The sequence below is a fragment of the Vicia villosa genome, unplaced genomic scaffold (genome assembly GCF_029867415.1).
Source record: "Vicia villosa cultivar HV-30 ecotype Madison, WI unplaced genomic scaffold, Vvil1.0 ctg.001306F_1_1, whole genome shotgun sequence".
Classification (NCBI taxonomy): domain Eukaryota; kingdom Viridiplantae; phylum Streptophyta; class Magnoliopsida; order Fabales; family Fabaceae; genus Vicia; species Vicia villosa.
The window spans coordinates 348,501-415,140 of NW_026705568.1; the positions used below are offsets into that span (position 1 = coordinate 348,501).

The following is a 66,640-nucleotide window of genomic DNA, read 5'->3' on the forward strand; positions in this document are numbered from 1 at the left end:
CTAATCTCCAACCCTCGTGTTGTGATAGGTGTATTGTCCGACCCACGTGTCGTGAGTTTCCAACCCTCGTGTTGTGAAAGGTGTATTTTCTTCGACCCTCGAGTCGTGAGTCTCCAAACAGGTGAATCTCTTTCATGCAGGTATGTTTGCTAGAACTATAGCAAACGATTACTTTTATGCAGGTACGCTTGTCAGAACCATGGCAGGTAATTCCTTTGGTGCAGGTAAAATTTGTCCGAACCAGGGCAAATAACCCTGTTGGTGCAGGTAAATTTTGCGATAACCCTCGCAAATAACCCTATTGGTACAGGTAAATTTTGCGATGACCCTCGCAAATAACCCTGTTGGTACAGGTAAATTTTGCGATAACCCTCGCAAATAACCCTGTTGGTGCAGGTAAATTTTGCGATAACCCTCGCAAATAACTCTATTGGTGCAGGTAAATTTTGCGATAACCCTCGCAAATAACCCTATTGGTGCAGGTAAATTTTGCGATAACCCTCGCAAATAACCCTGTTGGCACAGGTAAATTTTGCGATAACCCTCGCAAATAACCCTGTTGGTGCAGGTAAATTTTGCGATAACCCTCGCAAATAACCCTGTTGGCGCAGTCCTTTTCAGGAGCCTTTTCAGGCAGTCTTCTTTAAAGCGTATTCCATCCTTTCTAGGAGCTTTTTCAGGCACACAAGATTTTTAAACCGTTCTTCAATTGGGTTTATCACGTTAGTCCCTCGGCAGTGATATTTTCCAAAACTTCAACAAACAAACAAGGTTCTATCTTTTCAGATTACTTACTTTAACTAACATAACTAATAATCATGCATCATTCAATTAACATACTCCATTCATACATTATGCATATACATACATGGCTCTCATTTATTTTGAGAAGCTAACTGCATCGTGCATCGCATGCATCATACCATTGCATAAAACTCAGGTTGCCTCTTTAGGCTATGCTACAAAAAAAATCAATCATTTGGTTCCTTCCATAAGGCGTGTGCTTCACACTTAGAAGAATGGTATTCACCTTGGGTGGCATCTGTAAGCCCATCTCCTGCGGAAGTTCTTCTTGATAAATGCAAATTTTAGGGCATTTCAGTGTCCAATCATCTTCTACCTTCAGATCACGATAGGCAGACGTGCCTATCTGATTCTTCAGGTTCAAGAAGATTGAACAGGGGCAGCTGTCATACCCCAAAATTTGCCCGACCAGATCTACGCCTCTTAATCCACCAAGAGTCAAAATTAAGAGCCATAGGGTTCGACATTGCTATTGTCAAACTCGCTCTCTTATAAATCAGGTTGATTTAAAATAAGGGCGTAATTGACAGATGTTTTAGACCCAAACGTTGGGGCCACATTATTACAAGAGTTTTATTATTTTTGGGGGCATTTTTGGGGTTTTACTAACATGTGTTTCGATTATTATTTGCATTTAACATTATTAATTTTTATTATTGTTAATATTAATAGAATTAGTACTAGGATTAGTATTATGTTTAGTTTATTAATTATTATTAGGTTTATTACTTTATTATTAGTATTAACTTAAATATTATTATTAGGATTTTTTTTAGCTTTTTATTATTAAGTTAATTGGGCAATAGGCCCATTAGGTATAGAAAACCCTAGTTTTAACTACTATAAATAAAATATTTTTAAGACATTAGAGGGGGGAGGCTAATCGGTGTACATATTCTCTGCCTCCCTTTCACGTATCAACGACTGGTTATCACAAAACAGGCCACTTTTTGATTGACATAATTTCTTTTGTCGAATTCTAACTAGCATTTTTTTCTTACACATACAATTCATACTAACAATGATTTTACCACATTTGCTTCACAGCAAAAGCTAACAGTTTTATATATTTTAACATAGAAAAAAACCTGAATCACCTAGACCACATCTTCAACAACAACATCCAACGCAAAACCAGCGCATCATGACCAAGTTTCATCATCATCCCTTTCAATACAAATCTGGTTCATCCTGCATATTATAACCATTTTCACATAACAACACACTCCTCAATATACTTGCAGCAAGACCATAACGCAGCAAGGCGTCCAACACCGTCATCAGAGCATTCACGTTTTGCTCAATAATTTTTATGTTCGGTTACGTCGATTCACGTATCATGGACGAATTTCAATTGCAGGTTTGAGTTTGGATGGGGGTTTTAAAGGTTTGTGGACAGTTAATTGAGTTTTGGCTGTTGTTTGGAGAATCTACCATTGTTAGGTTCTCGGAGCTCTGTTTTGGGATTTAGAGTTACAGATAAAATTAGAGGAAACCGATAGTACCAATGGATTCGGAAGGAAATTTCCAATCGATTTGCATCCTTGTAACTCATTTATTTGTTGTGCTCGTTCGAATTTGAGTTTTGCAGGGAAGGCCACGTACGGTTCGCGAACAGCTGCGGCGAAGAAGAAGATGCAGCAGCGTATCTGTTTTGTTGTTTGAATTCTGGTTCGTTTTTTTATATATTATGGTTTAGTGTCTTAGTTTTAACAACATATGCATGCAGCGCGATTGGTACACATGAGGGTCTGAGCATAAGAGGTGCTGAGTTCGATTCTCAGCAACACCTCTATTTTTCATTAATTTTCTGGCAATAGCATGATATGGACCCCGCGCGTCTCAAGTATAAGTGCTCGCCGTACACCCTCACATCACAACCATAAGATCATACTAGATCCAAATCTAACACTCCAGGAGGAAGGCATATGCCATGAACCTTCAACAGCACCCATACAGGATTGCAGCCAGGTTCTATTATATAATTTTCTATTTCGTTTGTTTATTTATTCAAATCAATTATTAATTAATTATTTTTGATTTAATTTATTCATTTAATTAAGGATTAGAATAATAAATTTAGGATTAGGATTATAATTAATTAGGATTATCTCGATTTCTCCCACGATTATTCGACTTAATTATTTAATTAATTTTAATCATAAAAACCACAATAAACCCTAGAAATGTTTATACTATTAGGGTTTGTCCCGTCCCATTGGCCACGTGGCCAAAGATATTAGGATTTAATTTATTATTCGTTTCGACTAAATTTATTGGTCGCGATGGTTAATAACCGATTAATTTAATTAATCAAATCCTATAAATTAAAACAGTTATATTTTGCTAAATGGTTGTAACCAAATCCATTGGTTATGATGATTAGCATATTTCCTCCTTATCAATTCGTTATTATTTGTAATCGAATCTATCGGTTATGAGGGGTAACGAGAAATTAACAAATTAACAATTAAAACACATTAATTCATTATTAGTGATAATCGAATCAATCGATTTGAATTGGTAATGGTGCAAACCTTCTAATCTTTTAACTATGGTGATCAAACCTATTGATCATTGCGGTTAATGGTAACAAATTAAAATTAGGGTTGTACGCCCAAATTATCTAAAACATACTAAAACCACGTTACTACAGCAATTTCATCTCTTCAATTCTGCGATGTTCACAACTGCGATAAGGTAATTCGAAATACCTTCGAACATTCGCATTTCAAAACAATTTCAAATACACTTCATATTCAATTCTAAGGCGTACAATCCTGTGCCCGAACTACGTAGACTCTGATCCTCCATAAGGAGGTACGTAGGCACTTGGCAACAAGGCGAGTCCCCCTCTTCCAAACTCTAATCATGTTCAAATAATTAGCCTTTAACTCTATTTACTGTCTGTCATCTTTCTTTATGTTTTGCCATAACCTTTATCTTTGCAATGTTAACCTTTAGGAAAGGGTTGAGGGTTCCTAACACCTTCCCTCGACCTGAATATAGTATCTTACCCTGATCTCTTAACTGCGTAGGGTTTCCTATTCGCCCTTCAGAATAGGTGGCGACTCTAAATCTATATTTTTTAGGGCAGGTTGCTACACATGTTACGAATTGCAAATTATTTATATTCTTCAATTTTTAATCTTCCTTCATATGATGGGCGGTTACACTTTTCAATCTTCCTACCTATTGACGGGCGGTTACGCTTACGAATTCATGAGCTGTTACGAATTGCAAATCATTGTTGCCCAAAGTTATTATTCTCTTATTCATGGGCTGTTACGAATTGCAAATCATTGTTGCCCAAAGTATGATTTGTTATTTTGTTGGCCTGCATTTAACTTTTCTCTGAGTATGTGCATTGCAGTGTGATGATATACATGTTGTTGTCCCAACAGCACAAATGTCTCCAATTGATGAAAAATTAGCATTGGACCATACTTACATGGTATCCAACTTTAAGGTTCAACCTAATGCATTGGCTTTCAAACCTACGTCGCACAAATTTATGATTAAATTTACGGGAGGAACGTCTGTTGTTGATGACAATAGCCATAAAATACCATCGAAACCATTGGTGTTTACAAGTTTTGAAGAGATAATTATTGGGAAGTTTAAGAAACATGTGCTAATAGGTGAAAACATTTTGTGTTGCCGCATTTATAAAATATATGACTTTTTTTATGTTAATTGTGTTTGTCAATAATTTTATATTGTCTTATCCGGAAAAGAAGAGGTAGAAGAAACCAAAGCACAAGTCCATTAGGATGCATAGGCATAATAGTGCTTTGAATAACTTTATTTCATTGATATAAATATGAGAGAGTTGAATCAAATGAGTCATATTATTTAAGAATTTTGAGAAAGTACTTATAGTTGGCATTGTGGTATCTTATTTGAATTCACTTTTATTGTATAAAGGCGTGGATTACTCACTAAGTATATATATTCCACTCAGTCTCCGTGCCTTTTTGTGTTTTTTTGCATTATATGAAAATTGGAATTTAATGGCAATATAATTCTTAACATGAGACTTTATTTCATTTTCCATGTCCCTTTCATATATGAAACCTAATTCAACTATTCATACATTCATCCTTGTTGGATTCCAAAACCATGCCACCTGTATTTCAATTTCTATCATTTATTCCAATTTCTTATTTGGACCCCACCTTCCTATTTCTCATCACTATTTTCCATCATCCATAAAAAACTCATTTAATTAAATGGAACGTTTCATAATATATTAACTTTGGTTTATAAGAATTTAAATGGATTCAATATACTTAGCCAACATTTTAGAATACTATACAACAATGTTTCGTTGAATTAAATTAATATTAAGAGCAAATCAACTCATTCACCACTCTTGATTGTCATTAAAATTTTCAATAAAATTATTTCAAAGTATTTAAGTTTATTCATTACTTTTATGAAACCACACGATTTAAATTTGAAAATATTATGGCCTTTTATTTGTCATTATCATCAATTTAAAATATTAATCACATGGAAAAAAATAATAATCAATTATGACTTTTAAAAATATGGATCAAAATATTTTAATCAATATTTGTAAATGAAGGTTAAATTTAAATAATTTCTAATTGATTTTAATAATTAATGTTTTAAAATTTAGTTGCTTCTTTTATTTTTATTATTATTGTTATTTAAATAATTAAAACAATCCCCCAGATATTAACAAAATTAAATAAAAAATATTATAAATTATTTATTTACACTTGGGTTAACAACATAATAGATGGAAGATTGTTACTCTTCCCACATTCATGTTACGAATTGCAAATTATTCATACTCCTCACTTTTCAATCTTCCTCCAGATGATGGACGGTTACAGTTTCGAATTTTCCTACCTATTGACGGGCGGTTACGCTTATGAATTCACGAGCTGTTACGAATTGCAAATCAATGTTGCCCAAAGTTATTATTCTCTTATCCATGGGCTATGGGCTGTTACGAATGGCAAATCATTGTTGCCCAAATTTATAAGAAAACTGACTCTACTATTCATACATTCATCCACGTTGGATTCCAAAACCATGCCACCTGTATTTCAATTTCTATCATTCATTCCATTTTCTTATTTGGACCCCACCTTCCTATTTTCCATCACTATTTCCCATCATCCATAAAAAACTCATTTAATTAAATGGAACGTTTCATAATATATAAACTTTGGTTTATAAGAATTTAAATGGATTCAATATACTTATCTAACATTTTAGAATACTGTACAACAATGTTTCGTTGAATTAAATTAATATTAAAAGCAAATCAACCCATTCACCACTCTTGATTGTCATTAAAATTTTCAATAAAAACATTCGAAAATATTTTAATTTATTCATTACATTTATGAAACCACACGATTTAAGTTTGAAAATATTATGGCCTTTTATTTATCATTATCATCAACTTAAAATATTAATCACATGGAAACAAATAATAATCAATTATGACATTTAAAAATATGGATTAAAATATTTTAATTATTATTTGTAAATGAGGTTAAATTAAAATAATTTCTAATTGATTTTAATAAAATATGTTTTAAAAATTAGTTGCTTCTTTAATTTTTATTATTATTATTTTTTAAATAATTACAACAATTCCCCAAATATTAAAAAAATTAAATAAAAAATATTATAAATTGTTTATTTATACTTGGGTTAACAACATGATGTGAGGGCAATGTGTATTTTCATGATTTCAAAACATTGTGAGTTTGACTAAATCAATGTGAGAACAAAGGAAACAAGTGGATGCATTAAGGAAAGGTATTTTTGGCAAAAATCAGTCAACAGGTCGACTCATTGATGCTACAGGTCGACCTATTGGTAGACTTAAGCTGAATTCTATGTTGGGGCAGAATGCGTCGATGCATAGCCCTGTTTAGGTCGAGGCATAGACAATTGAGGAAATCTTGGAAATACGCACGCCGACCCTACAAGTTGACGCATAGACAATTGAGTAAATATAGGGAATGCCCACGCCGAGCTCATAGGTCGACGCATGTATCACATTTGCTTCCAAAACAAGTGCAGAATTGCAATAGGTCGACCTTCACAGATGGACAGGTCGACCTATCGCTAAAATTACTGGTTTTTTGCTGATTCTAAGTGGCTAATGAAAATGGTGTGGTATATATTGTCTTTGATCATTTTCAAGCAAAAGAACAAGAAACGTGAAAGATATACTCAAGATTCTCCGCATCTTCAACCTTTCTCTTATTGATCGAAAATGACACATTGATCGCGACTTTACGTGTCTATAAATCTGATAACTGCAAGTGCACAGTCGTGTCGTGTAGTTTTAAAAGATATCGAATCCACAGGGACTATGAATCGATCTACCGTTATCTAAGGTTACTATGTAAAGCTAGGAGTACTAAAATTTCGATTGTTCCTAAGGGAAAGTGATTGAGAGAAAATAAAGAATAATAATAAAAGACAGGTATCAGTATGTATTTCGTTTAACTAAAGGTAATCCGAAGGTCCATTGGCTGTTGCATAATTAAATTAAAAATCTTTACTAATTCCAATTGATTAAAAATCCTCGTCTCAAACTTTCGCTCTGTTGATTCAGACTACTATCCTAATCCTAATGTACGCTTTCGCCATCCCATTAGATTTTAGAAGAGCTTTTTGGAAACAATGTAATTAATAAAATGCCTATTTTACGAGGTTGTTATCTATTTAAATCTCCTAATCTCAAACTTTCGCTCTGTTGACTCGGAGCAAGCTAATAACCCTAACGTATGCTTTCGCCATCCCGCTCGAGTGTAAAAACAATTTTTGAAAATAAATAAGTTCCAATTAGTTTTAATACGCTTTCGCCATCCTTAAAACTAATGTCCTATGTCTACTATCCAGTTAAACACCTCAAACTTTCGCTCTATTGGTTTTAACCTTTGACCGTCTTAAGCCCTCAAACTTTCGCTCTATTGGTTTTAAGACTTACTAATTAAACTAGACATATAAACCAAAAATAAGTGATAATTAATAAAACATAATTTAAGCCAATTTATTTCGGATCCCTACGGTTAACTTACTTTACATACCGACACCTTTAGTAATTTAGCCAGACATATTAATATGATTAAACATGCATAAATCGGTTCGGTTCATAATATTAAACATATTAAATGGCATATAATATATCATGCAATAATAATATAAATAAAGGCGGTAAATAAAAAAAACCTGAATTAAAATAAATCTGAATTGAATTGAATCTTGAAGTACTCGAACTTCCACCACAGGTTGGCTGGATCGTTCTTCGGAATTTAAATGGCAGAAATTAAAAACAAGGAAATAAAACAATAAATCTAACGTAAGGCTAGATCTACGAAAAGTTCACAACAATTTCCAGTGTAGAAATCGTTGTGAGAAAATAAACGGTTAAATGAAAGCAGAATAAGGAAAAAAAACAGTTCGCGGTACAATTTCGGCAGCACTTCGTTGGCAGGAAATCGGACCGATTGAAGTGAAGTGACTGGTCCTATTTATAGGAGGGGCTTTGCAGTTGCTTTGCGTGAAAAGAGGAACTTCTGCATACTGGGACGTGGAGACGTGCGTCTCCTATTCTTCAGGGAGACTTGAGACGTGCGTCTCAAGTGGAGAGAATTTAGGGAGGTGGAGACGTGCGTCTCCCTTTTTGCTGAGGTGGCAGAGACGTGCGTCTCTGCTTACTTGTGTGGCTTGGGCTGCTTTCCTTCGTGGGCTGGATTGCTTCATTGAGTCTTTGGGCCTCTTTTAGCACACTTGGCCTTTAATTGCACTCCCTTTTTACTTCAGCACCCAATTTACGTCTTTTAGGCATAGAAAAGGGTCGTTTTGGCTCCATTTCTTCTCTTTTCACAATTCGGCATAGTAAGAGTGTAAAACCTGAAACAAAGCAAAAACACGCGTAATATCATAATAAATTAACATAATAAACGGAAAATGCTATAAATATCTATGGATTTCAAGCTAAATATACGATATAAAATCATGTTATCAAATTCCCCCAGACTTGAACCTTTGCTTGTCCTCAAGCAAAATAAGATAAAGATAAATGAAACACACTTCCACCACGTCGTTCAGTCATACTCAGCTACATAGTGTTCTTATTCGGAAATAATGATAATGAATCTAGCAATAAACTTATAGTAACAACACTAAACAACTCCCAGTATGCATACCAATCCGAATCATGCCATTATAGCTCGACCTTTTTGACTTGTCATCATGTTTCACCCTTTTCATTCGCGCGCAATCACATTAAGCCCATTATCTTGACACGCACATAGCAGAGTAGTCGGTTAGTGACTATGATCCTTCTCATGGAGTTCTGGCACAATATGTGGTATACTCCTTAGCATTCACTTGTAGATTGTGGGGAATCGGACAATAGTCCTTCCTACCAAGCTCAGTACCAGATGACTTCTGAACCAATCGACAGTGAGTTTTTAAATTCTTTGTATTTGAGATTTGCGACCGTTAGGTTAAATGATCTTGTGAGGATCACCTTACTTAGTAGGCACATTTCTTCTTATGGTTGAGCACATAATTATTATTATGAGGATCATACACTTATATTCATCGACTCTCTGCGTAGTTTGTATCTAAGACGGTGCCGACTGCTAGAATAAACTACTAAGGGTTATTTCAAAACTTAAAGTCGGTGGTTTTGGTATAACGGGTACTCAAATCGGTTACGCATACTCGGGGTTTTAGAGTGTTGGGACAATAAGGATATTGACTATATTCAGTTTTAGTGCGTTGAGTGTTTGAGTAGCTTTGTATTTCTCGAACGTGTGGGGTTTGTGTTTATCGTTTAGGAGCAAAATTTTTGTTATGGCTCAAGAAAATGGAAGAAATTGAAATAACTACGGAATTATACATATAAGACTTAAATTCCATAAATATTCTTTATTGAATTTGAAAAACATTACAAGGAAGGGAAATAACTGAAGGGAAAAATAAAACTAAAGGAAATAGAAATAATATGACTCCCCCAGACTTAAATGATGCAATGTCCTCAGTGCATAAGAACTACTCCTCATTGTTGCGGTTGCGAGAACTGCTCGCGCCTCTTGTACGAACACGGCGACGTCTATCAGGAGAGTCATTCACACGAATGTCAAGATCATGCAAATATGTAGCAATTTCAGCGTATTGACTTTCGTTCCTAATAGCATAGTCACGGTGCTCCTGTTGCATCTCTCGGATGAGCCTAATTGTTTCAGTTTGGTTTGTCTGCATAGCTTGGACGAGTTGATCTTGGCGTTGAATAGCAGCATACATGGCTTCAAGAGTGATAGGCGGAGGGTTGTTCGGAGGAGGTTGGTTGACATCAGCTTGCCCTTGGTTGAGTTCTTCTTCATTTGCATCCATAGGTTCATTAGGATGTTCTTGTTGGTCATCTTGAGGGTTGTCTTCAATAAGCCTCCAACGTTGAACATAACGGATGTTGATTCTTTCAGGACATGGAAGGATGACATAAGGAATAGGAACTTTGTTGACGACCAAAGTGTATCGGCCATCATGGCGGGGTGAAACCAAGTGGGAGTCACGGCAGTAGGTGAGATCGAGTGACTGAGCGGGCTTCATGAGATATGAGAGTGAGAGGAGCTCGTCACCAAGACCTAAAGCACAGGCCAAGGTAGTAATAATGCCTCCAAGCAAGAATGGATTTGTAGCGGGGGCGTTGACTAAGCCTTGGATGTGTTGGAACATAAATGGTGCGGCGTTGAAACGGATATTATTAAGCGCACAATAAAGGAAAAATAATTCATTTTGGTTTACCTTGTGGTTGTTAGATCTCGCAAAAATAGTATGCCCCAAGACACGTTGAAAATAACGTATAGCGGGGTTTTGAATGTGAGAAGCATGGAGAGCTCTCCAACCGGTAGGATTTTCTCCAGTGAGATGGAACCAAAATTCGAAAGCGAGATCCTCCCAGGATCGACCATTGAGTTCTTGAAAGATTGAGCGGAGAGCAATTGGTGCATGATTAAAGTGCAAATATGAAGCTACGACATCTTGATCTAGAGCATATTCACGGTTGAACATCCGAAATTGGATGCTACCGGTTGAGAGTGGTTGATTAGAGGGAGTGTCGTAGTTGAAAGAACTCAAAAATTCTAAGACGAGCGGCTCATAAGTAGGTACGGGTTCGGTACAAAGATGGTGGAGGCTAGATTTAGTGAGCAAACGGGTGACACCATCAATGAGACCCAAAGTTTCTAGACACTCGGTGTTCACAAATTTTGTGGGAACAACCGAACGTTCGTAGAAGGCGACATATTTAGTTCGTTGAGCATCATTGTCATCATCTCGGAAAATAATGTTTGAAAGGTCGGGAGGTGGTCTCTCGGGACGCTCACTACGGATTAATGAACGTGGAGGCATGGTGAGTGTGGAAATGAAAAATAGAGATGAAGTGTAGGAGAAATAGAGAATGGTATGAAAGTTGTGAAGAAGAAGAGTGGTGGTGGTGTGGTTTTATAGTGAGGTTTGAAAATGGGGTGTTTAATGGAGAATTAAAATGGATTAATGGTGGTGTTTGAAGTTTGAATAGAATAGAAAAGTGGGAAATGAATGGAGTTTAAGAGGTGAATGATGGAGGATGAATGAGGTTAATGGAGTTTAAATGGAATAAATAGGGGAAGAATGAAGAAGATTGAAAGATGAATTTTGAAATTCAAATTCAAAATTCAAGAGGGAAAGAGAGTGGTCTGCGTGGTCAAACAGGCTGCTGGCCTTGGGAGACGTGCGTCTCAGGCAGCCAGTCTGCTGGGGCAGAGCATGGAGACGTGCGTCTCCTGTTCCTTTGGTTCGTGTCAGCTGGCCCCACACAGATGGAGACGTGCGTCTCCTGTTGTAGGCAGGTGGGTCACGCATGCAAGTGACCAGACAGTGCTGACAGATACCATTAATATTGTCCATCAGTTCATAACAGTGTCGGATTTTAATACTATTAACAGCAAAAAATTATAGGGAAGTATATATATAGTAGTCAATAGCAGTGTAACATAACACAGTAGCAGTAATCAAAAGAATTTTGCATTTAATATTAAACCAGTACTGAGTGTTAACAGAAGCAGAAAGCAAAAGTGCAGAAAAATGTAAATCTAAACTAGGAATAGAAATTACTAAAACTAGAAATAAAATCTAATAGTCTAATACGGTAACATCTAGCCACGTCTATTGTTGTTCTGATTAGACTGAATGTGTTTGAAAACTTCGTCGAACTGAGCATTTACGGTGTCGATAAAATCGAAGAAATGCATTTGCAAAGTGTGTAGCTCGTTGCGCACATGTTGTACATCTTGTTGTAGCGCAGTGATGGCTTGTTCGTGCGTATTCATATTAGGCATTCTTTGATTCACCGATGCAGTAGATGTAGCGGGTTGTTGTTGCTCGACCTCGACATCAGTCATATCAACAGTGTAGTCATCAACAGAATTTTCAGAACGAGTTTCAGGCTCATACTCAGATATAGGTTCATCAATAGGAAGAGGTTCGTAATCAGGAATGGGTTCATCAACAGGAAGAGGTTCATAGTAACCAGGAGGTGTTTCAGGTTCAGATTCAGATGCAGGCATTTCCTCATCAAAATGTTCATAAGCTTGAGGAGTTTCAGGTGATGGCTCTCTCTCAGGAATCTGACCATAGTAAAGCCAGTTGGCAGGGTTGTGCACACTCGTCCTAGGATTCGGTAAGGTGAACTGATACCAAACTTTGTTATCAATGAGCAATTCAAAACGATCAGGTCCAAGATTACCGATGATACCTCGATTAAAGCAGAAATTGATGTCCATAGAGGTATGGGTACCAAAAGGTGTCAATCTAAGCAAAGGCACTCTCATTCCTATGGCATTAGCAATCATAGTGACGAATCCGCCGATCCTAATGGGTGAAACTTCGTCTTGCGTGATGCGCTCGAAGTTTGTTAGCATGAATGTGATGGCATTGACCGGGCGATTCTGAGATGTACAAAACATGATGAACAACTCTTCTCTAGTAACTTCAGTGACATTATCGGGCTTTCCAAAAATATAGTGAGCAAGGATCTTGTGAAAGTAGCGGAAAGCAGGATTGTGGATGTTCTCAGATTGAAATTCATTCTCTTCAGGGTTGTCGTTTCCAGTGATCTTGCCCCAGTATTTTTCCAACTCCCAGTATGGAAGATTTTCTTCAGCTACTTGGGCGTATGCATCAGGTCCATGAGGTAGTTCTAACATTTCAGCAAAGTCTCGGATGCAGAAATTAAACTCCATACCAAAGAGTCTAAAGAGAATAACTCCTTTTTTCAGCCCTTGTCCACAGTTTGGAAGATAGGTCAGGGAGCTCAAGAATTCCAGGGTGAGCTTCCGATAAGTGCTAAACTTGCGGAACAAGTGAGAACCAGTCCAACCGATTTGGTTAAGCAGGTGTAGGATGCTTTCTTCGATACCAAGCTTCACCATAGTTGGTTGGTGAGGATAGCAAGTCAACTCCATGTGTCTTTCAGCCAGCTTGTTAAATCATGCTTCTTGTCCTCTACCACGGAACACAACTTCCATATTGTCAACTTCTTGCATCGTAGTTAGTAGTTAAATGAAAAACCTAGAAGTTGAAAATATTGAGAGTAAGTTAGAACTAGGCTAGTGTTAATTTTAAAAATAAAATTAAATAAAACAAGTTATAATAATAATTATAATTATAAAAAGGAAGTATTTTCTCGAATGAAGAAAGCGGCTATAATTATAATAGTTATTATAAGATGTATGAAAAATAATAAGAAAATTAAAATCTAGAATAATTAAAAATAGAATAGTTTGAGGGCGATTAAAAATTAAAATTTTAAAAATAAAATAAAATAAAAATAAAAAGAATAAATAAATGTGGGTTGTCTCCCACCAAGCGCTTTGTTTAATGTCGTAAGCTCGACGATTTTAAAATAGAAAACTATTTTTTCGAAAGAGCGGGCAGTTCGTCAAGTTTAAAAACTTCGATGTTTTCATCGTATTCGAGATGATGGTAATACTTAAGACGTTGCCCATTTACGACAAAAGGTTTGACGGTTTCTCCTTTGATTTCTATCGCTCCACTCGGAAATATGTTAGTTATTTCGAAACGGCCAGACCATCTACATCGTAACTTACCAGGAAATAATTTTGTCTAGAATTAAATAAAAGCACTTTATCGCCTATGCTAAAATTTTTCCTAGATATACGCTTGTCGTGCCATTTTTTCGTTCGCTCTTTATAGATTTTGGCGTTTTCGTAAGCGTCTTGTCTAAGTTCTTCTAATTCGTTTATGTCTAGAAGTCGTTTCTCACCAGCGGCAGTGTAGTTTAGGTTTAAGTTCTTAATAGCCCAGTAGGCTTTATGTTCTAACTCTACCGGTAGGTGGCATGATTTTCCATAAACGAGTTTGAATGGGGTAGTTCCTATTGGAGTTTTGAAAGCTGTCCTATAAGCCCATAAAGCTTCATTTAGCTTGGTTGACCAATCTTTCCTAGATATAGCAACAGTTTTCTCCAATATTTGTTTTATTTCGCGGTTAGATACTTCTACTTGACCGCTTGTTTGTGGATGGTATGGTGTGGCTATTCGATGATTTACTCCATATTTTCGAAGGAGTTTCTCAAGTATTCTTGAAATGAAATGAGAACCACCATCGCTAATCACCAATCTTGGCACACCGAACCTAGGAAAGATGATGTTTTTGAAAAGTTTGATAACTACTCGTGTATCGTTTGTAGGAGAAGCAATAGCTTCTATCCATTTTGAAACGTAATCGACAGCTACGAGTATATATTGATTTCCAAACGACGATGGAAACGGTCCCATAAAGTCTATTCCCCAGACGTCAAATATTTCTACTTCCAGAATGCCTTTTTGAGGCATTTCATCGCGTCTTGAAATGTTTCCAGTTCGTTGGCATCTATCACAGCTTAGTACAGCAAAATAGACGTCTTTCCACAGGTTGGGCCAGAATAGTCCAGATTGAAGGATTTTGGCGCAGGTTCTAGATGTGCTATGGTGTCCTCCACACGGTGCAGAATGGCAATGTGTTATTATGCTTCTTATTTCTTCTTCGGGTACACAACGTCTAAAGATTCCATCGGGACCTCTTTTGAACAAGAGTGGGTCGTCCCAATAGTAATGTTTTAGGTCATGGAAGAATTTCTTCTTCTGTTGGTAACTTAGATCAGGAGGAAGCACACCAGCAGCTAGGTAGTTTACGAAATCTGCATACCAAGGTGCGTCAGATCGGGCTAAAGCTATTTCAGCTAATTTCTCGGTTTCAGAGTTTGGACGGTACGGTTCGAATTCATTTGCTTCTAATTGGGCGATGAGTCTTTCATAAGGGAAATCATCGTCAATTGGTACTTGTTCGGGTTTCAGATTTTCCAATCGAGAGAGGTGATCTGCTACGACATTTTCAGTGCCTTTCTTATCTTTAATTTCTAGGTCGAATTCTTGCAGTAACAAGATCCATCTCAAAAGTCTTGGTTTGGCGTCCTTTTTGGTTAGGAGGTACCTAATGGCAGCGTGGTCGGTGTATATGATTATTTTGGCTCCTACCAGGTAAGAACGGAATTTGTCTAATGCGAATACGACAGCTAATAATTCTTTTTCTGTCGTGGCATAATTCATCTGAGCTTCGTCTAGGGTTCTACTTGCATAATATATGACATGTAGTTTCTTATCCTTTCTTTGTCCTAGAACAGCTCCTACAGCATAATCACTTGCGTCACACATTATTTCAAAAGGCTCATTCCAGTCAGGAGGTTGCATAATTGGCGCAGAGATTAATGCTCGTTTAAGTGTTTGAAATGCTTCAGTGCATTTATCGGTGAAAATAAATTCGGCGTCTTTCATGAGTAATTCAGTTAAGGGTTTGGTTATTTTAGAGAAATCCTTAATGAAGCGTCGGTAAAAACCAGCGTGTCCCAGAAAACTTCTTATTTCTCTAACAGTTTTGGGAGGTTGAAGGTTTTCGATAATTTCGATTTTTGCTTTATCAACTTCGATTCCTCTATCGGATACGATGTGTCCAAGTACAATTCCTTGTCGAACCATGAAATGGCATTTTTCCCAATTAAGGACTAGGTTTACGCTTACGCATCGTTTAAGCACCATTTCAAGGTTTTCTAAACATGTTTCAAAACTTCCTCCACAGACAGAGAAGTCGTCCATAAAGACCTCCATTATTCCATCTAGGAAGTCGGCAAATATTGCCATCATGCATCTTTGGAAGGTCGCGGGTGCATTGCAGAGTCCAAAAGGCATTCGTCTATAAGCGAATGTACCATAAGGGCAGGTGAATGTGGTCTTCTCTTGGTCGTCAGGGTGGATAGGAATTTGGAAAAATCCGGAGTATCCATCCAGATAACAAAAATGTGAGTGTTTAGCTAGGCGTTCAAGCATTTGATCTATGAAAGGTAAAGGGAAATGGTCTTTTCGGGTAGCTTTGTTTAACTTCCTATAGTCAATGCACATTCTCCATCCAGTTTGGGTACGTTGTGCTACAGATTCTCCTTTTGCATTAGTGATTACAGTGACTCCTCCTTTCTTTGGTACGACGTGAACAGGACTAACCCATTTACTATCGGATATAGGATATATTATTCCGGCTTCTAGCAGTTTTTGGATTTCCTTTTTAACCACATCGCTCATAATAGGATTTATTCGCCTTTGATGTTCCCTAGAGGTTTTACTATCGTCTTCGAGCATAATGCGGTGCATACACAGAGAAGGGCTTATACCTTTCAGATCTGATATGTTGTATCCTAAAGCGGTAGGGTATTTTCTTAGGACATTAAGTAATTTTTCAGTCTCGCTTCGTCCTAAGTTGGCGTTCACTATAACTGGTCGGTTTAGTTCTTCGTCTAGAAACTCATATCTAAGATCGGTAGGAAGTGTCTTCAGCTCTATAGCAGGTTTCTTAGGTCCAGGTATAGGATCAGGAGTTAAAGCTAAGCATTCACTCAGGTGGTTATCTTGATATTCCTCACGCCAGTTGTCATCTTCAAAAATTGGCGGCATAGGAATTCTTAGGATGTCGGTTTCCTTATTTGGTTCGGATTTTATTTCCTTGACACACTCGTCGATTATGTCAGCAGAACAGCATGTGTCAATTATAGAAGGTGCTTTTAGGAATTGGGAAAGTATAAATTCTATTTTCTCTTCTCCTACTTCGAAAGTAAGCTTTCCTCGCTTTACATCTATAATTGCACCAGCGGTTGCTAAAAATGGTCTTCCTAATATGATCGGGATGTTAGAATCTTCTTGGATATCCATAATGATGAAGTCAGTTGGGATGTAGAATTGACCTACACGGACAGGGATATTCTCTAACATTCCTACAGGGTACTTAACTGAATGGTCTGCTAGTTGAAGAGACATTCTTGTTGCTTTAAGCTCACCTAGGTTGAGTTTCTTACAGGTCGAAAGAGGCATCAAACTAACACTAGCTCCTAAATCGCACAAGGCTTTCTCTATGATGGTTTTTCCAATTACGCAGGGTATAGAGAAACTACCAGGGTCTTTCAGTTTTGGAGGCATGTTGTTTTGGATGATAGCGCTACATTCAGCGGTAAGCGTTATAGTTTCGTTATCCTCGAGTTTCTTTTTGTTTGATAAGATTTATTTTAAGAACTTAGCGTATGAAGGCATCTCAGTTATGGCTTCTGTGAACGGTATGGTTATGTTTAATTGCTTCAGAAGTTCTACAAATCTTTTAAATTGCGCTTCGGTTTTTGATTTAGCTAATCTCTGAGGGTAAGGAATTGGTGGCTTATAAGGTGGTGGTGGAACATAAGGTTTCTCTTTTTCGGGTTCCACTTCGTTATTGTTCTCATCAGTCTTAGCAGTTTGTTCGTCAGTTGTTTTCTTTTGGGTTTCCTTTGGCTCTTGTTGTGACATGGGTACGTTTTGGGTTCTAGGATCTATGGGTCCATCGTAATTCGTTCCATTTTGTAGTGTTATCGCGTTCGCATGTCCTTTAGGATTTGGTTGAGGTTGAGCAGGAAACGTGCCAGCAGGGGCAGCAGTAGGTGCTTGTTGTTGAGCCACTTGTGAGATTTGAGTTTCTAACATTTTGTTATGCGTAGCTAAAGCATCTACTTTGTTCGATAGTTGTTTTAGTTGCTCGCTATTGTGGATGTTTTGATTCAGGAAGTCTTTATTGGTTTGTTGTTGGGAAGCTATGAAGTTCTCCATCATGATTTCTAGGTTCGACTTCCTAGGGGTGTTTTGAGCAGCTACAGGCGCTTTTTGGTAGCCAGGTGGTACAGCAGGTGCTTGTCCAGGCGCGTACAACGCATTGTTGTTCTTATAAGAAAAGTTCGGGTGGTTTTTCCATCCAGGGTTGTACGTGTTAGAATAAGGGTTTCCTTGAGCGTAATTTACTTGATCAGATGGGACTCCAGTCAAGAGTTGGCATTCAGCAACTACATGCCCAGTCAATCCACAAATCTCGCAGTTAGGTGCTACAGCGGCAGCGGTGGCTGAAGGAGTTATGGTTAAATTCTCGATCTTTTGAGTTAAAGCGTCTACTTTAGCGTTAACGCGGTCTATACCACTTATTTCGTACATTCCTCCTTTGGTTTGGGCTTTCTCTAGAGCGGCTCGTTCTCCACCCCATTGGTAATGGTTTTGTGCCATGTTCTCTATGAGTTTGTATGCTTCATCATGGGGTTTGTCCATTAATGCTCCGCCAGCAGCGGCATCTATAGTCATTTTAGTGTTATATAAGAGACCACCATAGAAAGTATGGATGATCAGCCATGGTTCGAGTCCATGATGAGGGCATATTCTAAGCATGTCCTTGTAACGTTCCCAAGCTTCGAAGAGTGATTCGTTATCTTTCTGGGTAAATCCGTTGATTTGACCTCTAAGCATAGCAGTTTTGCTAGGCGGAAAATATCTCGCTAAGAATACTCTCTTCAATTCGTCCCACGTAGTTATGGAATTGGAAGGCAGGGATTGAAGCCACGCTCTCGCTCTATCTCTCAAGGAGAAAGGGAAAAGGCGTAATCGAATAGCTTCGGAACTAACGTTGTTGGCTTTGATAGTGTCGGCGTATTGCACGAACACGGATAAATGGAGATTGGGGTCGTCTACAGGGCTTCCAGAGAATTGATTCTGTTGAACAGCTTGGACCAGTGAAGGTTTTAGTTCGAAATTGTTTGCTTCAATCGCAGGTGGTGCGATACTTGAATGCGGTTCAGCGCGCGAAGGAGCGGCATAGTCTCTAAGAGGACGAATAGCAGCCATCTCTAACTTCGGGGTAATTTGATTGATTTGATCAGTAAAAATCAATTCCTGATTAATCGGAATTTCTGCTACTTCGGGAAGATTGCGAGCTCGACGTTTGACGTTAATGAAACGTTCGATCTCGTTAATTCGTTGTATTAAGTCTCCTCCTTCTGAACGAGTATTTGGCATACAATCGTTCAAAAAGAAAGGGAAGAATTGTCCTAGTCTCTACGGTGTAACAGTGAGTTACGATATCGACTTAAATAGTCCCCGGCAACGGCGCCAAAAACTTGATCGCGACTTTACGTGTCTATAAATCTGATAACTGCAAGTGCACAGTCGTGTCGTGTAGTTTTAAAAGATATCGAATCCACAGGGACTATGAATCGATCTACCGTTATCTAAGGTTACTATGTAAAGCTAGGAGTACTAAAATTTCGATTGTTCCTAAGGGAAAGTGGTTGTGAGAAAATAAAGAATAATAATAAAAGACAGGTATCAGTATGTATTTCGTTTAACTAAAGGTAATCCGAAGGTCCATTGGCTTTTGCATAATTAAATTAAAAATCTTTACTAATTCCAATTGATTAAAAATCCTCGTCTCAAACTTTCGCTCTGTTGATTCAGACTACTATCCTAATCCTAATGTACGCTTTCGCCATCCCATTAGATTTTAGAAGAGCTTTTTGGAAACAATGTAATTAATAAAATGCCTATTTTACGAGGTTGTTATCTATTTAAATCTCCTAATCTCAAACTTTCGCTCTGTTGACTCGGAGCAAGCTAATAACCCTAACGTATGCTTTCGCCATCCCGCTCGAGTGTAAAAACAATTTTTGAAAATAAATAAGTTCCAATTAGTTTTAATACGCTTTCGCCATCCTTAAAACTAATGTCCTATGTCTACTATCCAGTTAAACACCTCAAACTTTCGCTCTATTGGTTTTAACCTTTGACCGTCTTAAGCCCTCAAACTTTCGCTCTATTGGTTTTAAGACTTACTAATTAAACTAGACATATAAACCAAAAATAAGTGATAATTAATAAAACATAATTTAAGCCAATCTATTTCGGATCCCTACGGTTAACTTACTTTACATACCGACACCTTTAGTAATTTAGCCAGACATATTAATATGGTTAAACATGCATAAATAAATTTGGTTCATATTAATAGGCATATTAATTGGCATATATTATATCATGCAATAATAATATAAATAAAGGAGGTAAATAATAAACCTGAATTAAAATAAATCTGAATTGAATTGAATCTTGAAGTACTCGAACTTCCACCACAGGTTGGCTGGATCGTTCTTCGGAATTTAAATGGCAGAAAATAAAAACAAGGAAATAAAACGATAAATCTAACGTAAGGCTAGATCTACGAAAAGTTCACAACAATTTCCAGTGTAGAAATCGTTGTGAGAAAATAAACGGTTAAATGAAAGCAGAATAAGGAAAAAGCAGTTCGCGGTACAATTTCGGCAGCACTTCGTTGGCAGGAAATCGGACAGATTGAAGTGAAGTGACTGGTCCTATTTATAGGAGGGGCTTTGCAGTTGCTTTGCGTGAAAAGAGGAACTTCTGCAGACTGGGACGTGGAGACGTGCGTCTCCTATTCTTCAGGGAGACTTGAGACGTGCGTCTCAAGTGGAGAGAATTTAGGGAGGTGGAGACGTGCGTCTCCCTTTTTGCTAAGGTGGCAGAGACGTGCGTCTCTGCTTACTTGTGTGGCTTGGGCTGCTTTCCTTCGTGGGCTGGATTGCTTCATTGAGTCTTTGGGCCTCTTTTAGCACACTTGGCCTTTAATTGCACTCCCTTTTTACTTCAGCACCCAATTTACGTCTTTTAGGCATAGAAAAGGGTCGTTTTGGCTCCATTTCTTCTCTTTTTCTTAATTCGGCATAGTAAGAGTGTAAAACCTGAAACAAAGCAAAAACACGCGTAATATCATAATAAATTAACATAATAAACGGAAAATGCTATAAATATCTATGGATTTCAAGCTAAATATACGATATAAAATCATGTTTTCAACTGGTATACCATGTGAACATTCTATTGTCTGCATTTGGCATAATGGTTTGCAAGTTGAAACTTTTGTGTCAACCTACTATAGGTACATTCATTTGTCTGCATTCTATTATCCATAACTGTTGTAAAATCTGTCTGTATCCATAATGTGTGTATCTTGTGTTTGCAGGAAGACACAATGTCTGGCCACATACTCCCACATTGTGCTACCCTCAAATGGACCAAGACTATGGCCAGTGACAAATACTGAGTACATCAATCCGCCCCTAATGAGAAGGGCACCAGGAAGGCCAAAAAAGTTAAGGAACAAATCCAATGATGAGCAAAGGAAACCTGGTGTGCTGCCAAGAAAATTGAAGACAGTCAAATGCAAAAAATGTCACAAGTATGGACATAACACAAGGACATGTAAGGGAAAAAGTGCTGCTGACAGGCAGATTCCTAAGGGAGGAAACAAGCAGAAGACAACATGCAAGGCTAGCTCTAGTGGACAGCAGAAAAACAAGAAACAGAAAACAAGTGCTACTGAAGTTGAGGTGGTTGTTTCTCAGGGATCACAGGCTCCACAACCATCTCAAAATTAGATGAAACTAAGACCTTTTATTTTGGTGTTTTGACTGGCCATATTTTGGTGTTTTGACTGGCCATATTTTGGTGTAGTATTGACAAGTAGATCTCAGTCAAGTTATGTTTTGATGTAATGACAATTCAGCATATATTGCTGTCATGACAATTCTATTTTGCTATATAATGGATGTTTATGTAATGACAATTATCCTTCTTTATCTGTTATGGATGTTTATGTTTGGCTATATTGAAAATTAACACTATTCTTTTGCTGTCATGACAATTATGTTTGTGTAATCAACAACTAATTCATTGGAACAACTTAATTCAACAACTTACATTTCAGAAAAGTACAACATACATCACTTAATTCAGCTTCTAAACATCTAATTTAGTTGCTACAACACTTAACAACTAACTAAAACAACTTAATTCAGATTCTTGACAACTAATTCAACATTTCTTCAACATGACATTACATATCAATCATACAATGAGCACTACAACTAATATAACTAATCCTTGACAGAATCTTAGCTTCTTTTTCAAATTGTCATCTTGTTTCATCTTCAAACTGTCCTTCTTCTTGTCTTCATCAATTCTCTTCATCAGTGACAAAATCACCTCCTTAGCACGACCCGACATTTCTTCATCGTACCAGTTGAAGAAATTACACCCCTTTCGTCCCTGCAACTGGAATTCATACGAAGCAGCCATTAAACGAGTATACATAATCAGCTCAGCTTCTCAAATTCGTACAAGAATAAAATTCAACCATTTAGATACGAACTGGTGTTTACCTTGTATAAACCACAACCATTAAACCCCAGCCCAGGATTCTCCTTCGTCCACGAGGTAGTGAGTGGCGAATCAAGGTCACAGAAGCAGCGAACCTGTCTTCTTCGTGACACGCAACTGTTGCTGGATACAGCATAAGAATTAGCTGACATGGTAGAACTGAGATGAAGAGATGAAGAGACACGATATGTGTGAAGAGGCACGAAGAGATGAAGAGAAATTTGAAGCTGACGAGAGAGATGAACATAAATTTGGGATTTAGGGTTACTGAAATTAAAAGGATTTTTTTTAATTTGATTTCTTTATTTTCTGAAATGTTAAATCTAATATTACTAATGACGTGTAAAAGCAATATAATACAATTAATGACGTGTAAGTACCTAGTCAACCACTTAATCTGGCCACATCAGCTTTTTTGGAGAGAAAATGGGGGTTAGGATCAATTTTACATACTTTAAGAAAGTATAGGGACGACTTTGTTCTGTTTTAAAAATGCAGGACCAGTTTCGTGAGTTGATCAAAATACGAGGACTAAAAGTGTTATTAAGCCTTTTCTTTAACTAAAGTTGTTTTTATATATATATATATATATATATATATATATATATATATATATATATATATATATATATATATATATATATATATATATATATATATATATATATATAAACTATAAAAGTTTTGTTTTTTTATATAAATTATTAATACTTATTATTTATTTTGCATAATATTTAATATATGTATTATTTATAAATAGTGATTAAAATTGATTTAATTATTAAAAACCTTTAAAAATTCGTATTTATTTTATTCTAGCTCCAAAAAATTCATGAAAATTATTTTACCCTCGATTTTATTTTCTTATCTCGATTTAATTAATTAGGTCGAGAGACCAATAATTAATTAAATCGATTGTGTTATGTTAATTCAATTTTCGCCTTAATCAGGGTTTACGACGAACATTCCAATACATTGAATATTTTCTTTTCGTGCCTTGCCTTTTCAGGGTTACCTTTCAACGCTCTCCGACTGCGCGCCACGTCAAATACGAAGCTAAGTATTTAATTTATCTTAAAGTCTATTTTATTTCCTTTTGATTTTAGGGTTTGCCCTTAACCTTTCATGAACTGTGCATACATTCACCTCTCTTTCTGCCTTTGCCATTTTTCAGGGTTAACCCCGAGGTTTCCCCCGACCGCCAACCATATCAGATCAAATGCAAAGCAAAGTGTTTTTTTTATTATTTTATTTATTTACTTTTAATTTCTTCCTTCTTTTATTTTTAGGGTTAACAAAGTTCGCCTTCGAACCGATAATGCACTCACCCATTTTTCTGTTTATTCTTTCTTTTCCAATCCTCAGGGTTTGTCAATTGCTAAAGCTACGCGTATCGGTAACCCTAAACCCTAACTCTAATATTTTCTATTTTTTTAATTTTTGCTTATTATCCCGCTGGTTTCAATTCCCCTCTCCTCCGCTGGTTACAATTTCCCTTCCCCGTATTTATTATGTTACTGCTGTGGTTAGTAATTCTAGGGAGTGCAAGTCTTGTTAACTGAGTTAGAATGACTTAATTACAAGATAAAATTTAATTAACCACGTGATTGTTGCACCCACGCACACTTTTGGGGTAACCTCTTTGTTGCCTGTTGCCTGTTGCCTTGTTGCCTGTTGCCTTGAGTATTTTTTGCAGAATAGCCATGTCCCTCGAATACGAGGATACCTCAGCCATGCTGCCTCGATAAAAAGGTCATGCGACCCTAATGATGCTGCCTTCGATACACTAACATGACCTCGACCCTCGGAATTTGCCTACGAAAAAGGCTGAGGTATCTTCTGGCTGCCTACGAAAAGGCTATTCTGGTCCTTCCCTTAGACTACCTGCCTCTCTATGGCATGGGTTAGTCTTGTGGTGAACGACATTGCGATGACCCTTTAACCTCCAAATGAAAGGCTTCCTGCCCTCTTATGGCAAGGATAGACCCTTTCACCCTGAAAGGCTAAAAGAACAGATTCTCAAAACTATAAGGTAAATTGCCCTTAATTGCTTTGCCTTGCTCTAAAAATCTTTTTCTACTCTTTTCTCAAAAATACATTCAAAAAGCTACGCTTATTTACAAGCTAAAGTCTTATTTCGTTTCTACCCTTTTTCTTTTCAAAAGAGCAAAGCAATTAAGAGCCCATGGAAAACCATGGATGCAAAGGGTGCCTTACACCTTCCCTTTGCATAATTACCCCCCGAACTCAAAATCTTTTCAAAGGTATTTTCCTGTTCTTTTAGCCTTTCCGATATTTGGATAAAATAAAAGTCGGTGGCGACTCATGCTTGACCGTACATTTTTCGATTATAAAAGTCAGTTCACCGTATTACAGAACTGGCGACTCTGCTGGGGAGAATTTTCTTATAAAAGAGGGGTTACCTTAAAAGTTTAGGAACAATTTAAATGTTTTATATTGTTTGCTTTGTTTGTTTTATTTTTCAGGGGCGTTTTGGGAATTAACTGAAGGACGAATCCTATACCCGGATTCAAGAACATCTAAGATAGGAAGTGGCATAGTCATGGCGACCTCCTTCATGTATGTGGAGGATTGGTCAATATGAGAGTTCACGCTTAAGTTAGGCCTCTATGGGTGTTTGCATGCTTCTCTTGTATGAGGGAGGTTCGTGCGGATGTCCGTGGGTGAGTCGGAGCTTAAGGACCTTTAGTTACCTTTAACCCATCCTGGCTTTTAGGAACGTAGTGGGGGGACTACTCTTGATGTATGTTGAGAGCATAGTCGCTACCCGATACTACAACTCAGATAGGTTCTTTCTCAAAGTATCATTGCATGGTATGTATGTATCATGTTCGAGGGTGCTTTAGGAGGGCTGACAATTCTGGGTAACTCGGTAGAACCCGTTGCTGAAATCTCCTTATCCATAGAAATACCCTTGGGAAGGACACCTGATCAGACTCCATGCAAGCCTTAAGCCAAAAATTGTGTGACTTGTGTGACTTGCGTGACTTGTTTGTGTTTGCTACTAACCTTTGTTTCCTTGCAGGTTTTGTTGAAAGGACTTGTTTGTCCTTACTATCTCACACTACACCTAATGAACTGCATTCGCATGACATCATGACATCATAAGCATAACATGATTTAACTAACCCTTTCAAGGATCTTAGGGATTTAGGGGGCACAATTTCAGGGACTCCTATCAAGGACTGATTTCCTAATCAAGGGGCAAGAAGATTTATTTTCCTCTGGTCACACACCTTCCAATTCAAAGACTCAGTACCTAGCAAAGGGCAAGAGGATTTACTTTCCTCTGGCCATGTATCTTCAAATTCAGAAGTATCCCAAATCAGAGGCGATGACCCACTCGATATGGTAAGCTTGATTCTCAAAGAAGGATGTTCAAAGACAAGAGTCAGAATTCTTCAGACAAAGACGCGACCAAATCATTTTCTAATGTTGCTAACTAAATACTTAAAGATCCTTGAAAACATTTCATTCACATTGCATATTTCTAACTTTGTTTTCAGGTTCCGCCTCAACAATCATTCCTCTTCAGATATGGTCTAATGTATGGCTCATTCTGATATTCCTCAATCAGATATGGTCTAAAGTATGACCCGTTCCAGTATTCTCTATCAGATATGGTCCAATGTATGACCCGTTCTGGTATTCTCCTTCAGATATGGTCCAATGTATGACTCGTTCTGGTATTCTCCTTCAGATATGGTTTAATGAATAACTCGTTCTGATATCCTTCCTCAGATATGGTCCAATGTATGACTCGTTCTAACATTCCAACAGATATGGTCTAATGTACGACTCGTTCTGCTATTCCTCAACAGATATGGTCTAATGTACGACTCGTTCTGCTATTCCTCTTCAGATATGGTCTAATGTATGGCTCGTCCTGATATTCCTCCTCAGATATGGTCCAATGTATGACTCGTTCTGACATTCCTCTGCAGATATGGTCTAATGAATAACTCGTTCTGACATCCTTCAACAGACAAGGTCTAAATGTACGACTAGTTCTGATATCCCTCAATATATATGGTCTATTTGCTCTGAAGTCCTCTATCACATATGGTCTAAATGTATGACCCGTTTCTCTCATCACGAACAATGTTGTGCACAATCTGAAAGGTCGCAATGGACACAGCCAATTTGTGGGGACAATTCTGATCTCTACACTAGTTCCACAACAAAGACGCAAGTCAGATGCACCTAAGCATCAATTCACCGAGATCAATATGTCATTGGCTCATGCATTACGACACTTGTTGAAGTCAGAATTGATTACTTTGAAAGACCCTCCGAGGAATCCTAGTACTTCCTCTTCTCATTATAATTCCAATGCAAGGTGTGCATATCACTCTCTTAGTCCTGGATATGACACTAATAACTGTTGGACACTGAAGAATAAGATCCAAGACGTGATCGATGCTGGTGAAGTTGAGTTCAATCTTCCTAAGACTCCTGTGGTGGTTACCGCTTCCATGCCTAGTCATGACAAGACTGATTAACGTCTAGAAGGATGCACCTTTGGATCATTAGTTCTACTTCCATTTGCAATTTCTTTCCTGTTTGTTTAAACATTCGACTCATGATAGACATTATTTGTTTTAATAATCATCATCAGTGCATTGCATATGTTTGTCTTGAATAAATTATTTCGCTATCACTTATTTAAGCTGCATCTTTACTTTGCATATGTTTTATGATACTCAACTCCTGCTAAAGTTGTAAGCCTTTTAAGGGAGGATGACGAAAACGATACCACAACCTCATACAGTATGCTTTTGAGCGGACTATGCTGACGATGTACAGGCATTGTTTCAATTCCTAAATAGTGGAGATATAAGGATGTTAATCCCTCGTCAACCCCTTTGAGCCCAAGAAGTAGAAGTTTCTTTCTTGTACTAATTAAAACTCTTGATCATAACCTGGGGCAGGGTAATTCTCAGTTAAGTAGGCTGTGCATTCTATTTTAAGAGAATCATTCAGTACACCTTTCAACAAAGGTTTCAATCACAAGCGTTCATCCGCACACATCAAAGAAGTGTTGGAGATGTCAATCAAAAGCCAATGATGGTTCATAAATCATTAAGCAAGGCAGTCAATATCTTTAAAAAAAATGAAAAAACATATATACAAAGAAAAGCCTGATAAGTCAAAAATCAAAAAGAAGACTTAGGCAAAAATCAAGGCATCCCGCTGACTGTAAGCTCAAAATAGACAGTTCAGGCAAAAGTTAGGGATATCAAAAGGATGAAAACAGAGAAGTCAATAAACTCCTGAATAACACAATGTTGTGACTACCAAAAGGAAGAAGTGACTGCCATCTCAAAGGTTCTCTTTGCTTGTGAACCATCATCATGATCAAAGGTGCAAATCCGAAAGTCTCTTGGAACCTGAATGCATAAGTTGAATTAACTGAGCTTAGGACTGAAGAACATCACGAAGAGGGGTGGGTACAATTAAACTTTGAGCCTTTATCCTTTGTTTCTTAAACCGTGAACCGAGCCACGTTACAACCCTTGAAAGTCCTAATTGAAGCATGGTTAGTTCGAAAGCATACTGGCACCAAAAGGGTATCCCGACTCCTTAAGGTTTACTACAAATGTTAAGTTGATATCCTGTTTTTACAAACATCACATTGTTACAAATAGCATGTTTTACAAATATCACGCTTTTACATCTCTTGTTTTAATGTTTTTCAAAAACTCAAGACAAACGTATGCATTGCATCTCATGGATTCATTATTAAACATATTCTGCTACATAATTTCAAATGTCAGCGCCAGAAAGAATTTGCACAGGGTATGACTAATGACCAAAAGCTATCCCGACAGACAAAACCACTTCAGAAGCAATGTCCCCTACGTATACAAGGGGCATGACACGTTTTTCCCAATCAATCCGGGACAATCAAGTCAATACTCCGAGAATCTCTCAAGGGGGTCAAAAACAATCAGGGGTATGATTACTAGGGGCATGTCGCTCATAATACGCATCACATGAAGTCCTCGCGAGGCGAATCTTTCCAAAGTTCCTACTAACAGGGGCAAGTCCAGTTTGACATCTAGATCACTACTTAGTGGTGTGTCCTAATCAAATCCAGGAATGGTAGCTACTATAATACTGGGAGCAACTTTCACCCATGTCTCCCCATAGAGCCGGGTTCACAAGATCATATCCCCACAGAGTAATCATTAAGAAGATATCTTCAAACCCTCTCGACAAAGACATGGCTCCCCAACAAAGTTTACATCTTCAACACTGCTGGTTCTCCAACACTTTGCTCTCTTCCAAATACTTTTATCCCCAATCAGGGTCCATCAAGTTACTAATCATCCCCAAGCAAGAATCATAAATTCCCAGCTGAGCATCTTCAAAACAAGATCAGACATCAAAGTCACAAAGACATGGAGATTTATTTTCTCAATCAAAATAACATAAATCATATTCACATATCATGTGTCATAAACATATTCACACATCGCATATATACTGAACTCACGCATAACATACAAAATTTCTCATTTATTTTGAGGGACTCTTTACATAATACATGCATCATGACATTGCATAAAGACTAACTATACCTATTGCAGGATACAGGTACCGACAAATTAACGAAATCTCCAACTTTCCAAGATCTAATTCAGCTACTACGAATGGTACTGACACGGTCAACGCTCGAAGATCTAATTCATTTACCACGAACGGTAATGACACGATCATTTTCAAAGATCTAATTCAGTTACTACGAACGGTACTGACACGGTCAACGCTCAGAGATCTAATTCTATCATCACGAACGGTGTAGACACGATCAATGACCAACTAAGTCTAATTCAGCTACTACGAACGGTACTGACACGACAAAAGATCTAATTCGGTTACTACGAACGGTACTGACACGGTCAACTCTCAGAGATCTAATTCTATCGTCACGAACAGTGTAGACACGATCACTGACATTCCCAGTCTAATTCAGTTACTACGAACGGTGCTGACACGACAAGAGATCTAATTCCATCATCACGAACGATGTGGACACAATCAACTATTTCCTAAGTCTAATTCAGTTATTACGAATGGTACTGACACGACAAAAAGATCTAATTCTATCATCACGAACGGTGTAGACACGATCATCTTCCAAAGTCTAATTCAGTTACTACGAACGGTGCTGACACGACCAATTCTCCAAAAATCTAATTCATATACTATACGATCAACATTCAAACAACTACTTCTCAAACACTTTAGTCTCGACATCTGGATGGCATCTTTAAGCCCATCTCCAACAAATATTACTCAATACAAAAAATTTCAGCCTAATGCACGGCATTCCAGACATCTACGGATGCAATTTGGATTAGTCTAACGCACGACTCATCCATCAACCTGACGCACGGTTTTCCAGACATCTGAGGATGCAATTTGGATTAGTCTAACGCACGACTTATCCATCAACCTAACGCGCGGTTTTCCAGACATCTGAGGATGCAATTGAGAATAGTCTAACGCACGATTTATTCTTCGACCTAACGCACGGTTTTCCAGACATCTGAGGATGCAATTGAGAATAGTCTAACGCACGATTTATTCTTCGACCTAACGCACGGTTTTCCAGACATCTGAGGATGCAATTGAGAATAGTCTAACGCACGATTTATTCTTCGACCTAACGCACGGTTTTCCAGACATCTGAGGGTGCAATTAAGAATAGTCTAACGCACGATTTATTCTTCGACCTAACGCACGGTTTTCTAGACATCTGAGGATGCAATTGAGAATAGTCTAACGTACGACACATTCTGACTCTCAAGTATATCAAGTCGGATGGCATCTTTAAGCCCATCTCCATCATACATCTTCTTCGAACACCTGGATGGCATCTTCAAGCCCATCTCCGACAAAATTCCCTACTTCAGCTAGGGCAAATTTCTTGGTATTCTAGTGTTCAATCATCTTCCACCTTCATATACCGACTGGCATACAAACCACTCTACATCTTCAGGTTTAAGATAATTGAACAGGGGCAGCTGTCATACCCCAAAATTTGCCCATACAATTTTTCTTACACAAATTCAAATCAATACACAAAGCTCCAGAACACACTCTCCTATACGAGGCTCGGAAACTAGGGTTTGGCTTATTCAAAGGAAAAATAGTGAATCAATGGCTCCAAGGCATCTCATATGATTCAATACATCTTACATCATCTCCATGACAAGTATCAAGTCTCATCTCAAAGGATTGGTCACTCAATTGTTCAGAAAGTCAACAGTCGACTAGTTGACCTAAAAAGTCAACTGTGGTCAAAATAAAGTCAAAACTTCTGATTTTTTGTCAAGATCCTCATATTGACGTATCATTCACCATTTGATCAAGAATTGATCATGGTTCATCAAGGAAAGATCAAAAATCAGCAAATCAAGAAGTTTCTAAATTAGGGTTTTGTATAGGAAAAGTCAACTGAACTTTGACCAGCCACAACTCTCACATGGATCATCAGAAATTTTCCATCCAAAGCTCAATTTGAAGGAAATTTGATTCTCTACAACTTTGTCTCTCATATGCCAAGTCTAAAAATGCTTCATTTGAGAGATATGGACCAAAACATTATAGGTCCTTTTCAAAAGTCAACAAAAAGACACTTTTTTCAAAGGTCATTAAATTAGCATGGAAAATCATTTTTATATGAGACCAAAGACACTGGTTAGAGGACTCTCTAAGGTTTCTAAAAAGTCCTAGAACACTTCAATACCTCAAAAATTGAGAGAGATAGACCTTCTCAAAGTTGGATTATTTTGGAGGGAACAATGTGAAAGAACTTGACTTTTTTTGCAAATGGGCCCAAGTTGTTTTGACTCAATCTTGATCCCTAAGTACCCAAGAGCCCAAGATCTTATTGCCAGGAAAATAAATGGTTTATTTGATTTATTGTGATTTTTTATTTTAATTAAAAAGACTTAAAATGACATAAATCAAAAGAAAAACAAATCTTTGGCAAGAGATGTGATTTGAATCTATTTTCATCATCAAATATATCACATAATCACTGCAAATTCGTGGAAAGCAAGATTGGTATGATTAAATCAAATATAGGCCTAAATTAGAAACATATTTTCCAAAAGATTTTCCAAAATTTTCAAAATCACAAATATTGGATTCAATGGGATTCTCTTTTATTTGATTGATCTAATTCATACTACTATAAGTAGTAAACAATTGCAGATCCCTAGGGTTACAAGTTTGCAGCCACAAAACTCCTAACCCGAGTTCAAAAGGTCACAAAATTTTCAAACTCTAATTCTGAGTTACAAGGCAATTCAAGAAGAATCAAAGGCTCAAACACATTCCTTGGTGATCAGTGAACCTGTGTGGATCATCAACAAGTCATCTCACGCTCAGAATCATCATCTCTCGACCACGGTTTGCTCTCTAAAAAACTTGCTTCGAATTCTATGTTTTAAGCATATTGCATACAAATTGATTGCATACAAATTGATTGCATATTTATGATCTCTATGAAATTGTGATGGTTTCTGGGCTGTTTAATTCGCGTTTAACCGGTAGAATCAAGATTAGCCATTGTTAGGGTTTTGTGGTTTCGTTTAGGGTTTTTCTATACAGGTACTGTTAAGACAAATTGAGGCCATAGTTGAATTCACGAGACTTGGACGAGTTCAATGGTGGCCTCGCGACAAAATTCCATGCTTGTTTGCTCGTATTCGTAAAACTGCAGGTATAATAGAGAAAGACTTTTTATAGCGCATCTGCCATAAACGCTATAAAAGGGCGTGTTTCAGAATTGTGTTGGAGAAGACAAAGACGTGGCGGTCTCCAATTGGATCAGACGCATGCGCTTTGGGTGTTTGAATAAAAAGATTCGCTGCTTCGTGGCCTACGCATGTATGATGCACCTCCTCGTCTCAGCCGTATGATCATCTCCCAGTTTAATCCAAATGCCAAGCAAGCTGCAGGCGTACCATACACCACGCGCGTGAGCCACACTGGATTATAAGTTAAGATTTTTAGAATTTTTTTTATTTTTAATTATACAGTCCCTTTTTATTTGTTTTAATATATACATTTTTCTTTAACTAAAGTTGTTATATATATATATATATATATATATATATATATATATATATATATATATATATATATATATATATATATATATATATATATATATATATATATAAAAACTATAAAAGTTTTGTTTTTTTATATAAATTATTAATACTTATTATTTATTTTGCATAATATTTAATATATGTATTATTTATAAATAGTGATTTAAATTGATTTAATTATTAAAAACCTTTAGAAATTCGTATTTATTTTATTCTAGCTCCAAAAAATTCATGAAAATTATTTTACCCTCAATTTTATTTTCTTATCCCGATTTAATTAATTAGGTCGAGAGACCAATAATTAATTAAATCGATTGTGTTACGTTATTTCAATTTTCGCCCTAATCAGGGTTTACGACGAACATTCCAATACACTGAATATTTTCTTTTCGTGCCTTGCCTTTTCAGGGTTACCTTTCAACGCTCTCCGACTGCGCGCCACGTCAAATACGAAGCTAAGTATTTAATTTATCTTAAAGTCTATTTTATTTCCTTTTGATTTTAGGGTTTGCCCTTAACCTTTCATGAACTGTGCATACACATTCACCTCTCTTTCTGCCTTTGCCATTTTTCAGGGTTAACCCCGAGGTTTCCCCCGACCGCCAACCATATCAGATCAAATGCAAAGCTAAGTGTTTTCTTTTATTATTTTATTTATTTACTTTTAATTTCTTCCTTCTTTTATTTTTAGGGTTAACAAAGTTCGCCTTCGAACCGATAATGCACTCACCCATTTTTCTGTTTATTCTTTCTTTTCCAATCCTTAGGGTTTGTCAATTGCTAAAGCTACGCGTATCGGTAACCCTAAACCCTAACTCTAATATTTTCTGTTTTATTAATTTTTGCTTATTATCCCGCTGGTTTCAATTCCCCTCTCCTCCGCTGGTTACAATTTCCATTCCCCGTATTTATTATGTTACTGTTGTGGTTAGTAATTCTAGGGAGTTCAAGTCTTGTTAACTGAGTTAGAATGACTTAATTACAAGATAAAATTTAATTAACCACGTGATTGTTGCACCCACGCACACTTTTGGGGTAACCTCTTTGTTGCCTGTTGCCTTGTTGCCTGTTGCCTTGAGTATTTTTTGCAGAATAGCCATGTCCCTCGAATACGAGGATACCTCAGCCATGCTGCCTCGATAAAAAGGTCATGCGACCCTAATGATGCTGCCTTCGATACACTAACATGACCTCGACCCTCGGAATTTGCCTACGAAAAAGGCTGAGGTATCTTCTGGCTGCCTACGAAAAGGCTATTCTGGTCCTTCCCTTAGACTACCTGCCTCTCTATGGCATGGGTTAGTCTTGTGGCGAACGACATTGCGACGACCCTTTAACCTCCAAATGAAAGGCTTCCTGCCCTCTTATGGCAAGGATAGACCCTTTCACCCTGAAAGGCTAAAAGAACAGATTCTCAAAACTATAAGGTAAATTGCCATTAATTGCTTTGCCTTGCTCTAAAAATCTTTTTCTACTCTTTTCTCAAAAATACTTTCAAAAAGCTACGCTTATTTACAAGCTAAAGTCTTATTTCGTTTCTACCCTTTTTCTTTTCAAAAGAGAAAAGCAATTAAGAGCCCATGGAAAACCATGGATGCAAAGGGTGCCTTACACCTTCCCTTTGCATAATTACCCCCCGAACTCAAAATCTTTTCAAAGATATTTTCCTGTTCTTTTAGCCTTTCCGATATTTGGATAAAATAAAAGTCGGTGGCGACTCATGCTTGACCGTACATTTTTCGATTATAAAAGTCGGTTCACCGTATTACATTTATGTATCCGCTATTTTTCTTTGTTAATTTGGACATATTATTTATGTTTCCGCTATTTTCTCTTTGTCCATTTGGACATATTATTTATGCTTCCGCTATTTTTTCTTTGTCCATTTGGATGCATTGTTTATGTTTCCGTCATCTTCCTTTTGTCCACTTGGACCATATTTTTACCTTTGAGCTAAAACATTAATTATCAAGATAAAACTTAAAAAAAAAAAAGCACTTTGCACACTTGCACCTCTATGGTTTTCCCTCTTATTTTTTAATCATACCATCATTTAAGAAAATTATTAAATGCATAGGAAAGATCTTATAAATTGAGAGTAGGTAACTCCTAATTGCTTGCTCAAACACCTTCATTTTCAAACAACGTATTTTCAAAACTTCTCATCTATTTTCAAAACTTTCATCTGATATTTGAAGGGCATTATTCCCGGTGAAACTCTTCAAAGACCTATGTGACCTATTGTCCACATTCACTTCTTCTATATTCGAATCAATTTCAAAACGGTTTTCAACCAAACTTTCAATCATTGTTTTTCAAATCAAAAGTTCAAATACTTTTCCTACCTCGTTGTCAAAACAACCATTCAAAAAATGATATTTGTATACATCCGCCAAGGATTATTACAAAGTCAAAACCATTTTTCAACACACACCCACTTTTCAAGCAAACAAAAATCAAACAAGGCAAAAAGTGATCTAAGCAAAATTAAGAGCCCATGCATAACCATGGATACAAAGGGTGCTTAAAACCTTCCCTTTGTATAACCAACCCCCCGAACCCAAAATCTGTCAAAAGGTCTTTTTTCTGTTCTTTTATGCCTTTCCTAAATATTGGACAAAATAAAAGTCGGTGGCGACTCTTGCAAAAATAAATAAAAAAAGAGCAAGGAGTCAGTTCGCAAAAAGTCGAGTTTACAGAACTGGCGACTCTGTTGGGGACTTAAGAAAATCTTTTTAAAAGAGGGGTTACCTTAGAGTTTTTGATCACTTTAATATTTGCTTATACTTGTTTATTTTGTTATTTTTTGCTATTCTGGATATATGTGTGGTTCCGTCACTTGAGATACATTATGGACAAATCCTAACCCGGATTAAGTACACATAAGAATTAGGTGGAGGGTATAGTCATGTATGGCATACAAGGAGTTCAATCCTTAACAAGCTGTCATGAGAATCCTTCTTCTTAGTGGAGGTTCCTTGCTGGTAGTATATGTTTAGCAAGTTCAGTTGCGAAAACATTATTGCTTTCATTGAACTATAGAAGCTGAGTTGACCGTAGAACCCATTATCCCATCTTGGCCTTCTTAGGTTGTGATGCAGAAACTATTCAGGTGTAGACTTGGATTAGTTGTCATGCGGAGAATCACACGCAGACGAGTTTTTCTTGAGAATATTAAGGGCTCACAAGTTCAGTTGTGCAAGCCGGTAATATCCGAAAGAAGAATGTGTACTCTGACGTATCACTAGAACATGTTGTGCAGGTGATTAACCCCTAGTACTATCCCATGTTTGGTTCTTTGACCTCATGCTCGTGACGTTGAACTTTGGAACCTACCTTATATGCACCATGGTTGTGTTACCATTTCTGTATATGTGGCATTCATGCATTCATACATTCATAAAAATCTTTTCCTTTGATTTCCAATGAACTCAGAGGTCTTTTTTTGTAAACATCGTAAGTTTCATCAAACTCAATGGATCTTGGGTGTTGATGGGGTGAAAACTCTAATCCACCAAAATGGATGATTGATTTTAATGATAACTTGATCTATGCTTTAATCCAATGCTTGAATGTTTGCAAATTAATATCTTAAGTTCTTTGAAACTCAAATAATATAAACAACAATTGCATCATTTGCATACATACATCCAGGTTACCCAAGAAACTTATCCTTGTCTGTCTCCATCTTCAGAGTTGTCTGTCTACCGTCAAGCTGATTCCTTCATACAATAAGGAACTAGAGCCAATGTCAGATTAAGAATGGAGTATCAAGAGCAACATAACGTAGAGGTCAGAATGGAAATAGAGGATTTGAAGTCAAGTATGACCAAGATCACTGAAATGCTGCAAGTTTTGATCGCTAGAGGGGAACCGCCTCAGAAGACTGTCATTGTTGAAGTCCCAAGTGTTGATGTTGACCCTCAACCCACTCAACAACCACCTTCAACGTGGCCTGAGTTTGGTTTGCCACCTGATTTTACTCCTCCCTATGAGAAGACTCCTGGTATTGGTCAATCATCACGACCTGTGATGGGTCAAACTTCAAACCCAGTTATTCGTGCTCCTATCATGACTGAATCTCAGCCCATTGTGCATACTGTTGCTCAAAATGCTTATGAGAATCCTTTATTTGAATACCAAGCTTCCAATTCCCATAATGGAAGCCAAGGGGATGCTGGAGATATTCAAGATGTCAAAGAACAGTATCAGACTTTGGAAAAGCGATTAAGAGCCATGGAAGGCAATAATTACTTTGGGGTTGCTGCTAAGAATATGTGTTTGGTTTTTGATGTCGTCATGCCTGCAAAATTCAAGACTCCTGAATTTGAGAAATACAAATGAAACACCTGTCCAAAAAGCCATTTGATCATGTACTATCGCAAAATGGTTGCTTATACTCAAAATGACAAACTACTCATCCATTGTTTTCAAGATAGTTTGAGCGGAGTTTCGCTAAAATGGTATATGAGACTCGAGAGGAGTCGTATTCATTGTTTTCAAGACCTAATTGATGCTTTCATGAAGCAATATAAGTATAATTTGGACATGGCACCTGATCGCCGACAACTACAAAGCATGTCCCAGAAAGAGAAAGAGTCTTTCAAGGAATACGCTCAACGCTGGAGAGAGCTTGCTTCTCAAGTAGAGCCACCGTTAGTTGAAAAGGAACTAACATGCATGTTTATGGATACTCTCTCACCTTTTTTCTGGGAGAAGATGATCGGTAGTGTATCTTCCAACTTCACAGAATTGGTAACCATTGGTCAGAGACTTGAACAAGGAATCAAGAATGGGAAAGTTACTCATGTTGTTGAATCCTCTACTGGGGCGAGGAAGCCTTATGGAAACTTCCAGAAGAAAAATGAGACGAATGCTGTGTCGGAAGACAAAAGATCTCGTCATAGACCTCATAATGGTGATCAACCTTATGTGGCTGTTGTTGCTCCTGTGCGAGTTCAAGCTCCTCGACCTGAGGTTGCTAACCAAAATCAGATTCGTAATATGGTTGACTTTGACCCCATCCCTATGACTTATACAGAATTGTATCATGCATTGGTTCATAAAGGGTTGATCACAACAAGATCTATACCTCCTCCTCGGAATCCTCTGCCAGAAGGTTTTAGGTCTGATCTTCATTGTCCTTTCCATCAAGGGGCAGCTGTCGCACGCTCGCGAAAAATGAACAGAGTCGCCACCAATATATTTATCCCATAAGGGAAAGGAATATCAGAAAACCTAACAAAGGAAGGAACAGGGTCTTGCGACCAGAGAATCTAGGTGCGGGAGTCGGTTACGCGAGGGGAAGGTGCTAGCACCCCTCGCGCCCATCGTACTCGATGGTATCCACCTATGTTTGTTTCTATCTAAAGGGTGTATAACTATGTCTATGTCTAAATGCGAAATGAATGCAAAATGTAGGGAAAAGAAAGAATTGTACTCGCACGGGCCCTACCCCGCTGCCTACGTATCCTTTTCAGGAATCAGAGTTACCGTAGCTCGGCTCACGATTTTCTGTTTGTTTTTGTGTTTTTTAATTGGGCGGAGTCAACGTTCGCACTCTTGCATAAGGGATCGACCTACGATGCGTAAGAGTGGAAATGACATTGCCCTTAGGTGCCAACGAGGCAAAAGAAAAAGAAATGATTGGTTTGTGTCTTTTAGGATAGATGAGTGGTGAACAGTTCCCAATACCGGGCCACTCACCACTTTCTCTACTTTGTTTTAGTCTGAACCATTGTTAGGTGTTTTAAAGTGTTTTTGGTTGTGTATTTTTTAAGGGGAATTTAATTTGCGATTCGAATCACATAAAAATGTATAATGATCGAGAAGCAGATTAGGGAATGAATCCCACTCACTTCCATCCCATTATGTAATGTTTGAGAAACAGATTAGAGAATGAATCTCACTCGTTTCTCTCCCATTAATTAATGTTCGAGAAACAGATTAGGGAATGAATCCCACTCGTTTCTCTCCCATTAAGTAGCGACCGAGAAACAGATTAGGGAATGAATCCCACTCGTTTCTATGCCACTAAGCGATTGAGAAATAGATTAGGGAATGAATCCCACTCATTTCTCAATCACTTGTTTAATGTGATTCGCATCTTCCGTTTATTAATGTTTTAAAGAGTTGAAAAGAAAAAAGAATGCAATAGGGAACTAATCCTAAATTCTAATCTAAGTTATTCTAATCTATAAATGGCCCTAAGGTCAAGGATAACTATCCTATCTCCATCCCTCTTAACAAAGAAGGAAGAGTCTAAGGGAACATGGCAAGCAATAGTAAGGAATAAGCAACATCAAAACAAGGAATGAGAGGCTAATCATGGAAACAAGAGAGAGAAGCCCCAATTCAGTAGCAAAACAAGGGATTGAGTGTCCCAAATCAAATACGAAAGCATCACGGTATCATACAAAAATATCCACAAGAAGTTACCAAAGTATCGCATACGTCATTACTTACCAATTAGCGGACAAACATCGATTAATCAAAGCAAAAGCAAGTGAACACATGGTTTAAGCTTGAAGTCAGTAGAAAACTCATTCATTTAGTTCCAATATCCTATGTTAATCCATATTAACCAATTAGCATGAAACAATACAAAACTCTAACCAAAACTAGACAACACTAGGTTAATACTAGCTAAACGGTTTCAAGTTGCGAATGAAGTTAGAAATATGCAATCAAATGGTACAAGTCAGTAGCAAATAGCCTATACTAGATGCCTAAACAACCACAAAGTCACGCCAAGAAGTTCCACACAAAATTACGGGTCATTTGTACAAGTTACGGTGCAATCGTCGACCAAAAACAAGTTATTTACATGTGAGAAAGAAAAATCGAGTAAAATGGGAAAACATGATTTAAAATTTTCAATTCCAGGTCTTAGGATCTCTAAACATCCCTAATTATATGTACAAAAAGGAACCAACATTATTGCATGAATGCATTTCAATTTGAGAGCACAAACGTCACAAGTATCTATTAGAAACGCATATTAACCGAGCTAAACAACACTAACCAAATACCAATCAAAACAAAGAATTAGGAGTTCATCTTTTATACACAACATCATGGGTTAGTCTACAGCAATCATACAAAAATTGGCAATTAGATTCTGATCCTAAAGTATTAAACGAAATCACTTTGCGGAATCTATCAAAACCGAAAGAAACACGAGCATACCAAAGTAAATGATTTATTTAAAATAGCAAACTAGTTTCTAAAAATCTACAAAAAATATCACAATTATGTACACACACAGAAGTATCTAAAACATATTTTTATTGGTTTTTTATTTCAATTAAAACTAGTTTATGAATTAAAAGTTAGTAGTGAAACAAAATTGAAATAAAAGAAAATTAGAGCAAGCAGGGGTGTATTAGCAAAAGGATTGAACTGAATTTTGGTTATCAGCGCATAGGCCCAAATTCAGGGGGTGCAGATCCTAAAAGAGGCGCCTAAGGCCCAGCAGGGTCATTTTTGTTCAAGCTAGTGTCACATTATTTCATTTTGTTATGATGCAGCATGTTATTTATTAATGTGACATAGCAACTTGATATCAATTGGTGCAAGGGAACTTAAGTGACTAAAGACAAAATCCACACATCAACCAATCAGGACTTCACACGTCACTAACTAATCAATCAGTAAAATGCAAAAGGGCAAAAAACTTGGAATAAGGACCAAAGCATGGCTGCCACGTGGGCGCCTGAGTCAAAATAAAAGGAAAAAGATGCGGCGGCCGGAGATGACTTCCGATCATCTTCTCCGACGGGACCCTTGGCCGTCTCACACGAGATTTTCCAGAAACGCGCGAGACCGGTACCGATCGACTCGGATTTTCTCATAGATTCCAGATCTAGCCTTGTTTTCCTCTAAAACTAACCCTATCATACGAACCGAAGCGAAATACCATAACCTCACATGCGCACTCTTCATTAAAGCTAAACTTAAGCATGTCAAAACATTCACAGGGACACACAGCTCTCGATTTGGTCATCCAAATCACAAGCATTCAGCAAGAGAAAATGAATTAAGATGAACACTCACTACGAGTCTCATACAAATGCATACAAGCTGTTAACAACTAGAGCTACATGTGATAATAGTAACGGCTTACTTGGAGCGTTCCTGAGTCAAGGCAATAGAAAGATCCACGAAGCTAGCATCCACTCTTGATTCTTGGACGATGATGATGACGATTATGCTTGCAGTGAAGGATCTTGATGAGGACGAAAGCTGAGAAGTGATGATGACGTTGACGGCGAGGATGATGACGTGAGGAACGAGAGTGAAGGGAATTAGTGATGACTGCAGTCGATGAGGTTGTGAATCGGCGGAGAAGATGAAGGTTAATGTTGCAGTGGTGGTTGCTACGGTTGTTGAAGGTGGGAGAGTTTGTTACGATTTGTAACAAACTCTTGAAGAGTGTATGAAGAGTGAGAAGGAACCGAGAGAGAGAGGAAAAGATTCAGAGGAGAGAGCTTTTGAGAAAGTGAGGAAAATGAGAGAGTAGTGGAGAATGAATGCGTGTTGGTGAAATTGTGAAGGTTTTGCTTATATAGTATGAGTGCATGGGAAGTTATGGTGGTGTGCAAGCGTAGTGAATAATTCCCTTCAAGACTTAGTGAGCAAGGGTGGTTATTTGAGGTAGTTGTATGTGTACCTTTCGAGTGCTCAGCTATGTGCATGGATATTTGAAGATGTTACCTTGCATGGGAATCTTCTGTACTGAGAACAAAATAATCTATGACCATGACTTTGTATACACATAACTTCCTCTTTAGACCTTCATTTACTTCAAACTCGGGCCCTTTGTGATGAGGTGATGGAAATGAAGGACTATGATATTGATGAACCTTTGGTATCGAGCTTGTCTCTCCACCTAAACTGTATTAAAATGTGACAATGCATAACCACATTAAGGTTGCGCACACTTAGCTTGATCTGGCCTCTTATTCTTGGCAAAATGTAATTTGGTCAGGGTACAACTTTGAAGCTTGCTAATTCGCTCGATACGTGTTCAATCATCACACTCCCTGGCTTAATGGAAAGAGGACATAGCAATGAGTATTTTGACACAAAGCTTGACCTCAATGGGAACTTATAGAGGGAGAAAATTGGGCTTGAATTCAGACCACCATGTGTTTGTAGAAATGCCTTGCGAATGACCTGGATCTTGGCCTGCCTGATGCTGCATTATGGCCAGTGTGAGGGCATGACTTTGGAAGCTTGCATTTGGTTCAATATCCACTCAATTGACTCAATTCTTGTTTCATAGCATAGAGGGCATGGAGGAGAAGAGACGCATACCAATTTTGCATTCATAGCATACTTGTATATCTCTAAAATCAACTTGAGATTTGGCATGCCACGTGTTTGACGAAATGTCTGGTCATGACTTGGCCCATGACTTGGAATGTGACTTGGTTCAAATGACTTTCCAGCAACTTCAAACCATTTTATCTCTTCATACACGCTTCAAATGCAAAAAACTTCCAACTACAAACTTATAGAGGGCCATGATTTGAACAGCTTTGATGTTGAGATATTTCTGGAATAAAGCCTTTTGACACGTGTAAACCAGGGCTGAAGTGGACTGTTCATCAAGATTTAAAGAGCCAAAAAAAATTTCTAAGTGTCAAAACTTTCTCTTTTTGTCATTTTTCTATTTTTGGCAACTTTTTGTCAAACTCCTGATTTTATCCATTCTTTGACTTTTCTTGACTGATTTTCCACCAAAAGTCAATATTTGAATAATTCTTCTGATTTTGACCCAAAAGTCAATTGTTCTGATTTTCCTGATTATTGATGGAATTCCTGATTAAGTCTCCTCCAGTCAAATCCAGTCGAATGAAAACATCCACATAGTTAATATGAAAGCTTCTCACTCATAAAATCCATTCCCGATTAAATGTTGACCAGAAAGTCAACTGGTTGGCTTTGGTCAAGGAAACCCTGATTAAGAGGATCAGATGACTTCTAGACTTGTACATTCTTGCCAATGCTATGAACTGGATGAAAACCCTGATTTCAAGAGGTCTTGGGCAAGCTGATGACACCCCACATTAGGCTTCAAGTCTCTCCTTCTGACCAAGGACCAATGATACAGATGCATGCAATGATATGACCTAAATGGATGTACGTTTATGAGTTGCAAGCCAGATAAATAAGGGTAGGGCAAATTTGGGGTATGACAGCTGCCCCTATTTAATCGTCTTATACCTGAGGGTGAGATAGGCGCTAGCCTTTCGAACATTCGAGGTAGAAGAAGATTAAATATCAAGACCTGAAATTTGTCCTGAAATGATGGTGGAAGTGTTATTCTTATTTTTGTTTTGATATCTGCTGGGGAAAGAGAATTTTTGTTTTTCTGGTCGAAATATTTACAGTGAGTAATGGGTTTGAATGGTGGTAGTAACATAGCCGAGGTGCCAATACAGGTTTTCAAAGAGAATGGTTATATGAGACAATGACTAAAAGGAGAAGATCTCGTGCGATCTACGACTCAACATCGGGAGAAGACCTCGTACGATCTTCAAGACTGAAAGGAAAAGATCTCGTGCGATCTATGACTCAACATCGACTCGACAACAGGAGAGGATCTCGTACGATCTTCAGGACATAAAGGAAAAGATCTCGTGCGATCTATGACTCAACATCGACTCGACAACAGGAGAGGATCTCGTACGATCTTCAGGACATAAAGGAAAAGATCTCGTGCGATCTATGACTCAACATCGACTCGACAACAGGAGAGGATCTCGTACGATCTTCAGGACAGAAAGGAAAAGATCTCGTGCGACCTACGACTCAACATCGACTCGACAACAGGAGAGATAAGGAAAAGATCTCGTGCGACCTTATGACCTATCATTGGGAGAAGGCCTCGTGCGACCTTCAAAACAGGGGGAAGAGTAGATCTCGTGCGACCTACGACTCAACATCGCCTCGACATCAGAAGGAGGAAGACAGAAAGACTTCGTGTTAGAGATTTGTCAGGAATCGAGGACACCTCGTATCGGCACCACAGCTTAAAAGTGTTTGTAGTATGATAGCAGATATCAGGCAAAGTTTGTACAGGTAACAACTTTGAGAGGGTGGGTCATTGTTCTGATTCAACATTGGCTCCTATTATCTGGCTTATGTTCCGTATGCATGTTTGAGTTTTTATGGCGTAATGATCCACTGTAATGGATATGCTACGCTTTCGAGGATGCAATGCTACATGCAATGGATTCTATATGCAGAGAGCACCAAATAAAGGCCCTTGGTGGGACAGAAGAGTGGGATCATTGGGGTCCGTTGCTTGTGATCCTGAGACGCCATTGTGGGTGGGCGTTGAAAACCTCGTAGTGCCAAAGATTATTGGCAACTGTGTGGAGGATTAGAACATAACTCTGTTGGGGAGGAAGTGACTTTGCTCGACTTTCCTTACATCCTATACTGCTTGGGGAGACGTGGGTTCTGATGGACATTTCTTTGTCTGCCGTGTAGGGGAGAGACATGGATTTCTTCCGGTGTCTTGTGCTTACCAGTACTGATGACTTATACGCTTGAACTTTCACGCGGGATGATGACGACCTTTGTGGCATGTCGTAAGCCAAGATGACGACTAGAACCTGCAACCTGCACAGAAGACAACGTTTAGATGCAAATGGTGCCCCTCAGAGCACTTTTATGTTTATGTAATATCATGTTTCGTTTTGATTTTGTGATTATTATTCCCCATGTTTTCAATGCAATGTTTAATAACGAATTAAATCACACCTCGCATGCGAAAAAAAAATGAAAAGCAGGAAAGAACACTTCTTATCAAAAGATCATTTTATTGATGGAATGCCCATGAATAGGCTTCTGTACAAGGAAGCAACTCCTAAATGAGGTAGTTGCGAAAAAGAAAATACAAATGCGAAGAGCAAAATGGCAAAGAGAAATGCTCGGCTTTCCACCAAAACTGATATTGCTACAGTTCCCATATCCTCGATCCTCTCAATGCTTTGCTTCAGAAGGGTAGTGGTTGGATTGATCTGTCCGTTCTGCCAAGGGCGTATAGTGGTCTTTGTGAAGGATATTCAGACTGCAGCCTCTCGCTTTTGATCCCTAACTTTTGCCTGGATCGCCCTTTCGGGTTTTCAATCCAGCGGGATGCCCCTTTTTGCCTAAGTCGCCCTTTCGGGTTTTCAACTTAGCGGGTTATTCTTTTTTGTTTTATCCCTAATTTTTGCCCAAACCCTTTTGGTTTGCCGGGACGCCCTTATTTTTGCCTAGGTACGTCGACCTAGCGGGTCTTTTATGCGTAGTATTTTTTGACTGAGTCTGAATTGACTGGAAGCGGAACGTCTTCCCCATCCATCTTTGTCAGGATTAAAGCACCACCTGAAAATGCTTTCTTCACAATGTATGGTCCCTCATAGTTGGGAGTCCATTTGCCCCTTGGATCGGTGTGAATTGGCAAGATCTTCCTCACGACTAGGTCACCTGTGTGGAATTCTCGAGGCCGAATCTTCTTGTCATACGGTTTCTTGATCCTCTTTTGGTACAACTGGCCATGGCAGATAGCAGATAAGCGTTTCTCCTCAATTAGATTGAGATGATCAAGCCTCGTTTGAACCCAATCTGTTTCATCGAGTTTGGCGTCCATCAAGACTCTCAACGAAGGAATTTCCACTTCGACAGGTAGTACGGCCTCCATACCGTAGACGAGAGAGAAGGGAGTTGCCCCAGTTGAAGTACGAACCGAAGTTCTATAGCCATGCAAAGAAAATGGCAACATCTCATGCCAATCTTTATACGTTCTAACCATTTTCTGGACAATCTTCTTTATATTCTTATTAGCAGCTTCGACTGCGCCATTCATCTTTGGCCGATAGGGTGATGAATTGTGGTGTTCAATCTTGAACTCTTCACACAACTCTGCCATCATCTTGTTATTAAGATTGGACCCATTGTCAGTGATGATCTTGTTTGGAACCCCATATCGGCATATGATCTCTTTCTTGATGAAGCGAGTAACGACTTGCTTGGTTACGTTCTTGTAAGAAGCAGCTTCGACCCATTTGGTGAAGTAGTCGATAGCAACAAGAATAAATCTGTGTCCATTTGAAGCTTGTGGCTCTATCCGTCCAATCATATATATGCCCCACATAGCAAAGGGCCAAGGCGATGTTAGGACATTCAGAGGAGTCGGAGGAACATGAATTCTGTCAGCATACACTTGACATTTGTGACATTTCTTCACGTACACATAACAATCACTTTCAATCGTCATCCAGTAATATCCGGCTCGCAAGATCTTTTTGGCCATAGAATGTCCACTGGAATGAGTTCCGAAAGATCCTTCATGAATTTCCCGCATGATCAATTCTGCTTCGTGTCTATCCACGCATCTGAGCAAAACTGAATCATAGTTTCTTTTGTACAGGACGTCTCCTGACAAGAAGAATTTGGATGCTAACCTTCGAAGCGTTCGCTTATCACCAATCGTAGCCTCTTCGGGATACTCTTTCTTCTCAACATACCTCTTGATGTCGTAATACCATGGCTTTTCATCATACACATCTTCAGTAGTGAGACAATGAGCAGGGAATACATGGGCAGGTTCCTTGTAACGAAGGATTGTTATGTCTGGTACTTCTTTAGGGGAGCTAACTCTGAACATAGCCGCCAAAGTAGCCAAAGCGTCTGCCAATTGATTTTCCTCTCGGGGGATGTGATTGAAAGTGATCTCCTCGAAAGCGGGTAATAACTCCAAGATATAGTCCTTATAAGGAACTAAATTGGGGTGTCGTGTCTCCCAATCACCTCTCACTTGATGTATAACCAAGGCAGAATCCCCATAAACCTCAAGGATCTTGATTTTCATATCAATGGCTGCTTCGAGACCCATTATGCAAGCTTCGTATTCTGCGACATTATTCGTGCAATCAAAGCATATTCTAGCTGTGAGGGGGATATGAGTTTGACGAGGAGAAGTCAAAACTGCCCCAATACCATGGCCCATAGCATTTGATGCACCATCGAACGTGAGAGTCCATCGCTCCCCTGGTTCGGGTCCTTCATTATCATCTAGTTTCATGATATCTTCATCAGGAAAGTCAAACTTCATTGACTGATACTCTTCTAATGGCTGATGAGCAAGATGATCTGCAAGGACACTTCCTTTGATGGCCTTCTGTGTGACATACTGGATGTCGTATTCTGATAAAAGCATTTGCCATCGGGCTAGTCTTCCTGTAAGAGCCGGCTTTTCAAAGATGTACTTTATCGGGTCCATTTTGGAGATCAATAAATTGGTGTGAGTCAGCATATACTGTCTCAGTCGGCGAGCAGCCCATACCAAAGCACAGCAAGTTTTCTCGAGTAGTGAGTAGCGGGATTCACAATCGGTAAACTTTTTGCTCAGGTAATAAATGGCGCACTCTTTTCGACCGGACTCGTCATGTTGGCCCAGCACACACCCCATAGATCCTTCAAGCACAGTTAAGTACATAAGAAGCGGCCTCTCAGGAACCGGAGGCATGAGAATTGGTGGCTCCTGGAGATACTGTTTGATCTTTTCGAAGGCTTGCTGACAACGATCATCCCAACAGATATCTTGATTTTTGCGCAGCAGTTTGAAGATGGGTTCACAAGTGTTAGTGAGATGAGAAATGAACCTGGCTATGTAATTCAATCTTCCAAGGAACCCTCGAACTTCTTTTTCATTCTTCGGTGCTGGCATGTTCTGTATTGCTCTTACTTTATCAGGGTCGACCTCAATCCCTCGTTGGCTCACAATGAATCCAAGTAACTTTCCAGATCGCACTCCAAAAGTGCACTTGTTTGGATTAAGCCTCAACTTGAATTTACGCAAACGAGCAAACAGTTTCTCAAGATATACCAAGTGTTCCTCCTCAGTTTGGGATTTTGCAATCATATCATCGACGTACACCTCAATCTCTTTATGGATCATGTCATGGAAGAGGGTCACCATTGCTCGTTGATATGTTGCACCAGCATTCTTAAGACCAAAAGGCATCACCTTATAACAATATGTACCCCACGGAGTGGTAAAGGTAGTCTTGGTCATATCTTCAGGAGCCATCTTTATTTGATTATATCCAGAAAAACCATCCATGAAAGAGAACACCGAATACTGAGCAGTGTTGTCGACTAGCACATCAATATGAGGCAGAGGGAAATCATCCTTCGGACTGGCCCTATTCAAATCTCGGTAGTCAACACACATGCGTACCTTTCCGTCCTTCTTAGGAACAGGTACTATGTTTGCAATCCAAGGAGGATACTCACACACAGATAAGAAACCAGCCTTCAACTGTTTTTCAACTTCTTCCTTGATTTTCAAAGCCATGTCAGGTCGAGTTCTTCGTGGTTTTTGCTTTACAGGCGGACATTCTGGTTTGAGAGGTAGCTTGTGCATAACTATATCCGTGTCTAAACCAGGCATGTCTTCATATGACCAGGCGAAGATGTCAACATACTCTCGAAGCAGCTCAGTCAACCTTCTCTTTACATCACTTTGCAAAGCAGCCCCTATCTTGACTTCTCTCTTTGCTTCTTCTGTACCGAGGTTGATGATTTCTATGGCTTCTTGATGTGGCTGAATAGATTTCTCCTCTTGTCTCAAAAGTCTTGCCAATTCCTCGGGGACTTCACAATCTTCCTCACTATCCTCATCAGCTTGGTCAATTGGATTCTCAAAGATATCAAGACGTGGAACTGTAACATTATCATTTTTGATGGAGTTCGAGCCGGATCTGCACGATGGATGATTTATGCCTTAGAATGCAACACATAAAAAGAAAAAAGGAAATCTTTGCCATTTTTGAAAAAGTTTTTAAAGTAAAACAAAAATGAAAGAAATGGAACAGTAATTGCATGCGAAGCTATGATTTTCATTCAATATTAAACGAATTGAAACAACATGGGGGCCCTTCTTTATACAAGTGGTCAAAATGCTTAGGGCGAAGCACATGACTTATCGAAACAAGAAAATTACATCTCCATAAAAGTGACTCTAGGGATGTCCAAGATAGTCCAATTGTTGAGTTCCTGTCCAGGCGCAGCATGGCAAATGAATCTGGAGAGATCTTCTTCATCATCATCATCCACGGCGATAACTTGACTTCCAGAACTGGTGCTTGCACTGACGAACACTTGAGAAATGGGGGGAATCACCTTCCTTCCAGGAATTATGCTGAGCTGAGTAGAAGAAGGTGGTTGATACCCAAGGCCATACTTGTCTCGCTTCTCTTGAACGTCAATCAGCTTGCCCCAGGCACTATGGGGAGTACCAGCTTCTAAGAAAGCCTTAGCATCATTTAAAGACGAGAGGGGCGCTCCGAGTTCCTTCTTATTCTCGACCACAGGGAGTTTGTCAACTGACACAATCTCTAAGGCTTGAAAAGGTGTCTCTTGTATCTCTCCCTCCACTTCAACATAACGGTATGATGCCAGATTATTGACTATCAAATCCTCTTCACCAGTGATCACAACAATCTTGTCATTCACAACAAATTTCAAACACTGGTGGAGAGTAGATGTGATCAGTGGTTTTCACACATATTTTTATCGTTGTTTTTAAGTATGTTTAAGTTTTGTTATTGAGTGTTTTATTTCTTTATTCGTCATTTTATGCTTTGGTTGTATGTTTTAATGTTTTCAGGTTCATATGGAGAAACCGGAGTAAATCAGTGCGAAACTCGGAGGTTTTGAAGGAATCTCAAAAACATGCTACAGGAGGCCTGACACGGGTGGCCGTGTTGCTCAACACGGGCCGTGTCAGGAAGAGCGCTAGGAGCAAAGTTTGAGAAGAGAGGAAAACAGTGGTGCAACACGGGTACCCGTGTTGCTCAACACGACCCGTGTTGCTAAGTCTGGGACCAAGTGTCAAAAATAAATATTCCAGGGGACCAACACGGGTGCCCGTGTTGCTCAACACGGCCCGTGTTGGGTTTGACGCTGATTTCAGTGAATTTTATGATTTTGTTCAGTGGTTTGCCTGCAAGGGTGTTTTTGGAATTTCCAACCAACTTAAGTGAGTCTGCACTATTTAGGAGGGTTTCCAAGATGAATTAGGGATCTTTTTATCTTTTTGCCACACGAAGAATTGGAGGATTGAGAGAAGAGGCCTATGCAATTGGAGAAGAACGGAGAACTCTCATGAGCGGAAGCCATTGAAGATCAAAGTTCATCATCTCTATTGTAATGTCTTTATTTGATATCTTTGTAATTTCTTTGGATGATATGAGTAGCTAAACCCCCCAATGCTAGGGGGGTGTCCCTGATTAACAATTGTGATGATTTTGAATTCCGAATTTCAATAACATGTTTCTCTTTTACATTCAATTTAATGGTATAAGGTTTTTAATGCTTTCCTCGTCGGACCAACTGGATTGATTTATGACTGACAATTAGGATTGACCTCCATTGTTAGGGTTTTTATACCATTATATTATAGTAGATATCACCTAGGACTAGGGATACCCTATAGTAACCGGATTGTTCTTGATTATAATAATATTTGATTTGATCACTAATTTCGAAGGACTTTGGGATTAGGATTTCAATGTTCAAAAGTTTGCCCACTAAGGACTTAGGAGCAAATACCCTTAAGAACCGGTAATTGATAAGTTGAACTTTGTTAATGAAGTAAGGGTTCAGAATTGTTACATGTTAATGCACACACCTACCCTGGCATGTTACTCATATTTGGCCAATTAAACCTTTTTAAGTTTATTTGCAATTTAATTTGTAATCACAAAAACCAAAACCCCAAGGCTTTTTGTTTAATTGAAGTGCGACTAACTCTATAATCTCACGCAGTCCTTGAGATCGATATTCGGGGAATTTTCCCTTTATTACTACAGAGGCAAAATAGTACACTTGCTATTTTTCCGATCAAGTTTTTGGCGCCGTTGCCGGGGACTGCCGAAAATTGTAGAGTTTTAGTTTTATTTCAATTAGAATTTTGTTGCTCTGCGACTAAAATTTTATTTTCAAAAAAAAAAAATATAAAAAAAAAAAAAAAAAAATTTTTATATTAATCTTTTCCTCATTCTAATAATTGTCTAATCTGTTTATGCGAGGCAAGGCCTCAGCAGAATTTCTTTTTGACGCAGAAATTGAAAGGACTTTTCACGCCAGGCGCAGACAAGCTCATCAAGCTAAACTGGAATCCGAAGAAGAAGTTGTGACAGTTCATTCAGGTTCTGAAAGTGAAGAAGAAGTCATGGGCGAGGTACCACCACCGGAGAGACTCCTCGGAGACTATGGAGTTGCAAATACACCGGGGGGAAGACAAACAATTATCAACCAACCGGTGAATGTCCCTAATTTTCAATTGCACCCAAGCACCATCACTCAGCTCGAAAGAAAGCCTTTCACCGGAAAGGTTAATGAAGATGCAAACAAGCACTTACAGAGGTTTCTGACCATGAGTACAACTTTAAAAATCGAAGGTCATACAGAAGAGGCCAAGAAGCTGAGAATGTTTCCATTCACCTTGGCAGAAGAAGCAGAAGAGTGGTTTTATTCCCTTCCAGCGGGCAGCATTACATCATGGGAAGAGATGGAAAAAGCTTTCTTAAATGAGTATTTTCCCGCTTCGGTATTTATAAGGAAGAGGTATGACATTCTAAATTTCAAGCAGCAGGAGGGTGAGCCCCTAGGAGATGCCTACAAAAGATTCAAAAGAATTCTAGTGGCATGTCCCACTCACAACATGGACAAGACTGAACAGATGCAAGTATTTGTCAATGGGCTCAGAATCAAAACAAAGCAGTTAATTGATACAGCAGCTGGAGGCTCGACAAATTTCACAACAGCCTCAGGAATCATCAAAATCATTGAAGCAATAGCTGCAAATGAGCATTTGGAATTGTATGACAGGTGTGCTAGCAAACCGGAAGGAATCATTGATCTCAAGCTGGAGACTTCTAAAACTCGGGTTGAAGATGCGATAGCCGCAGAAGTTGAAAAGAAATTGAAGGCTATGAATATAGGTAAACAACAGGTGGCCCAAATTCAACAAGCTCAACCTGTCAGCTGTGAAATCTGTAATGGCCCACACCAAACGGTGTACTGTTTCGCTACTCCCAAGCAGATTGAAGAAATCAAATTCCTAAGGCAAAACAACCCGTATTCTAACACCTATAATCCAGGGTGGAAGAATCATCCAAATTTTGCTTGGAAAGATCAACAACAACAAGGTACACAGAAGGCAGAGTGGGAAGTGGCAATTGAAAGATTAGCTGGGCAGTGTTCTCAGTTTCAAGAAGAAACAAGAAACAACCACAGAAACACTTCGGCCTCAATTAAAAATCTGGAAGTTCAAGTGGGGCAGATAGCACAACATCTCACTCTACAGGCACAAGGTACCCTTCCGAGCTCAACTGTGAAAAATCCGAAAGACCAAGAGAAGATTAATGCTGTTACTACAAGAAGTAGGAGAGTAGCAGAATCTGAAAAAGAAAAAGAGAAAGAGGAAATAGATGACCCCATGGTAATAGAGGTGGATCTGGAAATAAGAGAGAATCCAAAAGAGCCAGAAGTTGTGGTACCACCGGTTAAACCAATTGAAGAAAAAAATAAGAAAGACGTTGAACCGGTGATAAAACTACCTTTCCCCTCCAGAGTGACAAAGAAGGTTTCAAGAGAGAAAGACTTTGAAAAGTTTACTAAATTGTTCAAAAAGTTAGAGGTAAATCTACCATTCTTTGAAGCACTTGAGCACATGCCTTTGTACAAGAAATTTATGAAGGAGGTGTTGGGGAAAAAGAGATCACTAGGAGGAGAACCAAAAATTGCAACGGAAAAGTGTGGTATAGTCTCAACGGAAAGGAAGATCCCAATAAAGAGGAAAGACCCTGGGGCAGTGGCGATACCATGCACTATCAAGAATATAGCATTTAAGAAGGTACTCCTCGATTCTGGGTCTAGTGTGAGTTTAATGCCTTTGTCCATTTTCAAAAAGCTTGAATTGGAAAAGATTAGTGAAAGTAAGACCCAGTTAAGGTTCGCCGATCACACCGTTAAGAAATCATATGGGGTAGCTGAAGATGTACTAGTGGAAGTTGATAAATTTGTATTCCCTGTTGACTTCCACATCATGGACATTCCGGAAGACGAAGAAACTCCTATCCTTCTTGGGAGGCCATTTTTGTCGACAGGCCGCTGCAACCTCGACATTGAAAAAGGAACGCTGACGCTGAAATCTTTTGATGAAGAAGTAACATTGAAGATGTTAGGAGTCAAAAGACAGAGGGCGGTTGTGAATGATCAAACTTCTGATGGTATGACAGAAAGTGAGGAAAAGAACAAGAAGTCTAAACAGCTCCAAGAAAAAGTGTCAAGCATAGCCTCCCGGGTGGAACCATCTTATGTAGTTGTCAAAAATCTTAAGAAAGCTAAGGAAGTCAAGAAGAAGGTGGAGGAGAAAGAGCAAGGAAAGAAGAAGAATGTGGGAAGTAAATTAAAGAGAAAAGCGGTGAATGCTTTTCGTCTTCATGAGTTAGTGGTTGCGAAAGTGACAAGCAACAAGGTTTGGAAAAGGAAATACCCTCCATAAAAAAGGGTAATGGACCGTCGAGCCATGCGACGTTAAACGAAGCGCTTCGTGGGAGGCAACCCACGGTTTTAATAATTAATTTCTCTGTTTGTTTATTTTATTTTCAGGAAATAAAAGAGGACGTCTCTGGTGAAAGCTTGGAAGTGATCATTAGAGTGCATTACCCTCTGTGAGTCACCTCTCTCAGGCTCGTTCTGAAACATTGAGGCCAATGTTTAGTTCAAGTTTGGGGGAGGCTCTTCTCTTTGCATTTTATTTTTATGTTAGTTTTATGTTATTGGTATGATGTGAAACCATAAAGTGAATTCTGCCCAAATTTTTACCGAAATTTTAAATTTTTGTTGAAGAGTTTTTGATCCTAAAGAGCGATCGAGAATAGTATATAGAGATGAAGCGAGGATTGTTTGAGGACAGGAAGTTCGGAATAATGTGACAAGAAGAGGTTTGTTTAAACACCCCTGGTTCCCTGAAAGAGATACGAGTCTAACGTGTAGATTTGCACCATAGTACTTGTCTCCTGAGAAGTACTTCTCGAGTAGTTTATTGATACAGTCTGGCATAATTCGGATTCACTTGCATGATGGCTGGTTGAGAAAAAAAAAAGAGATATAAAGTTGGTACCAAATGATGAAAAGGCGGTAAAAGGCAATCGGCTCGCTAAGTTGGGTAACTCTCACCCGGTTATTCAGCCCAAAGGAGATTGATCCCCAAACGTCGTCTAAAAGGACAATATATAACTGCAAGGTTTGAAAATTTCATCGGTAATAAAAAGTAGCCAATGCTGCTAGTTTGGTGCCAGGAAAAAATAATAAGAAGCCTTGATCCGTCTCATGCAGGTGATGATTATTATAAGAAATGCAGTGCCTTAATATGATTGTCCGAATGAAAGAGGAGGAAAATCGGAAAGAGACTTAAGTGCAAAGCATAGTTGGAGAGGTATCCGAAACGGGAGCTTGAGGATTAATGTGGTAACAAAACTCGTCGCGTCATGTGAATGCCAAATCACTGTTTCTTGATCAATACAGACAGATATCTCACGTATGAACACCGTGTGCTTTGAAGGTCATTAACTTTTGTAGTTGTCGCTTGAGGTCAAGCAACGGTTTAAGTTTGGGGGAGTTTGATCAGTGGTTTTCACACATATTTTTATCGTTGTTTTTAAGTATGTTTAAGTTTTGTTATTGAGTGTTTTATTTCTTTATTCGTCATTTTATGCTTTGGTTGTATGTTTTAATGTTTTCAGGTTCATATGGAGAAACCGGAGTAAATCAGTGCGAAACTCGGAGGTTTTGAAGGAATCTCAAAAACATGCTACAGGAGGCCTGACACGGGTGGCCGTGTTGCTCAACACGGGCCGTGTCAGGAAGAGCGCTAGGAGCAAAGTTTGAGAAGAGAGGAAAACAGTGGTGCAACACGGGTACCCGTGTTGCTCAACACGACCCGTGTTGCTAAGTCTGGGACCAAGTGTCAAAAATAAATATTCCAGGGGACCAACACGGGTGCCCGTGTTGCTCAACACGGCCCGTGTTGGGTTTGACGCTGATTTCAGTGAATTTTATGATTTTGTTCAGTGGTTTGCCTGCAAGGGTGTTTTTGGAATTTCCAACCAACTTAAGTGAGTCTGCACTATTTAGGAGGGTTTCCAAGATGAATTAGGGATCTTTTTATCTTTTTGCCACACGAAGAATTGGAGGATTGAGAGAAGAGGCCTATGCAATTGGAGAAGAACGGAGAACTCTCATGAGCGGAAGCCATTGAAGATCAAAGTTCATCATCTCTATTGTAATGTCTTTATTTGATATCTTTGTAATTTCTTTGGATGATATGAGTAGCTAAACCCCCCAATGCTAGGGGGGTGTCCCTGATTAACAATTGTGATGATTTTGAATTCCGAATTTCAATAACATGTTTCTCTTTTACATTCAATTTAATGGTATAAGGTTTTTAATGCTTTCCTCGTCGGACCAACTGGATTGATTTATGACTGACAATTAGGATTGACCTCCATTGTTAGGGTTTTTATACCATTATATTATAGTAGATATCACCTAGGACTAGGGATACCCTATAGTAACCGGATTGTTCTTGATTATAATAATATTTGATTTGATCACTAATTTCGAAGGACTTTGGGATTAGGATTTCAATGTTCAAAAGTTTGCCCACTAAGGACTTAGGAGCAAATACCCTTAAGAACCGGTAATTGATAAGTTGAACTTTGTTAATGAAGTAAGGGTTCAGAATTGTTACATGTTAATGCACACACCTACCCTGGCATGTTACTCATATTTGGCCAATTAAACCTTTTTAAGTTTATTTGCAATTTAATTTGTAATCACAAAAACCAAAACCCCAAGGCTTTTTGTTTAATTGAAGTGCGACTAACTCTATAATCTCACGCAGTCCTTGAGATCGATATTCGGGGAATTTTCCCTTTATTACTACAGAGGCAAAATAGTACACTTGCTATTTTTCCGATCAAGATGTTACAGCTCCAGCAGCATGAATCCAAGGACGACCCAAGAGGCAAGTGTATGAAGGGTTTATATCCATAACGTAGAAGGCAATGTAGAACATGTGAGGACCAATCAAGACAGGCAGATCAATTTCTCCTTCTACGGACCTTCTAGAACCATCAAATGCTCTAACACTCATAGTGCATGGTCTCATCATAATCCCATCCATACTCAGCTTAAACAAAGTGGCCTTGGGCATCACATTAAGAGAAGAACCTGTATCAATCAGAACTCGAGACAACACAGCATCCAGACACTTGACGGAGATATGCAATGCTTTGTTGTGTGCTCTACCCTCAGGTGGAAGTTCATCATCAGAAAAACCCAAACAATTACCAGCAGCAATGTTGGTCACAACCCCTTCAAACTGAGGCACGGTAATGTCTTGAGTCACGTGAGCGGAAGCCAGAACTTTCATTAGAGCATCACGATGAGCTTCAGAATGTACCAAGAGAGACAAGATGGAGATCTTGGCTTGGGTCTGATCAAGTTGGTCAATCACTTTGTAATCACTTTTCTTGATGATTTTCAAGAGTTGCTCGGCATCTTGGGCATTACGTGTTACAGGAGGATCAACAGCAACTTGCCTTCCTTTTGCTTGTGTACTAGCCTCTTTATTGGTCTCTTTAGGAAGTGGTGGTGGGGCAGCAAAGATCCGACCACTACGAGTAATGCCACTAGTACCAGTAATATTTGTGATACTCGAGGTGCCCACTGGAGGACAGTCAAACTTCTTCCCTCGAATATATACAACATTATAAATCCAAGGAACAGCCTTAGAATCATTCACAGGAGAGGGAACAATAGACGAGGTTGAAGGAGTCGAAGGAACATTTGGAACCTGAATAACCAACGGAGTCCTCGGAGCCTGAATGACCAAAGGAGTACTCGGAGCATGAATGACCAAAGAAGTGTCTTGAGTCTTTGATATCTCAGCAGGGTAGTAAGGGATCTCTAAAGTAGCCACATCTTCGACAGGAACGACCCTTTCCACTCTAAGAACACCTTCATCCATTAGTTTCTGGATTTCCTCTCTCAACCTAGTGCATTCCTCAGGATTAGAAGAACATTGCAAACAATAGTCATGTAGTTCACACAAAACCTTTTGTTGTATAAGATACTCTCTGACAACTGCTAGCGGCATCCTAACCTCATTAACATCATTTACCAGGATCTGATCATCACATAACTCAATAGCATTGGTCGTACCAGCATGAGGAGGCATAGGATTATTCTGCACATTAGGACCAGTAGGAGCGAACGAGATAAGCTTGTCGTCAAGGAGATCCTGAACCTTCAATTTGAATGCTCTACACTTTTCAATAGTATGGCCTGGAGCCCCTGAATGAAATTCACATCGAGCATTAACATCATAACCGGGATGGAGAGGACTAGGTGGAGGTCCAAGTTCACGGAGTTGTACCAATTGACCAGCAAGCAACTGAGGGAGAAGCTGAGCATATGACATCAGAACCGGATCGATACGCCTATCTTGGAATCTTGTTCTTTGCGGGCCCCTTTGACCTTGAGGCCTAGGGTTCTGTTGACGATTCTGAGGAGCAGCAGCTTGTTGTTGTGGTACGAAAGGCTGTTGGGGTGCCATCCATGGTTGTGGAAGAGCAGCAGCATATGCTTGAGGGACATACGGACCAGGAACAGCATAAGGCATCGGATAATAAGGAGGTGGAACAGCAGAATATGCAGGAGCTCGGCCTTGGTCAACAGAGGCAGTGCTAGTCTCACCTTCCTTCTTCTTCACAAACCCAGAATACGGCTTCTTACCATTACCACTTGAGTTGCTAGGATTAGTAACACCTTGAATGGTACCAGCTTTGACACAATTCTCAACCCTCTCACCAATGATGACCACATCCGAAAAGGAAGGAGAAGTATTACTAACCATGTGCTGAAGATACGGCCCTTTCAGAGTCCCCATAAACAGATCAATCAACTCACGGTCCAGGAGAGGAGGTTGGACACGAGCAGCAAGCTCCCGCCACCTTTGGGCGTATTCCTTAAAGGACTCTTCAGATTTCTGTGACATATTTTGCAGCTGTGCACGGCTGGGAGCCATAGCGGTATTGTAGTGGTATTGTTTCAAGAAGGCATCAACAAGTTCTCCTCAAGTACTAACATTAGACCTCTCGAGCTTCATATACCACTCTAACGGGGCTCCAGTGAGACTATCCTGGAAGAAATGCATAAGCAGAGGTTCGTTCTCAGCGTGAGCGGCCATCTTACGACAGTAGGAACGAATGTGAGTCTCTGGACAGGTAACTCCCTTGTACTTATCAAAATCTGGCACCTTGAACTTCGGGGGAATAACAATCCCAGGTACCAAGCACATAGCAGCGGTGTCGAAACTCGAAGTTTTGGCAACTTCAACAGCTTTAAGACGTTCTTCAAGAGCTTGGTACATCTTAGCAGTCTCAGTCAACTCAGCAGTAAGATCATGTTCAAGGTCAATGACCTCGTGGTGGTCATCCACTACCTTCGGTATCCCCTCAACAGGAATCTCCTTAGTTTTCACCCCTCCGTCAGCAGAATTGGTAGGAGTATCTTTGATCAGCCCAGCAACGCTCTTTCTGAGCTCCTCCTGTCCTTGGACAACGACATGGAGAGTCTCCATAAGTTGGGTCATTCTTTCCCCCATAACATCCATATCCCTACGGAGGGCAGCTTGATTCTGTTCAAATTGTTCCATGATTCTCTCGTTACTCCTGGTGCGGTAAGGATGTAAGAAAGTCAGCTTCGTCGTCGGGAAAGAAATCTGTGCTGAAAGGGACCCCAATTAGTTTCTTGCACAATAACCTGAAAATGCAATGTGATAATGTGAATGCATGAGTGCATGTGTGCGTATGACGTGATGTGCCATTTTCAGAGTATCCAAGATTTAATATTGATCCAGAATAGCTAACAACGTGACAAAAGATAAGTATCAAGAGAAACTAGTTCTTTTTCATTCATAACAGAAATTTAAACTTGGGCAAGCCATACATCAACAAGATAGTTCAACAAAGGAAATAAAAGACCCCATCCAACAAGTCTGGTGGTGGTCGAGACATACAAACTCAAACATCAATCCATCTGAACATAAAACAGAGGTCCTCCTTGTCTGAAGTGCTCGTCACTCCACTTCTTAGTTTCATCAAACAGTTTCTTGGTTGCTTCTCGATCTCTTCCTTTAAGAAGGCTTTGAATCACCTCATCTTTGCGAAACAAATGCCCATCCAACTTCTTGCAGCATTCCCTAAGTTCGTCACACCCTTTACATTCTGGGAGATAATCTTTCTCAGGTGCATTCTCCATATTTGCCATTTGATTTCTGAGCTTGACATTCTCTTCTGTTAGTCGTGCGGAGCGGAGGTGACTTCCTTTCAGCTGTGTCTCGACTGCTATTCTCTGAGTAATCTCATCTTCCAGTTTCTTTTTCATAGTCCTCAGCTGGTATTTAGTCTCCTTTTCTAACTGGAGCTTGTGGGCTTTCAAGTCTTCTCTGTACTCTTGCTTGAGTTTCTCTTCTGCCTCTTTTATGGCCCTTTTTATGATCTTCTCGTTATCCTCGACAATGATAGTGGTAGCTTTTTCACCCCTTTCAGTTCTAGTCCTCTTTTGAACTCTGGAAGATCCTCCTTTCAACATTTTAACCTCATGTGCTAATTCAGCCCTTTTCTGATTCACCAAGAAGCACTCTATCTTAGCATCTTGCCCCTTCTCACGCAACCGGATGTTTTCCACATGTACTTGGGTATAGTCTTCAGCTGGCACGGTGGCAGTTAAAACTTCAGGTGGTTGTTCATACAATGGTTTAACCTTCGGGAAAGGCAACAGGCGCTCCTTGACTCTATCTTTCACCCAATCAGTGTAGGCTTGTTTAGCAACGGCATTCTTCCCTCCTAAGGAAGTTCGGTCATCTGTATGAATACTATTCCAGGCGCTCCTCACTTTTTCCAGACCCTCTGGATCAGCCCCTTTCTTAAAGCAAACAGATTCAAATATCTCCTTGTCTAATGGCTTGTCCTTTAGTGCAAAACCCAGCTGGCGCAGCGCTAGCCTCGGATTGTAATTAATAACTCCCTTCGTTCCTATGAGGGGAACGTTGTCAAAACTACCACATCTAGTAATAACTTCCTCTATCCCTTTCCCAAGGTGATACCAAACGATGTCATTCGCCGTAAGTCCCATGATCCTTTGAGGCCATTTCTGTGAGTCTCTTGTTGTGACAAACGGTCCACTTTTAGGCAAGTGTGAAGTGAACCACTCGTATAACAACGGTAAACAGCCTCCAACGGCTCCCTTCGTCCCATACCTGGAATGAACAGCATAATAATTATCTGCCAAGAGAGTAGGCACGGGGTTTTGATCCATAAAGAGGCAAATGGCAGTGAGATCGACGAAATTCGGGATATTCGGGAACAACACCGAACCATAGATCATAACAGCTAAGAGAGCATTGAATTCTTTCCATTTCTTCTCAATAACCAGGGCATCAGCTTTTCTCATCAGAAATTTAACATAGAATCCGTGGGTTCCACCATTAGGCTTCCAGTTATCTGTAACATCTTTCATGCTCAAATAAAGAGCACCAGCAATTCGGTCCATTTTCGGTTTCTCAGGTACACATACAAAAGGAATCCTGTGTTGAACCTTAATCTTGAGGATGTCAGCATATTCTTCAAGGGTTGGTGCCAGTTGGTAATCAGGAAAGGTGAAACATCGTAACTCAGGATCGTAGAACTGAAGAAGTGTGTATAGAGCCCATTCATCAACCCGAGAAGTTAACATGTGTAGGATATGACCATATGTCTTCCTGAACTCATCCAAGTTTTGCCCAGTAACTGAAGTACTCAAACGAATCAGAGGCGTTATATCCTCACGGAAGAAACTGCAGGTGAAGGTGCGCCTAGTAACCTCTTTGGTAACTGTCACGTTGTTAGCCATTTCAAGTGAAGAAGACAATAACCTTGGATACCCTGGAAAAAAAAATGGCATGCACATGAGAAATAATAATACTTCTTTTCTTCCTTTTTCTTTTCTTTTTTTTTTTTACATATCTTTTCTTTTCTTTTCTTTTCTTCTTTTTTTTTGAAAGGTAAACATGCCATGATGTAAATGATGCAATGGAGGTTTCCCCACATAGGAGAAGTGTGTGTGGCCTCTGAATGAGATCGGACGTTGCAGGATCAAAGGTCCGACACCTTTTTGAATACCAGGACAACCAATAGTCACCAACAGAACAGAATAGTCACCAACGGTACCTGTCATGTATATCCCACCCCACTCACAGGTGAATCTAGGTCAAGGTAGGTCAATGGCTTCCAGCGTTATCAGTTCTCCTGAAACACCATCATTGTCGCAAATACATGCCAACAACGGTATCTCATTTGAACCTCGACTGGTCGTGGGTCTCATGATCGCAATCAACAGAACCTGACATTCTGTTGGCGTCATGACTATCCACTCTATCCTAGGTATCCTATGTGTCACTCTGGCCTGGGTATTGGGCCTTTTACCTCATAAAACATCCCACCCAACCTGCAAAACAGAACAGAAGACCCCAAGGAACACAGAATATAATCCATATGCATGATGTGCAAACAGAAATAAACATGCTATGCAAGCAGAAAAGTAAACATGCAAACATATATACAAGGTATAGACATAAAAACAAATAAACACCCAGTAAATAAACAAACAAACGCAGGCTAGGATCGACTCACTAAGGATGGACCAGCAACAGGTCTAGCAACATCCCCAGCAGAGTCGCCAGCTGTCGCACGCTCGCGAAAAATGAACAGAGTCGCCACCAATATATTTATCCCATAAGGGAAAGGAATATCAGAAAACCTAACAAAGGAAGGAACAAGGTCTTGCGACCAGAGAATCTAGGTGCGGGAGTCGGTTACGCGAGGGGAAGGTGCTAGCACCCCTCGCGCCCATCGTACTCGATGGTATCCACCTATGTTTGTTTCTATCTAAAGGGTGTATAACTATGTCTATGTCTAAATGCGAAATGAATGCAAAATGTAGGGAAAAGAAAGAATTGTACTCGCACGGGCCCTACCCCGCTGCCTACGTATCCTTTTCAGGAATCAGAGTTACCGTAGCTCGGCTCACGATTTTCTGTTTGTTTTTGTGTTTTTTAATTGGGCGGAGTCAACGTTCGCACTCTTGCATAAGGGATCGACCTACGATGCGTACGAGTGGAAATGACATTGCCCTTAGGTGCCAACGAGGCAAAAGAAAAAGAAATGATTGGTTTGTGTCTTTTAGGATAGATGAGTGGTGAACAGTTCCCAATACCGGGCCACTCACCACTTTCTCTACTTTGTTTTAGTCTGAACCATTGTTAGGTGTTTTAAAGTGTTTTTGGTTGTGTATTTTTTAAGGGGAATTTAATTTGCGATTCGAATCACATAAAAATGTATAATGATCGAGAAGCAGATTAGGGAATGAATCCCACTCACTTCCATCCCATTATGTAATGTTTAAGAAACAGATTAGAGAATGAATCTCACTCGTTTCTCTCCCATTAATTAATGTTCGAGACACAGATTAGGGAATGAATCCCACTCGTTTCTCTCCCATTAAGTAGCGACCGAGAAACAGATTAGGGAATGAATCCCACTCGTTTCTATGCCACTAAGCGATTGAGAAATAGATTAGGGAATGAATCCCACTCATTTCTCAATCACTTGTTTAATGTGATTCGCATCTTCCGTTTATTAATGTTTTAAAGAGTTGAAAAGAAAAAAGAATGCAATAGGGAACTAATCCTAAATTCTAATCTAAGTTATTCTAATCTATAAATGGCCCTAAGGTCAAGGATAACTATCCTATCTCCATCCCTCTTAACAAAGAAGGAAGAGTCTAAGGGAACATGGCAAGCAATAGTAAGGAATAAGCAACATCAAAACAAGGAATGAGAGGCTAAGCATGGAAACAAGAGAGAGAAGCCCCAAGTCAGTAGCAAAACAAGGGATTGAGTGTCCCAAATCAAATACGAAAGCATCACGGTATCATACAAAAATATCCACAAGAAGTTACCAAAGTATCGCATACGTCATTACTTACCAATTAGCGGACAAACATCGATTAATCAAAGCAAAAGCAAGTGAACACATGGTTTAAGCTTGAAGTCAGTAGAAAACTCATTCATTTAGTTCCAATATCCTATGTTAATCCATATTAACCAATTAGCATGAAACAATACAAAACTCTAACCAAAACTAGACAACACTAGGTTAATACTAGCTAAACGGTTTCAAGTTGCGAATGAAGTTAGAAATATGCAATCAAATGGTACAAGTCAGTAGCAAATAGCCTATACTAGATGCCTAAACAACCACAAAGTCACGCCAAGAAGTTCCACACAAAATTACGGGTCATTTGTACAAGTTACGGTGCAATCGTCGACCAAAAACAAGTTATTTACATGTGAGAAAGAAAAATCGAGTAAAATGGGAAAACATGATTTAAAATTTTCAATTCCAGGTCTTAGGATCTCTAAACATCCCTAATTATATGTACAAAAAGGAACCAACATTATTGCATGAATGCATTTCAATTTGAGAGCACAAACGTCACAAGTATCTATTAGAAACGCATATTAACCGAGCTAAACAACACTAACCAAATACCAATCAAAACAAAGAATTAGGAGTTCATCTTTTATACAAAACATCATGGGTTAGTCTACAGCAATCATACAAAAATTGGCAATTAGATTCTGATCCTAAAGTATTAAACGAAATCACTTTGCGGAATCTATCAAAACCGAAAGAAACACGAGCATACCAAAGTAAATGATTTATTTAAAATAGCAAACTAGTTTCTAAAAATCTACAAAAAATATCACAATTATGTACACACACAGAAGTATCTAAAACATATTTTTATTGGTTTTTTATTTCAATTAAAACTAGTTTATGAATTAAAAGTTAGTAGTGAAACAAAATTGAAATAAAAGAAAATTAGAGCAAGCAGGGGTGTATTAGCAAAATGATTGAACTGAATTTTGGTTATCAGCGCATAGGCCCAAATTCAGGGGGTGCAGATCCTAAAAGAGGCGCCTAAGGCCCAGCAGGGTCATTTTTGTTCAAGCTAGTGTCACATTATTTCATTTTGTTATGATGCAGCATGTTATTTATTAAAGTGACATAGCAACTTGATATCAATTGGTGCAAGGGAACTTAAGTGACTAAAGACAAAATCCACACATCAACCAATCAGGACTTCACACGTCACTAACTAATCAATCAGTAAAATGCAAAAGGGCAAAAAACTTGGAATAAGGACCAAAGCATGGCTGCCACGTGGGCGCCTGAGTCAAAATAAAAGGAAAAAGATGCGGCGGCCGGAGATGACTTCCGATCATCTTCTCCGGCGGGACCCTTGGCCGTCTCACACGAGATTTTCCAGAAACGCGCGAGACCGGTACCGATCGACTCGGATTTTCTCATAGATTCCAGATCTAGCCTTGTTTTCCTCTAAAACTAACCCTATCATACGAACCGAAGCGAAATACCATAACCTCACATGCGCACTCTTCATTAAAGCTAAACTTAAGCATGTCAAAACATTCACAGGGACACACAGCTCTCGATTTGGTCATCCAAATCACAAGCATTCAGCAAGAGAAAATGAATTAAGATGAACACTCACTACGAGTCTCATACAAATGCATACAAGCTGTTAACAACTAGAGCTACATGTGATAATAGTAACGGCTTACTTGGAGCGTTCCTGAGTCAAGGCAATAGAAAGATCCACGAAGCTAGCATCCACTCTTGATTCTTGGACGATGATGATGACGATTATGCTTGCAGTGAAGGATCTTGATGAGGACGAAAGCTGAGAAGTGATGATGACGTTGACGGCGAGAGTGAAGGGAATTAGTGATGACTGCAGTCAATGAGGTTGCGAATCGGCGGAGAAGATGAAGGTTAATGTTGCAGTGGTGGTTGCTACGGTTGTTGAAGGTGGGAGAGTTTGTTACGATTTGTAACAAACTCTTGAAGAGTGTATGAAGAGTGAGAAGGAACCGAGAGAGAGAGGAAAAGATTCAGAGGAGAGAGCTTTTGAGAAAGTGAGGAAAATGAGAGAGTAGTGGAGAATGAATGCGTGTTGGTGAAATTGTGAAGGTTTTGCTTATATAGTATGAGTGCATGGGAAGTTATGGTGGTGTGCAAGCGTAGTGAATAATTCCCTTCAAGACTTAGTGAGCAAGGGTGGTTATTTGAGGTAGTTGTATGTGTACCTTTCGAGTGCTCAGCTATGTGCATGGATATTTGAAGATGTTACCTTGCATGGGAATCTTCTGTACTGAGAACAAAATAATCTATGACCATGACTTTGTATACACATAACTTCCTCTTTAGACCTTCATTTACTTCAAACTCGGGCCCATTGTGACGAGGTGATGGAAATGAAGGACTATGATGTTGATGAACCTTTGGTATCGAGCTTGTCTCTCCACCTAAACTGTATTAAAATGTGACAATGCATAACCACATTAAGGTTGCGCACACTTAGCTTGATCTGGCCTCTTATTCTTGGCAAAATGTAATTTGGTCAGGGTACAACTTTGAAGCTTGCTAATTCGCTCGATACGTGTTCAATCATCACACTCCCTGGCTTAATGGAAAGAGGACATAGCAATGAGTATTTTGACACAAAGCTTGACCTCAATGGGAACTTATAGAGGGAGAAAATTGGGCTTGAATTCAGACCACCATGTGTTTGTACAAATGCCTTGCGAATGACCTGGATCTTGGCCTGCCTGATGCTGCATTATGGCCAGTGTGAGGGCATGACTTTGGAAGCTTGCATTTGGTTCAATATCCACTCAATTGACTCAATTCTTGTTTCATAGCATAGAGGGCATGGAGGAGAAGAGACGCATACCAATTTTGCATTCATAGCATACTTGTATATCTCTAAAATCAACTTGAGATTTGGCATGCCACGTGTTTGACGAAATGTCTGGTCATGACTTGGCCCATGACTTGGAATGTGACTTGGTTCAAATGACTTTCCAGCAACTTCAAACCATTTTATCTCTTCATACACGCTTCAAATGCAAAAAACTTCCAACTACAAACTTATAGAGGGCCATGATTTGAACAGCTTTGATGTTGAGATATTTCTGGAATAAAGCCTTTTGACACGTGTAAACCAGGGCTGAAGTGGAGTGTTCATCAAGATTTAAAGAGCCAAAAAAAATTTCTAAGTGTCAAAACTTTTTCTTTTTGTCATTTTTCTATTTTTGGCAACTTTTTGTCAAACTCCTGATTTTATCCATTCTTTGACTTTTCTTGACTGATTTTCCACCAAAAGTCAATATTTGAATAATTCTTCTGATTTTGACCCAAAAGTCAATTGTTCTGATTTTCCTGATTATTGATGGAATTCCTGATTAAGTCTCCTCCAGTCAAATCCAGTCGAATGAAAACATCCACATAGTTAATATGAAAGCTTCTCACTCATAAAATCCATTCCCGATTAAATGTTGACCAGAAAGTCAACTGGTTGGCTTTGGTCAAGGAAACCCTGATTAAGAGGATCAGATGACTTCTAGACTTGTACATTCTTTCCAATGCTATGAACTGGATGAAAACCCTGATTTCAAGAGGTCTTGGGCAAGCTGATGACACCCCACATTAGGCTTCAAGTCTCTCCTTCTGACCAAGGACCAATGATACAGATGCATGCAATGATATGACCTAAATGGATGTACGTTTATGAGTTGCAAGCCAGATAAATAAGGGTAGGGCAAATTTGGGGTATGACAGCTGCCCCTATTTAATCGTCTTATACCTGAGGGTGAGATAGGCGCTAGCCTTTCGAACATTCGAGGTAGAAGAAGATTAAATATCAAGACCTGAAATTTGTCCTGAAATGATGGTGGAAGTGTTATTCTTA

At 39.0% G+C, this 66,640-nt stretch overlaps 1 protein-coding gene and 1 non-coding gene across 2 annotated transcripts; one reads left to right on the top strand and one right to left on the bottom strand.

Annotated features, from left to right (window-relative positions):
• The first annotated feature begins 18,606 nt into the window (after positions 1–18,606).
• Positions 18,607–18,713, top strand: LOC131634496 (small nucleolar RNA R71). The gene has a single exon (XR_009293554.1). It is a non-coding gene; the product is annotated as a small nucleolar RNA R71 (small nucleolar RNA).
• A 3,447-nt stretch (positions 18,714–22,160) lies between these two features.
• On the bottom strand, positions 22,161–60,220 carry LOC131634494 (uncharacterized). The gene is made up of 2 exons (XM_058905161.1): positions 59,366–60,220; positions 22,161–22,367 (listed from the first exon to the last, which is right to left on the bottom strand). The coding sequence occupies exons 1-2, from the start codon at positions 60,218–60,220 to the stop codon at positions 22,161–22,163; spliced, it is 1,062 nt and encodes a 353-aa protein (XP_058761144.1).
• Between the last annotated feature and the right edge of the window lie 6,420 nt (positions 60,221–66,640).

Excerpts from the sequence above, each read along its gene's own strand:
- LOC131634494 (XM_058905161.1), bottom strand. The coding sequence starts at position 60,220 with ATGAGAAAAGCTGATGCCCTGGTTATTGAGAAGAAATGGAAAGAATTC. Across the intron at positions 22,368-59,365 it reads GGGCTGAATTAGCACATGAG|TTGCAGGGACGAAAGGGGTG; the intron begins GTTAAAATGTTG and ends TATGAATTCCAG.